Source organism: Schistosoma mansoni, chromosome 3 (genome assembly GCF_000237925.1).
Source record: "Schistosoma mansoni strain Puerto Rico chromosome 3, complete genome".
Lineage (NCBI taxonomy): Eukaryota > Metazoa > Platyhelminthes > Trematoda > Strigeidida > Schistosomatidae > Schistosoma > Schistosoma mansoni.
Window position 1 is genome coordinate 21,328,891 of NC_031497.1, and position 72,089 is coordinate 21,400,979.

At 36.7% G+C, this 72,089-nt stretch overlaps 5 protein-coding genes and 1 non-coding gene across 6 annotated transcripts in view; 4 read left to right on the top strand and 2 right to left on the bottom strand.

The window, feature by feature from the left end:
* Window positions 1-1,266: 1,266 nt before the first annotated feature.
* On the bottom strand, window positions 1,267-2,625 carry Smp_134870 (putative early growth response protein; the record flags this gene model as incomplete). The annotated part of the gene is made up of 2 exons (XM_018799619.1): window positions 1,267-2,357; window positions 2,445-2,625. 2 exons carry the CDS (start codon window positions 2,623-2,625, stop codon window positions 1,267-1,269), a joined length of 1,272 nt encoding a protein of 423 aa, XP_018651390.1.
* Window positions 2,626-15,245: 12,620 nt separating this feature from the next.
* On the top strand, window positions 15,246-15,320 carry Smp_tRNA_02370_Pseudo_TTG.1.1. Its single transcript has one exon. It is a non-coding gene (tRNA).
* Window positions 15,321-23,779: 8,459 nt separating this feature from the next.
* Window positions 23,780-24,034, top strand: Smp_202160 (uncharacterized protein; the record flags this gene model as incomplete). Its single annotated transcript, XM_018799621.1, has 1 exon — window positions 23,780-24,034. The coding sequence occupies one exon, from the start codon at window positions 23,780-23,782 to the stop codon at window positions 24,032-24,034; it is 255 nt and encodes an 84-aa protein (XP_018651391.1).
* A 9,175-nt stretch (window positions 24,035-33,209) lies between these two features.
* Window positions 33,210-36,194, top strand: Smp_023530 (putative nucleosome assembly protein). The gene is made up of 13 exons (XM_018799622.1): window positions 33,210-33,239; window positions 33,277-33,290; window positions 33,333-33,414; window positions 33,446-33,587; window positions 33,621-33,762; window positions 33,796-33,947; window positions 33,978-34,117; window positions 34,151-34,299; window positions 34,334-34,350; window positions 34,385-34,498; window positions 34,531-34,614; window positions 34,970-34,990; window positions 35,963-36,194. Exons 1-13 carry the CDS (start codon window positions 33,223-33,225, stop codon window positions 36,047-36,049), a joined length of 1,161 nt encoding a protein of 386 aa, XP_018651392.1. The 5' UTR covers window positions 33,210-33,222; the 3' UTR covers window positions 36,050-36,194.
* Window positions 36,195-38,154: 1,960 nt separating this feature from the next.
* On the bottom strand, window positions 38,155-55,183 carry Smp_134880 (hypothetical protein). The gene is made up of 7 exons (XM_018799623.1): window positions 55,158-55,183; window positions 54,863-55,004; window positions 51,350-51,801; window positions 49,302-49,556; window positions 45,569-45,640; window positions 43,568-43,648; window positions 38,155-38,714 (listed from the first exon to the last, which is right to left on the bottom strand). Exons 3-7 carry the CDS (start codon window positions 51,755-51,757, stop codon window positions 38,493-38,495), a joined length of 1,038 nt encoding a protein of 345 aa, XP_018651393.1. The 5' UTR covers window positions 51,758-51,801; window positions 54,863-55,004; window positions 55,158-55,183; the 3' UTR covers window positions 38,155-38,492.
* A 5,196-nt stretch (window positions 55,184-60,379) lies between these two features.
* The window catches only part of Smp_023550 (putative beta-catenin), a 12,044-nt gene continuing 334 nt past the window's right edge, over window positions 60,380-72,089 (top strand). The window contains exons 1-6 of the mRNA XM_018799624.1: window positions 60,380-61,133; window positions 61,167-61,799; window positions 61,837-62,223; window positions 67,110-67,250; window positions 68,071-68,605; window positions 70,471-72,089. The exon at window positions 70,471-72,089 is cut by the window's right edge and continues 334 nt beyond it. Coding sequence (XP_018651394.1) covers window positions 60,432-61,133; window positions 61,167-61,799; window positions 61,837-62,223; window positions 67,110-67,250; window positions 68,071-68,605; window positions 70,471-71,042 — 2,970 coding nt within the window. The 5' untranslated portion in view covers window positions 60,380-60,431 and the 3' untranslated portion in view covers window positions 71,043-72,089. The remainder of the gene's footprint in view (window positions 61,134-61,166; window positions 61,800-61,836; window positions 62,224-67,109; window positions 67,251-68,070; window positions 68,606-70,470) is intronic.

Consider the following 72,089-nt stretch of genomic DNA (forward strand, 5'->3'; position numbering starts at 1 on the left):
GATGGCCTTAGTTAATAAATTCTCAGTAATAAATGTGTTGTTCAACCAAACAAGGTTGAAATAGTGACTTCTGGTTTTTAAAGTGAAACCCAAAGAGTCATAGGAGTATGTATTCATTTTGTGCCGATGGCGTTTTAAGGTAGATTTACTTAAAAGTTAGGTCGCTTATGATTGGTATAAATCCTATCCGAGACATAATGAATAATTCATTACTGAGCACAAGTATTTCTGTCATATTTTACATCCATTGATATTAGAAACTCATTTCATCGACCATTCAGAACGTTTAAATAAATGTTATAAATTGTTTATAAAAGTATTTCTGACTCAATAAACTACCCATTTATTTACTGAGTTTTTATAAAAGATCAGTCTCTTTTCAGATAGTAAGAATCGATTATAAACCGCGAAAAATCCTTAACTAACAATTAAATTCAGATTTCGTCACTTCTTGGTGATCCTTGTACACACTGGTTTATAAGGCGTGTCGGGGTTTCAAGGTCATCTCTAATGTCTCATGTGCAACAGTTTTGTGTAGTTTCGCCGATACTTTCACTAGTCAACATGTATGTCTCGCCAACTAACGGTAGTGCCTAAATTTATCTCTTTCATCTGTTTTAAAGGTGGCTTGGCTAGATGTTTGCACCGATTTTAGTAAGGTTCTAAATTGTTAATATTGAAGTTTCAATTTTAAGCCTCTTTGTGACCAACGCGAATCTAACTAGTGAACAAGTCCCTAATAGAACAAAACGAATGTCCTGGATTACACTGCTAATAATCATAATCCATATATTCCATAGAAACAACTGGAAGTTATTATTTTCTGTCTTTTGGTTAAAACTTTCAATACCTTATACTTTTCTCTAGCACAAAAAAGACTTACTTCAATTTGCTTTTGTTTTTAATTAATATGAAATAAAAAATAACAGTGGTGATGATGAAAATAATAAAAGCATTTGATATATAGTTCTAGGTGATGAGGATTGCTTGGGAGTATAGCGAATCGAAATAGTTCATCTGGATTCAATGAGATATCAGGGAAGCAATGAATGATTGAGTAGAGTAGTGGTAGGTCAAATGCATAAAACATAGGATGTGTTAAAGATCCATATAATCAAAATCATTATCTACATGAAATCAAAATTATCTTGCAATAATTGGGTTTGAATGAGGAGTTTCGGGAGTTAGGGCTGTACAAACTGATAGGCAGATATAGAGAGGGAAGAGGGTGGGGTATTATCATTGTGCGTTTAATGTTTTATACCACTACACAATATCATTGTTATTAGTGGTATTTCTGTGCATAAATGATATATGGTCCGATGGCATAGAATAATATGGATGTACATTGTAATTAGGAAAGTTAGTTGATACTACTACTTCTTTTGATGACGATGATGATAATGTTGTTGAAGAAGGAATAGATGCATTTCTAGGTTTACGTCCTCTTCTTGGTTTATCACGCATATGTGTTTTAGTATGACGATTACGTTCATCGGAACGTGCAAATCGTCTGTCACATATTTTGCATTCATATGGTCGTTCACCAGTATGTGTACGACGATGTGTCATCAAATGATCACTTCGTGTAAATCCTTTTCCACAAATATCACATATAAACTGTTTAATTCCACTATGTGTACGTTGATGACGTTTAAGCTCATCAATTCGAACAAAACGTTTGTTACAACTTGATATACCACATATAAATGGTTTCTGTTGATCAGATAATTTTTGACATTTGTTATGAATAGATTTTGGTTCAGTCTGTATGGTATTGTAATAATATTCACTTTTACACTGATTAAAATCAAATTTATTATCTATTGCTTTATTTGATACAGAGCATGTAGAACAGGTGGGAACTCTTTCTGGAGTTACATAGCTTCGCTGATCACTGATAATTCCATTATGATTACTATTACCATCGATAGTTGGAATAATAACAATATCACTAGTTTGATATGTAGACCATGGTGTTTGATTTTCTGGTATGTTATATGTATTATCATATAGGTTTCTATAGTTAGAGGAGACAGTATCAGTATTAAATTTCGTCGAGTTTAATAAAGAATCGGTCGACCAGTGATCAAATATAGCATCTGAGTTATAATTTTTAATTGGAGTCGTGTGGGATTCCAATGATACTGCTTCATTCAATATTTCTAATTTTATTTCTTCAGTATTAGATGAATTCGGATGTGATTCTAAATTCAAATAAACCAAAGGAGACTGAATTTGCGGTTGAGTGACTGTTTGATCATTTGTATTGGTAGCCAGCGGTTTTAAGTATTGTACTTCAAGTAATTGTGAATTATTTCTGTTTTGAATATTCTGTTCATCTTCACTTGGCTCAACTGAAATGGAAAGCGAAGAGATTAATTTCTAATTTAAGGAAAAATGTCAATTTAAGTGTTACTCTTCAAGATGGAAGATGAACTTACCTTTTATTACTGGGTTCGGTGGATATATGAAATAGTTGTCAGATTCTTTGTCAAGTGGTGTTGGAGTATTTAAGTTTTCCCATTTAGAAAAATCTTTATAACTATCATCGGTTGCATAAGTTGGTGTATGTCCAGTCGGTATATCATTAAAAGCTGCCTTAATATCACCAGTCGGTAGCATCCAGTCTATTAGGTTACTGTTTAACGTTCTTAGCATTCTCACCTATTAATATGCGTATCATCTGTACTACAACTCGTATTTATCTTGCCGATTAACACCTAGTCATCTGTAACCAATAGAAGTTATCCCACCAACGCATTGTTATTTTAAGTAACTAAAATTTATCGCTAAATTTATCAACCAATTAAAAGCGAACAAGTAACTTGGATTAACCTTGAAATTAGCCAATCAACTTAAAAATATTAGTTTCAGACATTATAGATCACACCCCTTTGGTTTTAAAAAAGATGAGCCGTCAAAGTTCGATTACTTCATGAATTCTTATTGACGTTAACAATTGGGAAGTGGTGGGTGTGATTTCATCATGTTGTTTTTCTAAATTCCCATAATAATTTTGCCGTTTATTTTCTTATGAAATGTTTTATCTCCATCAAAAATTCCTGGAATCATAATTACTTTTCTCCTCAAATCATTTCTTTTTTCAATACAGATAAATACGAATCGTTTCATTAATCCTTCTTCTGAAGGATTCACAAATTTTTTTTAATAGCAAAATGTATGGTTCTTTTAGTATGATGATGAATGATCTTGGCCTTTAAATAATGGGGGAAAATATGAATAATTTCAGTGAAATTTATAGTCAAGTTTTCAGCTTTGTAGAGAACTTATAAATTTGAGTATATCTCTTATCACATAAATCAGTGGAAGTACTTGATGTAGGAATTAACGTAAACGTTGGATATCTATCTGTTGTAACTAGCTACGGCAGAATGTATAAACTTGTCTATATAAGTTGTCCAAATGTGTTTGCTTAACTTTACTGCTGTACATAAAATGCAGTCATCTAAGATATTATCATTTATCTACTAATTTACAAGTTTAAGCGTGGATTACATTAACACATTCTTAATATATACATAGTAATTGTATTGATTCATTGATGTTTATTCCCTTTCGACCAGTTTTTTGTCGTAAACATATTCCGTTATTGTTGTTTTGCTAAGTGGATAACGCAATGGCGTTTGAAGCGAACGGTACTGAGTCTAAGTCTCAGAGTGAAAATCAACTCTGAGATTCAAGTACATCCAGCTGACGAGTCCCAAATAGGATGAAGCACACTTCCTTGATTCCACTGCTAGCCACTATCCTGTTTTGTTATTTTGCTATATGTATGATCATTGTAACCTCTACTATTATTGTCATTATTACAATTATTATTTCATATACTATACTCACTTATAGATATGAAAAGTTGTACATGTCATCATGGGTAAGCGTTTGCTTGGTCCAATTCTTGATAACCAGAGCTCAGTCTCTATCAGCTATTGTCGACATGTATGCGCACGAGTCACGGATTCCACGACTAGCTACATACCATCTATTCTAAGTAGTAAGTTGTACACAAATGATGACCGAAGTCTATGAGAAAACGTTAGAAGTTAAAGCATTCAACTTTTTTCCAACAATTTCTAGGTCCGAACCCCAAATGGCTCTAGTTACACCAATCGTCATATCAGAAGATATGACTCAAAGCTAAGTACTCGTACGTGTACTTATTTGAGTTCACTGAAAAATAAACTCGGCAGCGACTTTCAAAATAATAACTTTGGTGTAAGTAGTCTTCCGCTCTGACAACTGAAATACTATGCGACCTGATTATTTTCAAGGTTTGAATCTTTTCCTAAATGTTGATTGTTGTGGCTAACTATCATCTGACCAATAGATACACAAATGCTTACATTTCATCATATTATGAATTGGGTCGAGTTTTTATTTTGATTAGTTGTAAAGACATATACTCGGGTGTTTTCAGGAGCTTTGTATAGTTTACAGATAATTTTCATCCTGGTTTGGATGTAGTCAGTTAGCTATTGAAACCAGGTAGATCAGAAAGTTTGTTCCGAGGTCGTTTGAAAATTGTAGACCAGCTGGTTCTGGTTTATTGGTTTTATGTCACTCCATATGTCGTGAACAAGAACACGGGTGGAGACAATCGAATGTGTGTGATACGAAAATTACAGACTATCTCACTAAAATCTGACAGTTTATTTGCAAATTATCAATCAATTGTCTCAATCTTGACCATTCCTTCTGCAAATATCAGTCCACAGTCTCCGATTATTATTGTTCATACATTGTCTTACCAACTGCGTCCCGTTCTCGTTCTTTCATTATCGATCTACTGAAATACATTCAATACCCGACCATCGTTATATACTACTTATGTGGAGATAAGTAACCCACACTATACAGACTGATATTCTTGGGGTTAATTTTGTCTAGACATGTAAGTGCACACTACTAAATAGTCATGGATTAAAATAATTAGATGTGTAGTGTGACCTAATTTCCAATGGTTCACCGGTTTATGTTAACGTCTATACAAAAAGTAAACCTGTCTAGCTACATTTCTGAAACATTCACACTGTTAATGAACTTCTCTTTAAAAAGAAAGTAGTATGCTGAAATTATTTGTTATTTTTACCATTACAGTCTAACAAACTACTTGTTGTACTATACACTTCTGTATTAATTAGAGTCAAGTCGTAGTGTAAAGTTTATTAAATTGTTTGAATACTTCTTAGATTAGAAAGGACAATGATTTTCATGTATTTTATTATTAAACATCTCCTAAAATCACGGAACTATTTTAAGGATAAAAAAATTACCACAGATTACTTTTTTAGTACAGTTTTATAATGTTAAACATGGTTCAACTGGAAGATCCAATATCTGTGTAAATTTAGATCAGAAGGGGTTTTGTGGAGAATTTAGTAATTTCATAGTTGAAACTATGAGTCAATTGAAGCTAGACCACCATCGAAAACCTGGAAACACTGCTTGACGACCGTTTCGTCCTATTATGGAACTCCTCAGCAGTGCGCATCCACGATCCCGCACTCGCGAGATTCGAACCCAGGACCTACCAGTCTCGTTGGTGCGCACTGCTGAGGAGTCCCATAATGGGACGAAACGACCGTCAAGCAGTGCTTCCAAGTTTTCCATGGTGGTCTAACTTCAATTGACTCATGGTTTCAACTATATGTAAATTTAATCAATCTATTTAATTCGTCTAGATACATTCAGATCAATGATAATAATATTTGAGTTCTAGATCTAAACTAAGAAAGTAAATTTTCTTATATTGATAAAAGAGATTCTCATTCATTTTAGACGCCATGCTTGTATATTACTGATTTTAGTAATATTGTTTTTTTTCTCCCTTACAATAATCAATTTTTAACACGTCAATTAGCTACTTATAATAAATCTATCAATGATCATTTAATTCATTAGGATATATGTCTAATTTGGAATTTAGTTTATGTATTGATCCATAGTCGTCACATGTGAATAGCATGTAGCGATTAAAAAAAATAAACGCCCACGCATGTCTGTTATGCCAAATAAGTTTATACATTTGAAAAAAAAATTTTTTCAATTTACATAATTGATAGGCTGATATTCGAATAGTTTCAACCTTGAAATTTGATTGGTTGTTCAAATGATGGAATATTTTGAAATGTATTTTTAACCTTTTCTGAATGTATTCGTTGCTAATTTAAAGATATGAGTAACTTATCGTTTAGTTTTGTAAATTCAGTTGATGTGTAGTTAAATGTTAATTGCAGTGTTATGCTTTCAGGATATTGGTTTGTTGTATTTATTTGTTTAAACTGTATTGAATGAGGAATCACTTTAAAAATACAACCATGTATGTAAACGTAATGAAATCGTTGGTTGATTATCGATAATCTTCAATTGTTCAGTGATAATTCACAAGTTGTTATAGTATTTTCACACAGTTCCTCATGCATCATCTCAATGATGAATTTAATCGGGGTGCTAGCTTTCTGGAAACTAAACAATAACATCCTCAGGTATTATATAATTTGGTGACAGAAGCTATTATATTTAATGTACATCAGTTGATTAGGAATGATTAATTTCTTGCACAGTTTTTAACAAGACTATAATTTATAGACTAACCAATGGAATTTCAGATTTTGTCCCCTGGATTTTCGCGCGAAACTCATCCATGTGGTCAAATGGCATCCCAGCTTTATGGCTCATGTCAATTCGTGATGAATACACTAACTCTATTTCTTAACCCTTACTTTTTACACTAATTCCTAAACTGGATTTCACACATTAATTCATAACCTTGCTCTAAAACTACTAGATAGTTGTATTTTCTCAGAGTCACTTTGGTTCCTCTCGAAGGTCGTTCATAGATTATGGTCATATCCAAGTTTTTTGTTGAACTCTTTACAAGTAACGTTGCGTAGTTAATAAATAGGTTATAATTTTACGATTTAAACGTCTGTGGATAAATGTATTTGGGTTCGAAGCGGGTGAAATCAGATCTACTCACAACAATTCGCTATTGCCAGTCATAGACAACGTGCTAACTGCCACAAACCCATTGCATATCAACTTGACATACCTCATGTTAGCGCAAGATAGGGAGTTGACAAGAATAAAGACATAGGAGGGAAAACTAATATTATCGATTTTAATGAGAACCCAGACATCAGAAATATAAAATCAAGGGGATAAATGAAATGGAATCGTCATGAAAATCAAGATTACAATAAACCCTTCAAAAGACCATCTTTAATCTAAAGGCTCAAACCTGGAATTGTACACTACTCAGCTTGAAAGTTCATATCACTACAACTCTAGTTGGACAGATACAAATTTGAAAGTAGTTCAGTTTAAAATTTCATAATTGACATTACTGACTCACCTTAGTTCAATGACCACTGAAAACCAGGAGACGTTACTCAGCTGATTCGTTCTAGTACGGGACTCAGTAGTGTGGATGCGTTATCAACGAGCAGGTACCTTTAGATCTTGTAGCGAGAACTTAACCTTAAAACTACTGAGCTGACGAAATTTAAAGGTTCTGACTTCGTGGATGTACACTGGTAGAGATTATCCATACTAGGGAAAAATATCTGTCTAAACATACATTGTATGAGATACCTATGCAAGAAATATGATAAATAACAATGGCCTACCGGTTAGATTGAATGTTACTACAATTTTTATTTAGATAAAGAATGATTAGTTAATTAAAAATAAAATAATTTCGGATGAAAACTCATTTTATTTGACGTTTACTGAAGAAGAAGAAGCAGTAACATAAAATCCTTTTTTTTCCTCTTGATCGATGAAATGATGTAATCATGAAAGAGTTGGAGGTGTGTTAAGCTTAACATACCCCTGTAGTTGTTTTTTTCTTCGTTGTGGTTAGAAATATTGTAATAACGATAACTAGTCCTACAGTATCATCCATACGCAATGATAACTAATCACTTATAAGTCTATATTACTAGGCTAAATACCCTATTTAGCTTTTATTTTTAGTAATAAGTCATATGATTAATTAACCAAAGTATAATTCATCTTTCACGTGACAGTTTCTTTCATCAGTCAATATTTTATTGATTCATAATTCTGTTGGCTGAAATCTATTATTAGAATTGAACGAAAATTTAAATTCTAAAATTAGTAATTAAATGATACGTTTGATTGGCTGAACTACAATAATAATTTAGTTATTCGAATATATTCTAATAATAATTACACTTGCTATCAACCTTCTACAATAAGATTATTGTAGATGTAAAAATGTATATGATTGTGGAGATTGCTGAGTTTCATTGAAATCATGAACCGATCAATGTTAAACCACCATTGAAAGACTGGAAGCACTGGACGGGTGTTTCATCCTAGTATGAGACACTTCAACAGTATCCATCTGTTACTAATGATATGTTATTCTGTGTAAATTTTAAAAAGGGGATTATATTTGTAAACATTTTTATTGATAGTAACTAAAGATGACTTCAAAGTTACACTTGCCAATCTGGTTAACGTTTTTTCAAGAACATAACCAAACATTAAAATCATCAAAAACAAATAGGGTTCATAGAATTGATTACTAGATGACTGTGTTAAGTTAATAAGAACCCTAATCTAAATGGTAATGAATAATTTCACCGTAGTTGGGCTCCGATTTACGATTATAGTTTAGTGCTAAGGCTTCAATACTTACGGAATCAGGAACAGTTGGGCTACTCTGATGCGATCAGTTTTGCTGCCTAAATCGATCATAGCAGCTAGCGTATAACACTTCGACGCCTGGCCGCTAACACAAAGATAAGAAAAACTGTAGAAAAACTTGATATTCGAGGTAGAACAAATAGAACAAAACGAAATGATGCAACTCTATATATACAATAACGAAAACATGACCTTCAAGCACATAGAATTTTTAGTGGATTGAAGGCAACGGCAACCAATCGGACAAAGGTAAAGCCTATGAAAAAAACTGAATTTAAGGAAAGATACTTGCAGCTATCATTTCTAGTTTGATTTCAAAACTTTTAACGAAATTTGAGTAACCTTGTAATCACTTTAGCAGGTCAATTATACAATCATGTTATGATATTGAATTAAGAAATTATCAGTGTAAATATGAGTCACTAGGTGTGAAATATAATGAAATTCTAGTAAGCAAAAAAGTGTATCTATGTGTAGCAGATCTGATGAGAAAAACCTCCGACCATTTATGGCCCTAGTGTATGATCGAGAATGAAATTAGTTAGTCTAATAGATAACCATAAAATACACTTTTTATATTATGTATGGAATGTGAATAAATGTAGATTCGTGTTAACTATGTTAAACAGACTGCCTGTTTATGGAATATCCAAACATAATAACTGATTAAAACAAACGAAATAAAATCGTTTCTGTCTACAAAAAAATGAAATGATTTGATTTTAGTCCCTGCAGTTTTTGCAAATACAACTCCTTCTTACAACTAGATCAGTAACTGAGTAGTGACCATTGTAATGTTTGATCAAGTAGCAATGTGACCATTAGCTTAAGTGACTAGATATTGCATGTACTATATTTTTGAGGTTCCTTTCCATGCGCTTTGTTCCCAACTGTTGTGAAAGTATTCGTTTAACTTTATTCGGAAATGATCTATGGTAACGTAAACAAATGTGATTGATCACTGAATGTAAACTCTTAGAGACTTATTAATGACTATCTAATTTGTGTTTTCCTATCTCTAGTCTGAACTCACTAAGTGTACACTGCTTTTAATCGTGCTGAATAAAATATTATCTTCTCTGTACTCTGATTGTCTATTATTAGTTGTGTATCAGGTATAATGTGATACAGTCTTTGTATCGCGTATCGACCGAGTATCCAATTTGGTGGTAGTATAGCCTCAATCAACGCTCAGACTATTGTAATATAGCAGTATAACACAGAAACAGGGAATATTTAAATTCTGCTGTTATATCAAAAAGTTATTATAATATATTTTCCATAGAATTTATGATTTTATACCGGTTTCTTAGTATCTATATTTCTATTATATTAACAAGAGCAAGATTCCCATCGGTTTCTGTTCTGAACCATGTTTGATAACATCTCAAGTCAATCAGTTGCACTTTCTCTAAGATTTCAACCAGATAGTTGTGATGGACATGAAGAAGCTAGTACTTACTAAACGGCTTTCTTTCACACTACGGGACCATATTATAAAATGATTATCTCTTCATATAATTAAAATAACCCATTTTGTCATTGAATAAAAATTTAGAGAATTCAGCAAAGAAAATTTCCTCTCTGGTATTACCACAGACTCCAGTGTGGGCAAATAAAGTATGATATGGAAGTCAGTGGGATGACACTCATAAAACATGTCTCAACCCAAGATATTCTGAGTTGATATCAACTAAATAATTGTCACTGAGCCTGAACACACATCGCTTGACCTCAACACTGTTAACATGCTGTTACCACTGGATGTCAGCAATCATTCGAAGACGACGATGGTCAAACACAGAAAGTCGTCAGACATACTAACCCTTAAGAGGTAAAATTGCACGTGTACAGAGCAAGACTGAACTCACTTACGCCTTGTAAACCGGACTTTTTACACCCAGATCAACACTACGTCAGCATCGAAAAGTCTTTCTCCAGGTAACATATCTGCAACACCATTACTTACTTCCACCAGGGCTGTTTCCAGAAAGTCATCAACTTCAAAATTGCAAAGGAATAGTGAAATTGGACGACCCTGCCTACCTGCACTTCTAGAATGGAATAATGAAGAGAGGTGGCTATGTGTCCCAATCTGTCTAAGGAGTTCATATATAATGCCTTAAAATGTTAATTCACTTCTCAAACACACCCGTCTTCAATAGTCAATCTCAGAGCATAATTCTGTTCAATGAATAGAAGTCCAACTTGATAACATGAGATACAAAGGTTAATAAATTTTAACGTGATGGAAGTTAATCATAATCTCAACTCAATTTGAAAATTGAAGGTCTTGATATATTTATTATTCTTCAGAAAGCTAGAAAAAATCAAATAATTGGGGAGAACACTATTCACTTACTTACGCATTTTACGCTTCGTCGAGGAGCATAGGCCTGTTGCGTGTTCGCTAGTCGGGATTACCAATTATATTTTCGCGTTCGTAAGTCGGGATCGCCAATTGTGTTGCGTGTTCGTACGTCGGGATTACCGGTTATGTAGTGCCGTGCTTCAATAATAGTTCACTTCGATAACCGTTATTATACCGATCTTAACGGTGTATAAAATCAGAAGGCAAAAGGAAGCGGCAACTACATTTTTATTGATGAATGATGCAGACCAGAAAGCCGTGGGCACATGAGCAAGTGTAAGCGAGCGAAGCAAAGATGATGCATAGTGGAGATGGCTGGGAAGCCAACTCGCTATGAGCAAGCATTACTCAATATTATAATCAGACAAAAATGAACGACAGACATATGATGAATAGGATACGAAGGGTACACATATACGCTCATATAAAAATATAGTCAAGGTTAATAAGCGAATAATTAACAAGATCAAAATATGACTCATAATGTATAGGTGAATTAGCTTGGCCAGAAGCTAGAATAAAGTATATGGGCTTAACATAACAACCGATACTACAGGCCGCTCACCAGCATTCTCCATCCAACTCTGTTCTCCACAATCCTCTCCAGTTGTTTCCAGTTGCTATTCATTCTTTTCATGTCTGCTTCCGATTCCCGACGCAATGCGTTCCTTGGTCTGCTTCTGTTCCTTTTCCTACTAAGATTCCAAGTTAACACATACTCCGCAATGTATGTAATATCCACTTTCAACGTCTTTTCCTAATTTCCTGTTCATCCAAAAGCTGATTTGTTCACTCCCATAATAGGTTGTTGCTGATGGTATCCGGCCGACGGACAATGAGTAGCTTACGTAGATAATTGCTTATAAATACTTCTCTTTTTGGTGATGGTTGTAGTAGTTCTCCAAGTTTCAGCTCTGTACAGTAGAACTGTCTCGACGTTCGTATTGAAGATTCTGACTTTGATATTCGTTGATAGTTGTTTTGAGTTGCATATGTTCTTCAACTGTAGGAATGCTGTCCTTGCTGTGCCAGTCCTATCAACACTAGTTGCTTCTAATAATAAATTTCTAGGTACTGAAGACAATTTATTGCACATTTAAAGCCTTTGAAAATTGGCATAGTACATCATATGTATATTATATAGAATCATGGACCCATACAATTTCTGATTTATAGACAAAAAAAACCTTAATCGCAACCAAGATATTTGAATTAAATGAAGTATTGTTTTCTTAGCTGGATGGTTTGATCGTGGAGCTTTCAACGTTCTTCTGAACGACATACCTATACGTCAATCCAAATTCTTACACCTTAGATTAACGCAAAGAGCGAATTAATTAATCAGGCAAGACTATAATTTATGGACGAACCAATCAAATTTAGGATTGCAGATCTTGGATTTTGGCGCGAAATTCATTCACTCATTTGGCTAAATACCATTTTGGCAGTATAGTTTATGTCATTTCGTGATGAAAACAGTAAATCTAATTCCTAACCCTAATGTTCAACCGTAAATTATAATCTTAATTCCTTACACTGGTTTGTAGATGAACATTCCAGGGTCACTTTGGGGTTGCTAGAAGGTCGTCCATAAATTATAGTTTCACCATTAACTACATGACAAACCAAAGAAAATGAAATAATATCAAATGGAATAAAGAATCAAACATGAGAAATATCATTCATTCGATGACTGTAAATTCAAGCTTTATACAATAATAAAGAATGAACACATTTCTCACACTATAATTTATATTAAATCCTGTGTTTGAATTTCCCTAATCATAGACTATGGGCACTTTTACAGGTTGAAATTTGAAATTCTGAATTTATCTAGATTTTATTTATTATTTTATTTAAACATATAAATATTGGTACAAGGAAGCACCAGATATATATGCGCTACACAAATCTCATTTGATTCGTATGAGGTCTGTAATACTGCTGAGGTGCCCAGAACAAAGCAAGTGGTTAACTTAGATGGCTACACCCCGAACCTTTAACCTAAAGATCTGATCCACAAGGTAGTGGAGTATCGTGAGGAGATGCAGTCTCATGGTAGCCGGTGACCAACAATTGGTTCATACACCATTTATTCCCTCAGGATACTGGACCCCATGTGCACCATTGGTTTAGAATAAGGGTTTTCCAAATCCCCTAGATGGACATTCCGTGTCCGTTAACCCGTTTAAAGCGCTGGACATTCGCATTTCGTCCCCTCAATTTCGTAAACAACAGTAATGCCACGAGAAGGCAGTGAGTGGGACTTCTAGATCATGTTAATGGTTCATTTGAAAGTAAATGTGAACAGATCAAGACAATTTCAAAAGAAAGCATAAATTTGTCTAACGTCTTCAAACTTTATACAATTTACATTTGGTTCTACATATAATATCTGGTTATTCAAAATAACATAAATAAATTATAACAATTAAATCGATGACACACACCATTTGATGGCGGCTCAGTGATCTACGGGTTAAGCGTTCGCGCGCGTGACTGAAAATCCTGGGTTCGAATCCCTCGAACAGGATTGTGGATGTGCAATGTCAATGAGTTCTATACTGCGACGAAACGACCATCCAATGCTTCCAAGTTTTCAGTAGTGGTCTAACATTAATCTATTCATGATCTCAATCAACAAGTCGATGGATTTGACAATTGAAAGTCCCGGTAATGAATTATCTACAATTACGTTCTTATTGATTTTAAGAAAATATTTATTTTCACCTTGTTTTCTTAGAGAACTAATTAATATTAATGTTTATATCGTAAGCCATCATAAGCTTATAACATGAACAAATAAATTAAATAACTCATCTACATTACTTTATAATAGGAAAGAAAAATTATTTGTGTTATTATATTAATAGAGTATAAACTGATATAGATGGTGGTTAGCAGTGGAATCTAGAACGCGCATTTCGTCCTATTCAGAACTCGTCAGCTGAATGTACCTCCATCCCAGAGTTGATGTTCACTTTGTGACTTAAAACCATCACTGTTCGCTTCAAACTCCATCACGTCATCCACTTAGGATGAAATGCATATCCTGGATCCCACTGCTAGCTACTATCCAGTTTTACTTATAATGTTTTTGACTTAAAGCAATATTGAAGCAATCCATACAGGATGCACATATGCCAATAATAGATTGTGTAATTGAAATCGTGAATCAATTGAAGCTAGACCACCATGGAAAACCTGAAAGCATTGGACGGCCGTTTCCTCCTATTTTGGGACTCCTCAGCAGTGAGCATCCACGATCCCGCCTCACGAGATTCGAACACAGGACCCATCAGTTTCGCGCGCGAGCGCTTAACCTCTAGATCATTGAGTCGTCATCCGATGGTGTTAATGTGTAACTTCAACCAATCCACGAAATTGAGCAACCGTCCACCATTGTTTTCAGTGAGTCGATATCTCACAACAGACTCGGTTGAACTCCACTGGTCACTGCTTCTCACTAGAACTCCAGGAAATATCTCTTGAAGCCAGTCACTAGTGAGCATATGTTGATTAATATCAGAAGGGGGGTTTGTGGAGATATTAGTAATTTTATAGTTGAAATCATGAATTAATTGAAGCTAGACCACCATGAAAAACCTGGAGGCACTGGATGGCCCCCTTCTGATAATAATAAATTGATCAATTGTAGGCCTCAACATCAATGGGAATATTCAAACAGCCAATACTATGTAAATTTAAAAATAAAGGATATTTCAATAAAAGTTATTGAACAAATTTAAAGAAAGAAGCTCGTGTACACGTACGTGTGTGTGTGTGTGTGCGTGAGCGCGCGCGCGCGCGCGTAAGCAAGCAACCAAAATTACAATATAGAAGTATATATATATATTGTTACTTAGGAATCAAATTGTGATATATGCTGTAAAACAAAAAACAAACAAACAATCTAATTGATTATTTCTAAAAATATTTTCTTGTTTAATACTATTTATATCTTATTATTAATATTGAATGCTTAATTTAAATTTCTTCTATTTCTATTCTTAGTTTCATACAATTAGATCCCTTGATAAATTTTTCTTCTTACAGAATAAGAACAATAAAGTTGGTAGAATGAAATGAATTCATTCAATATCATGATTTCATGGGATATGGAATGAATGTAAATGATGTATTCTAAATAATTAATAGACAAAAGGAAAATACTGATCTTACTTAGTGGCTAAGTGGATAACGCGATGGCGTTTGAAGCGAATGGTACTGTGTTCGAATCTCAGAGTGAACATCAACTCTGAGATGCAGGTAAATCCAGTTGACGAGTCCCAAATAGGACAAAACGTGCGTCCTGGATTCCACTGCTAGCTACTATCCATCTTTGCTTACAATGCTTATGAATTAGGGCTATATCGATGCAATACGCACAGTATGCACATATGCCGATAAGAGACTGACCAGTTGCAGTCCTAAAACATCAATGGGAAGATTCAAACAAACAATACTAAGTGATTTTAATAATAATAATAGGAAGAAGAAGAATGATAATAACAACAATAATAATAATGGATGAGAAGGGGTTTTGTGGAGAATTTAGTATTTTTCACATTTGAAATCATGAGTCAATTGAAGCTAGACCACCATTGAAAACCTGGAAGCACTGGACGGCCGTTTCGTCCTATTATGGGACTCCTCAGCAGTGCGCTTATAGAATTCATAACATACAGTTCAACATGTGTTCACATGAATTGATTCAAGTAAGGTCAAGATATAAAAAAATATTTAAATCGAATTTAATCGGTTAAATTATTTCGTTCGTTTTTATTGGAGAGTTTGTAATAAATTAATAGAGGATATTCTTTTGTTTCAACAATATACATAAGAACAACCTGTTGTGAGATATCAACTCACTGATGACATTGATGAACGGTCGCTCAAAATCGTGGATTGGCTGAAGTTAGACATTAACACCGTTGGATGCCGGCTCAGTGGTCTATCGGTTAAGGGCTTCGCCTCGAGACTGGTAAGTCCTGGGTTCGATTCTCGCGAGTGCGGGATCGTGGATGCCCACTGCTGAGGAATCCATTTTTAGACCGAAACGGCCGTCAAGCAGTGCTCCCAGGTTTTCCATGGTTGTCTAACTTCAATTGACTCATGATTTCAACTGTGAAAAATAATAATAATGCCTAAAAAATCCCATAGTTGATAAGTGAAACATCATCTGGAACAATATATGTATATATGATTCACGTATTTACAAAAGGAAATGACTAATCTGTACACGTAATTTGTTACTAACCCATTCTTGTATCCTACTGGTTCATAAAATTGTGATTTGACAGCCCACGCATTTTCAAACTTTGTGAACATTTTTTATTTATTTCCATATTTGAAGTGAACAATTTTGTGTTGAATCTATATAAATGTTTAGTATTTCCATCATCTTGTGATAATTAGGTGTTTTAATACAAGCTTCACAATATACATAATTATCATTTCTGTAGATGAATCAAGCTTAAACGAATAAATGATAAGAATACAGTGATTGGGATCAACATTACTTTTGTTGATTCATTTAAAATATAAATCTAATTCATTATTTGCATAGTTGAAATCATGAGTCAATTGAAGTTAGACAACCATGGAAAACCTGGAAGCACTGCTTGACGGCCGTTTCGTCCTATTATGGGACTCCTCAGCAGTGCGCATCCACGATCCCGCACTCGCGAGATTCGAACCCAGGACCTACCAGTCTCGAGGCGAAGCCCTTAACCGATAGACCACTGAGCCGGTATCCAACGGTGTTAATGTCTAACTTCAACCAATCCACGAAGTTGAACAACCGTTCATCAATGTCTTCAGTGAGTTGATATCTCACAACAGGTTGTTCCTATGTATATTGTTGAAACAAAAGAATATCCTCTATTAATTTATTACAAACTCTCCAATAAAAACGAACGAAATAATTTAACCGATTAAATTCAATCTAAATATTTTTTTATATCTTGACCTTACTTGAATCAATTCATGTGAACACATGTTGAACTGTATGTTATGAATTCTATAAGGTATCAAAATACTTTCTTTAGCGGTGTCGAACGGCTCACCGTATTATCTAGAAATCAAAATATTAATCTAATTATTGATAGTATCTCATATAGGTATGCTTTCTAGGAAATTAAATTTCTCTGAATATCTTGATTTATGATGATGAGGGAGATATCTTGTAGGTTTAAAATAAAAACCATAACTACAAAGTCACTAGTCAGTCACTTTGTAGAAGTTTGATAGGTTGTCAAATTTACCATTAGATGATTTGAAGTTACTGATGGGAAGCTATGAACACGGTTTTTGTCGCTCATTTGAAAAGATTTTACCCATACGTGAACATACTCATATTGTCTAGACTATTCACACTCTCTTCCAATTCCACATTAGAGATACTACCAATAAGATCTCAGTAGAATTGGACTAGTATGGGAATATTTCATTTAACAGTGCCAGATATTATAATGTCCTATCTATCGTCCTAAATGAATTATGGACATCGAGCTTTTAACTGGACCAGTAAATTGTGACTTGATATCGGTCTGTTATATATAATATATTCTAGTGTAGTGAAAAAGAACACGAGTAGGGACAATCGAATGTATTTAGGCACGAAATTACAGAATATCTCAGTAAAATATGAGAATCATATAGTAAGTACATTTGGTGTTGTTTAGTTATATCTTCCAATTGTTATTTAAGACTGCGATTGATCAGTCTCTTGTTGTCATATATGTATCCTGTGCGGACTGCCTCAATATTGTTTGAAGTCACAAGCTTTATAAGCAAAGGTGAATAGTGGATAGAAAGAACATCAACTCTGAGACGAAGGTGCATCCAACTGACGAGTCCCAAATAGGACGAAACGTGCGTCCTGGATTCCACTGCTAGCCACTATCCATCTTTGCCCATATAGTAAATATTTAATTTGCAAACTATCAATCAATTGTCTCAATCTTCAACGTCCCTTCTGCAACTATCAGTTCATAGTCTCCGATTATTAATGTTCATGCATTTTCATACCAATTACATTCCGTTCCCGTTCTTTCCTTATCGATCTTCTACTGAAATACATTCAATGCCTGACCATCGTTATATACTAATTATGTGAATATAAGTAACCCATACAACAGTAGTACCACAGCAGAAGATACCCAATATGTCTGAATCAATCATTAAAATTTGATTATGTTTATATATTTTAACAAATATGATTTATTAAATTTCTTCTGTTTATTTAAATATTTTTTTTCATCTGATTTTATAATATTTCATAATTCCAGTACAAAGTAAATCAAGTAGGTGAACTTTTTCAAATTAATTAGTTTACTGTTAAATTAAGTTACCTATAGCCTCCGAATGCCCTGGTACAGCCAAGAGTGGGGAGGGTCCGCTCTCTCGAAATGCTCTCACACGGCTACGCGTATACAGCCTCTATCAGGGAAGTCCTACTCATTGCCTTCTCTTGGCGGGGGTGTTGTTTACAAAATTGAAAGGACGAAAAGCGAATGTACAGCGCTTTAATCAGGTTGGTGGACACGGAAAGTCCACCTAGGGGAGTTAGAAAACCCTGATTTCAAACCAATAGTGCACATGGGCTCCAGTATCCTGAAGGAACAAATGGCGTATGAACCAATCGTTGGTCACCGGCTACCATGAGACTGCATCTCCTTACGATGCTCCACTGTCTTATGGATCAGACCTTTAGGTCAAAGGCTCGGGGGTGTGGCCCTTTAAGAAAACCATCTGCTTCGGTCTGGGCACCCAGGCAGTATCATAACCCTAACACAATTAAATGAAATGACAATTTTGTGTGTGACGCATATGTATCTGGTGCCCGTTTGTACCAATATTTATATGTTTAAATAAATAAATAAATAATAAGTAACCTATGGATATTGAAAATGATACTTTTTTCGTTGTTGTTGAGGATTTCATTTTAAAAGACCTGATGGTTATTCTGAATTGTTGATACTAGACATTTTATTGTTCACAAACGTGTGAATATTATTATTACTAATATTATTATTATTATTATTATTATTGTTATTAGTAGAAGTAGTAGTAGTAGTAGTAGTAGTAGTAATGCTTTCAGACATATAAGTAAATAAAAAGCTATTTGATAATAAATTTTCATGTTTTCATATTGAGCTTATGATTTAAATTCATTCAGTATTGTTTGTCTGAATCTTCCCATCGATTTGTTAGGACTGCAACTGGTCAGTCGCGTCCTGGATTCCACTACTAGCCACTATCCATCTCTGCTTACCGAGCTTATGATTTGTTTTTCTTTTTTCTTTTTAATAAATATGAAACATATTTCTTTTTTTTATAATAAACACATATACACTAATAAATATGTCATTATGTTATGATTACCATTATACTTGTTATCAAATGTCATATTGATAGTAACTTATTCTATGATACATACTACTTATATCTGTCGATATTAGTAGCACACGACACAATAAATATTAAATAATACTTTAGTTCATTTCTGTTATATCTTGAACTTAGATTTCTTAGTCTGTCGCGTAATACTTGAGCACTCGAACGCCAGAACCCTCCTAAGTCACAAATCAGAAGATAGAAAACAAATAGAAGGAATGTTATTCCAAACAGTGTCGATTATGGTACAAAATTGTCAAGTATTTATAGTTTTTAGTAGAAACGAAATCATCATTATAGTTATCCAATCGTCACACAGGGAGTTATCAGCATTGTCCAATAGGGAAGCTACACGTAGTGATTCTAGAATATTCTTCCCAAAGCTCATTGGATGGAATACGTCCGGCTCCTTCTGGGCTTCTTACAGCTTCCTTGACTTCACCTGTGGACCATCCTCACAATTTCAAATTATAGTACTAATCTTTTAATCATAAATATTGTTTCTAAGTTGTAGTAAGTAAAATATAATTTAAAATTTTTAACTATATGATCAAATATTGAATGTTTAAGTCACTAGATATTATATATTTTCTTTGTGACTGAGTTATGTATTTTTATTTCAACTATCGCAATTATTGAAATAATGAGCTTTGGAAATTAGATAATATTAAACAGTAGTTTTGTCTTAGTTTCAGATTCTTCAGACTGATACATATGCAATAACTTGACAACTAGTTGGTTACTGATTAGTGACTAATATCATGTTTGAATGGTTCTATTAGGTTGGTTAAGTTCTGACAATCAAGTTCTAGAGTAAACACTGATCTAATTGATTTCATATCGACAGAAAATACTTAGCCTATATATCGAGTTAGTTGATAGTTTTCAACATGGCTTACCAATAATATTCACAGAATACGTGCTCCCTATGATATTAAGCCCGGGGTCATTTAGCTTCATAGTTTAAGACGTTATCGCTGAGCTGTTCAAATGGCAATTCACCTCATATAGAACTGAAGAACTTACAACCAAGTAATCACTACTTAGTGGTCAGTTTATGACAAATGATAATTAGGAAACACCTGGGTTGGAGAGTTCCTGTCAGTGATCTACTTCCCATTACCTAACACCCAATAATTTCCTTCGGGATTGCGTTTAGAACCTTCAAATCTTGAATTAGCTGAGATATTTTTGAACTGTTGGATTGAAATTCTATAGTTCACAGATAACGAGCTTCCAGATGGACTCTTGAAGTTTTCACAAAAAGTCATTATTATTTTATTAAATTTACTCTTAAATAAATATCTGATAGATGTACTGAACTACAATATATTTCGATTTCATATATTGTTGATATGTCTTGTAGGTTGAACGCTTTATTCAGATCCTAAGCTATTCGGATAACCCCAGGCTAGAACTATACACCGACTTGAACACCAGAGAGAAGACACGAGTATCAGAGAAACACTTTACTGCAAGGTTCATTCTTGTACAGAAAAACATAGGTATTTATAGATGTTAGCATATGTTAAATCAACATCCTATTTCAGCCAACCCATTTAACGACATATATTGCTACCGACCAATGGTAGCATGCCACGTTGGACTCTAGAATGTTCTATCGTACTCTGATTGGCTGGGGCTCTTTATGAGCCTCTGGAGGCTCTGTTGGAGTTCTCCGGAAGCCGACTCAACAATTGTAAAGAGAGATATGTTTACAATAATATATCGGTTATGCTCCTTGTTATTAATCTAAGAAACACTTTTGAAATAACATGTTTTTATTTACTCTATAAGTAATATATATAAGTAATATAAGAAACACTTTTGAAATAACATGTTTTTATTTACTCTATAAGTAATATATTACTTATAATGAGAAAATTGTTTTGTTGTATAAGCAGAAACTCATCACTAATTAAAAGTGATCATTTGAATATAAGAAAAGAAACTAGTAATTGTGAGGCAATCAAAATATACTACTTTTAATAATATAAAGTAAAAATTACATACACTTGCATAACATTGAAAATACAACTGATGAATTATGACTTCAAGGACTTTAACAATTGAAATTAGTTAGTTTCACCGAGTTGTTCTATTCCCAATTCAAGTTTCAACTGAAATAGTAATTTTTTTAATAGTTGAGATCATGAATCAATTGAAGCTAGACCACCATGGAAAACCTGAAAGCACTGGTTGACGGCCATTTCGTCCTATTGTGGGACTCCTCAGAAGTGCGCATCCACGATCCCGCATCGCGAGCGAGATTCGAACCCAGAACCTATCAGTTTCGCGCGCGAGAGCTTAACCACTAGACCACTGAGTTGGCCGGTATCCAACGATGTTAATGTCTAACTTCAACTGATCCACGATCTCAACTATTAAAAAATGACTATAATATCCACAAAACCCCTTCTGAAATAGTAATAATCAACATTATGAAGAAGAAGATTGTAAGTAATTTCTTATCAAACAGTTATTCAGTCATGTTTTAACATGGATTTTCAATTTAATGTATGAAAATTGTAGAATATGTTATAGAGTATGTATGTACGTGTGAATAGATTTATTCTATCTCATTCTGTCGATCATAAACAACTTAGAATTATATTCCCTATTCTGTTTATTATCTTTTTCTTAAATATGACAGAAGGTAGAGAGAAATATGAAGAGTATTGATGAAAAATGTAATAAACCATTTGGTTGCTGTCTTATCAAATGTTGTTTCTTATTGGAAATAACTGAGTAAATTCATGTTGTTATTGACAACTATGATGAATAAGGAAGATGATATAATATAGAGTATATAACAATGTTAGTTAATAACTATCAAAGTCCATTGCTTTTTTCTGTTCAGAACATTCAGCTTAGTTCAGTTACGTAAGATTTCTGCTATCTGTCCTTTCTAAACAACACAAAATCTTTATGAAGATCATTGATCCTTCAAAGCCAAGTTTGTGAACTCTTTCTACTCAATTGCCGAACTACTCTCAAGCTTTATAGTGACATTTATATCTAGTGATTTTTTGTAACAACAAATTAAAGATCACATATTTTTCTTAGTTGTCACACTTTATATGTAACCACACTTATATTCGATATCTATTGTTTTTCTGTATCAAGGGTAAAGAAACGAATATTTTTTTGTTTATATATAACACTTTTTCACTACCGCGATTCTTAAAAATATAAACGTTGTATCCGCCGTCTATTCTTCTGCTTTAACGGCCACGGCCTTTGATTGAAGATTATAATAGTATTATAACATCCTTTTAGGCCATTCCACACTACGTTGGAGCTTTGGCCCGGATCATTACTGAATAATACTACTGGATCTAATCTTCTTCATTTTGCTGTTGGTGCCATCACGTGCAGAGGAACATTTGTTAACCAAGTGAACTTATTTGTGGTTGTTATCTCAGAAAGCAGCTTACAAGTAACATTTATTTCATAACACTGTTACCATTTTGTTGCTCAATATACCTTTTTATAATTTAACTGTAATTTGTTACCTTTTGCGTTAATCATAGACACACACTTAGGTTTGTAGTGTTAATTCTTTTGGTATATTGTTGGTAACTTTGCGTATTGTTATATTTTAACTAAGCTCTTTCTCTGAGGTCCACCACAGCTTAAAGTCATCTGCTTCAAACTAACCCAGCTACACACCCATGTCATTCGACATCTTACCGAATCCTAATCATAAATGAAATAGATGTATGGTGAATTACTATTCCATTTATCCTACACTTTATATATTTCACTATTGCTTGCTTCTATTTGTAATGGATTTTAAGGATTTACAATTCCGCTGACTTTAAACTAAAAATTCTTCATTTCTTGTTTTTGTGTCTCGATTTTGTATGATTGTCATGTCATCATATTGAACAAGTCATCAGGCCAGATTCCCCTCTGTTATCATAGATCGGCAACCAGGAACTTACATGCAACTCTCTCTTTTACAGATGTCACCAAGTGTTGTTTGTGCTTTTGATGTTTGCCTCCAATTCCCGATACAATCCCTTCTTTAGTCTTATTCTTTTCCCTGTGTCTGGTTTATCCTCTGCCAGAGTATTTGATTGCTGATAGTCTCTGCCCAATATATCTGAAGCATATTGTGTAGAGAGCTTCTCACAAATACTTGTACTCTTCTAGTTTTGGTTGTGGTAATTCTTCAAGTTTCAGCTTCGTACAGTAGATCTGTTTTAACATTTGTATTGAAGACTCTGAATTTGGTTTTGAGTGACAGCTCCTTTGTGTTCTCATTGGTAGAGATTGTAGGAATTGTTACATAAATGTTGTTCTTTTATGGTGCGAATTTTAGATGTCAATGATTTAAGTACACACAACTGGCATGTCGGTCAAATACAATTCCAGGAACGAGGTGAGTCCGTTCCAATTTCAGTTGTTAATTCTAATGAGTATATTCTAGATGATACAGGGTCTGTATCCAATACACAGCCTGACAGACATACAATGAACCTAAGGAGAAGATGTACAATCGATTACAGAAACTTAGATTCCATTTTAAGCTGTAATGGTCGTGGTGTTTGTATGAACTAATGATTCCTTTGTACTTGATGGCTGCCTGATTTTGAATTCCAAATATAATACATTCGTCTGTACACACATTATTCTGTTTGGTCTAAATTAAGCTATTTCGGAGATTTTGGTTCGTATAGTTATTTGAATACTTCTAGTCATCACATTTAAAGCACTTGGTATTACGAAGCACATGAATTACATGAGTGAAATTAGCGACAAGACAAACATCTACCAAACTTGTGCTCGTCTTCGTGACCTGCTTCGCAACACCTCAATGAGTTGTTATCTGAATAACCTTGAGTACACATTGGATTGGGATGACGTAGTAATGTAGTGGAATTTTCGATGTCTGACGAACCACTTAATGAAATTTTGTTCCTTTGCTGCAATCGGAATTTGTACACTTTACACTGTCTAGTGGTAGTTCCTTGTGAGTTGCATAAGGAAGTAAAATAGGCTTTTCCGGAAATGTCAAAGTTTTTAATAAACTGTAGGCATCCTTTTCGATGAATGCAAGAAAATGAGCCACAATTTTATCATTCTTAATATCTTTTCTGGTCATACTCCTGAATTTAAAACTTTCCATATAACCTTCAAAAGCTTCAGTACTTGAATGTATTTACAACCGTTCAATCACAGGCTCCATAGTGACGCGAAAATGACGATTAGGAATACTCTCATTGTTGTACTAACTAGGAATTCCCAAAATAGTGAAATTTAAGACAGAACTAAATGAGGACCAATTAACGTATTATATTTGGAATTCGAAATAAGAAGGCAATCGGGTACAAAAGAATCATCAGTTCGTACAAACACCGCACCATGATTTCCCGATTCATGTCTTCATATCACCATCATACCCTCCTTCTTTAGTACAATCATGCCCTGGTACATAAAGATTTCCGCCTGTTACAGAGCGCCGATATCAATTATCATTTGGCTGATCTCTGCGTTGTACTTCGATATCTTGCCTTTTCCTTCGTGGATGTTGAAATCTATTACTAAGTAAGCCATTCCTACATTGACAAACTTCGTCTGCATTTATAATTAATAATGCCGAGGTTTGACTTGATAGTTTCAAATGGATTGAAGATTGAATAGAAAGTTAATAACCAAATTCGCCTATTTATTTACTCCGAAGAAAGAACTTATATCAAGTGGCGAAACGTCCGAAATACAATTTTTCTACTCATTGGGATGTGACGAGAATATATTTATTATTGTTCTGCATTTGTTTCGATGTGTGGTGTAGGAGAACTAGATCATCTTTCAAGCCAAAATCATTTAGCTGTATCCACGCTGTCTACTGTATCACATGGTTCCGTAGTAATAAAGTAAAACGAATGTGAATACGAACCAAATAAAATATGCCTAAACAATACTTTCTCCAGGAGGTACAGTCACTTATTATTACGAAACCTTATAGGTTCAGCTAAAGAACATTTGTCGATCAAAGTGTCGAGTATATGCAACAGTTGCTTAGGAAAAAGGGGGTTCCTGGAAGTTAAGGAATAATGTCGAATGGGGGGAAGGATATTATAAATCAAATTGTTCCTAATGTCAGGATTCTGTATCAGTTAGAATTGTTACATGCCAACGTGATTGTTCCCATTTGTATACAAGTGAACTATCCTGATCTTTCCACTCATTTTATCATTCACACATGTGAAATTGGGCTATGCATATATGCCTAGTTTTACCTTCCACGCCCATAAATATTGATCCGTGTTTCAATTAAATTGAATAAGAATGTTTCTTATCGCCTATTCACCTCGTTCCTCTTATGGTATGTCCGCACTAACAGATTTATGAAACATATGTGTCACAAAACCATCCTCGCATTTGACTCAACTCACTTCTGTGAATTACGGAGAAAAATAAGCTGATCAATGTGCACGAGGTCAAGAGGCCTATATTTTTCCGCAACACCGTTGCAATCTCAAATGTGGGAATGACGGATAGACCTATAAGTCAACAATAATGTCCTATTCATATAGGAAATGCAAAACAGTATATTATCACCAGTATAGGTGTCTGTGTGAACAATTAACTTACTTTTCTCGATACACAGAAAGAGAAGTACATATTCCCTCAGGATGGAATTCAGTCAGTCACTTCAAATAGAATCAATCAGGAACACGCCCACTCAAAATGACAGCCTCAGTAGATCAAAATGTTCGGTGAGACAAAAGTGAAACAGTAATTAAAATTCAAATGACATCAAAAAGTTGAACACAATCAAACGATATCCCAATAGTAGTCGATGTCAAACCAAACGACAAAATTTATCTTGAAATCGAGAGCGCATTGTAGGTAACTTTACATATGACAAAGCGAACCGCAGAAAAGCTACTTAAAGGGGAAGTATGCATTGGGGCCTTCGCGTATATATAGACATATACATAACAAAACGACCTTACCAAATAAAATTGAGAGAAAATTAGGGATTCGAAGACTTGGAAGGGCATTGTGGTTACTAGTAAATATCAACTGTCGTCAATAATTATGCATTAATCAAAATGATGTAAGTAAAGGAATCTTCTGTGGTAACAAATTACCTGTAATGTCAACTAATCTCCAAAACTAAATAGCCTTATGGACATTCCAGTTTGTTCCTAACTCAGTTAGTCTTAGTCTGAGCTGTTCAGTTTAGATTCATGACTATATCTCAGAACACCTCACACGAGACTCTTGTAGACGGGTAGTTAACCCTTGGTCAAAGACCATGGCTAGTTGACGAAAATGATTTCTTAAATAGTACTAATTTGATCCTTCAGATTCCTTGGTTCTCGAGTGATAATTGACTGGACAAACTTCATCGTCTGACCATTTCAGAGTAAGGGTCCGAATTGTCTTAATCGCTATCTTTAAATTACTTAGCGATGATTTCAAATTTCAAATAACTAAGCCGTCTCATCTTCGAGGACCACATTCATCACATAAAAATGTTCTCGGGTTCACAAGCAACTAATTGTTAGCGATTAGTGTCTTTTGCATAGGTAAGTCAATGAGTAAAACTTTTCGCCTCGGTAGAGATAGGAGTTTGAATAGTAGATCCTTGTCCTCAGTGCAACTTCTACTGACCAGGTCTGCTTAGTGACGGGGTAATCAATCAATTTGTTTGAGCATGAGCTATTGGAGTCCACAAACTTTGTTGATACTGTTCGTCATATCCGTGTTTTTACTTGATATGATCGTCAACGTTATCCATTAGTTCTTGATTTAGTCTTCACTCAGGGTCATAGTAATCGTATTCATTACGTCTGTTCTACGTGGTTACCATATTTAGATTCATTATCACTGTCATGTACAATGAAAATAGGCCACCCGATCTGACGTAGTAGCGGTCAACTGGGCGGCATTTTCACATTCATCAACAATCGACCCGGGAGCATAGGTTAAAGTAGTATGATGAACTTTTCAAACGCATAGATGAAGCACTTTAACAAATGTTCATCGATTAGACAGTCCTGAATAGGAGATAATATGACAGCTGGATTGTGAAATTTCTTGTTGGCGAGTGAAACAAAACAACAATCGGTCTTAAGGCTTCTCCTTATAAAAAGATACCTAATGGGTTTCTAGTACTGACAGTTACTCCTCGTTTTATATGTGGAAGAAGCAAGAATAATGGTTGCAATAGGCTGTCATTCAGATCGTGGACCATACAACTGTAACACGGAGCTATGATTTCAAATACAAACTCACATTTAATTTGATAATAGGAAATAAAACTGTGGTGTGTTACTTATGTCAACAAACATAAGTAGTATGAAACACCATCAGAACTGGAATCCCTGAAAGCAGAAGGTTGAGAAGATTGAACTGAAAAAGTAGAAAAGGAAACCTAAAGGAATTCGGATTTGGAAGAATCATCAAGGATGTATTGGACAATTGACAGAGGATTTGTAAATGACGTATTTAGTGCATGTTTTTCACATTTTATTAAAGTCTGTGTTTTTGCACCAAATTTATACTGGTTTCTCCCCGCCTGATTGTTCGCTCACTACAAGGTGCCTACGCAAAATTAGTAGGTAAATAAATACTCAAGCTCTAATGCTTTAACATCATCGAGATGTTTTCGGCCAACTCTTAATTATTCAACTTTAGTTGTTACAGGGATTCATAGGGTGCAGTGTTTAGCCCTGTGCCATATACCATTCACATTAGTTACTAATCACGTTTTACCAGGTCCTAACCTCTGGCTAACGCTGATGACATTGACAAGTAGAAAACAACTGAGAAGGATAATGATAAACAACTATTACAAACCGATTACATCATCATGCCGGGGTGATTTGAGATATGGTTACTGCCTATCAGTTCTAATAAGTGTGTCTTCATGACCACAAGACATGCGGGTGGCAATGAACGCGAATAGGACGAGTCCTTTCCATCTTTTCCTACTCTTAATGACTTAGGACTCTCAGTAAGCCTTGAAATGAAGATCACGGCTTACTGACATGAAATTTCATCCAAAGATCTTAAAAGCGTGTGTGGATTATTTGGTGCATCGACGAAGATGAATGTATGTTCACCACGTTTATTACTACAAAGATTATACGTGGTCGAGTTTTATGACGTCTTCCTTGCTATACACTAAACAGAGTATAGTAAGGATGACTGAGTTTTGTATATATCTCTTCACTTATATTCAGAGGTCAGGCAACAACAGTGTAAGAACCACGTCGACTAGATTTGGTCCGAAGGAATCGTACGATAACACTGTTCCTGGATTTTTTAATCCTACATTGAGCACATTGAAGTTCCATAGTATCAAACACTGACCACTAGAATACAGATTGTTGGGTTATCTAGCAATATTTCACTTACAGTTTGGACTTTTTAATACAAAATCAGTTAGTTTTCTGTCGTTCTTTACATTCCAGGCGACAAATAGTTATTTCAGTCATCGGTCTTCAGTAGTAAGGACAGGAGCTCTGTCGACCTATATTAACCAGTGCATTTTGTAGCACTGTGAAGATCAAATCTCGCTTTGAATGATTCAAATGAAAGCGCTGATATTGCTTGTTCTGGTAGAAAATTCCAGTGATTCTCCTCTTAACGCGAGAAACGGAACTACAGATGTGAAAGATTTGATCTTGGTTTTCGAACTTTCGTAGAATGTCCATCCAAACAGTCATTCCTAGATAAGAAGAAAATATAGGAAATGTTAATAGAGAGGTCATCGTTCAGTGTACCATAAGCCAGTAATGGGTCACACTGTGACCTGAGGTAAGATAACAGAAGTAGGTTGAGGCGTTTCATTATGTCTTCATAAGGTAAGGCAAAGAGACCTATTACTGTTTTGGCCTTCCACTGACGGAGTTGTTCTATCCTATCCAGTTCACATTTGAAATAAGGAATCGTTGCTTGAATCCCACATTCCAAATAAGGCCTAATAAAACTTGAGTATAATACCCTTAATGTTTCATCTCCCAAGCAACGAAATGACTTACGAGTAGCCCATAAGTCTGTAGTGACCTATTTTATGAAGAGGACACGATTAGTATAACGGAAACAGTTATTATTATAGCCAACTGTGCCAGCGGTTGTTTTACTGTACCTGTTTGTTTAAGTGTACTAAAAAGACACTCATCCGTCGTTTTGTGGTCTGGCACGAACTCACGTGCGCTCAGAAGTCTCGCTTGTGGATTTTGGCACGATCTCGGTATTATTTCGATTCCATGAGATCGACAACAAATACATCTTACTACGACATTCAACTGCTTTCTGATATTTGGCCTTCGGAGGGGTATAACACAGCAACTGGTACGTAGTTTCTCTGTAGTGGTGATCATAGTCATCCGTAACTCGACGCCTACTACATTTGGTGAGCCAAAACTGCGAACACGTTTCAACCACTGGAAAACCTCTCAAAGAAGACTAACATGGTGAGTTTATTATCTATCCATTCACATTTGTAGCACGCTCTCATATTCATACCTTTCAATATATAATATTCTAGCGACAACTTGACATGGTGGATAACGATAAGAATAGCACTATTATAATAGACTCCAAAGTACAGGTTATCAATTTCTGACCTGTCTCCTTTATTTTCCATGAACTAGAAGTTTGGTTCGCGGCACTGGAATATCGATTCAAGATCCGCTGCATTATGAATCAACGGCGAAAATACATTTACGCTCTGGAGACTCTACCTGGGAACCACAATGCCGCTGTTCGTGAGATTGTCCTCAACCTCAATGTACCTGACGTCTATGATCGTCTCAAGGAGGCGATCCTTAGACATTTCCTTCCTTCGAGGGAAGAACAATTAAGGATTTTATTAGCACGTCACCCCTTGAGTGATGCTAAATTGAGCCATCACCTCACGCGCCTGCAATCTCTAGCGGGATCCACGACAGCCGATTACGAAATTGTTAGGGATTTATGGCTCGAATCCGTGTCAGCACATATATAACCATGATTACAACCCTGCTCAAAGATACACCACTTAACCAGGTGGCCCTTATAACAGACAAGATATTAATAATAACAATAATAATAATAATAAGTTATTCCCAGATAACAGTTTGCTACATGAGGCATGCCGGTTTACAGGCAAGATCAAATTGTTACAGAAGATACAATTTTCACCGTAGAAAATTTCTCAGCTGGGTTGACATTTTATAAGATATGAATGTAAATGGATTTCGTAAGAAACATGTTGTCAATATCACAATTGGCTCACCTAATGAAGGTAGCGTTGAAACATACAGCTGATGGTCGAGAATAGATACATGCGAAGTTGGGGGCTTTTAGAAGCTTCAACCTTATATCCCTCCGGAATATTTGAGGCTTTAATAACGGTGTAGGACGAAGTCACCCATGCCATATCTGTTTTCGGTGGGGTATCTCTAGGTGGCTGAAAAAGGTGTGAGAAAAAAGGGTGACGAAAAGCAAAGCACACAATATTCATGGAGGACTAGTTAAGGTATAACCATTTAGTCTATTTGTCTGTTACTGAAGCACTTATTAAGCAAGAGCATACTAATGCGTTAAAAAAAGTGTGAACAAGGTATGAGTGGATAAGGAACTGTATAAAAGAAGGTAGTTCAGAAAGAAGTAGGGAATTATGTGTAATTATAAAATATAGTACTGAAAACAGTATTCTGATACAAATGGCTGTCTCCCTTTTTTCGAAGCTCGCCGTTATCGAGCCCCCTGCTTACACAAGGCGAGAAGCTCCCTGTGCCGACAAGTACATGCGGCCGTACTCGCCGGCCCTTCACCTCAGGTTGGCCGTTTACTTTATGTGCCTGACTATCGCACTAACTCTTAGTACCTAGTAGATACAGGTGCCCAAATTTGTATCATACCGATTGGTAACAGTAAGCCTCAAGCTACAATGCCTCGACTACGCGCTACAAATGGCTCAGTCATTCCCATCTATGGTACACGACAGCTTACGGTCAACCTGAGCATTTGACGACAGTATCTGTGGTCGTTCATCATTGCCGATGTTCCCACAGCCACACTCGGTATCGACTTCCTACAGCATTATGACTTTCTAGTCTATTCACGTAGGCTGCAACTAATCGATTCTTCTCCGAACAGTAAATTCATGGACTTTAAAGCTCACACAAACGCGTGCCGAATCACAGGTGTATTTCACTCGCGTGACGACATATTTGACGCTCTTTTGCAGAAATTTCCCGATTTACTAAACCTCTCGAGGATATCCCATCGGTGACCAATCGCTTGGTACATCACATGGTCAGCCTCGGATCCCCAGTCACGGCAAAACCTCGCCGACCGGCATCGGACAAATTAACTTCCGCTAAACGTGAGTTTGACAATTTACTAGCTACTGGTATTATTCGTCCTTCTCACAGTCCCTGGACCTCATCTCTCCACATGGTTAGCAGAAAAGATGGGGTTAGTTCGAGTCCATGTGGAGACTACCGAGCTTTAAACGTAGTTACATGTTTCGATAGCCACCCCATCCCCCACGTACATGACATCGTGGCATTACTCAAGGGCACGACTTTTTTTTTCTAAGATCGATCTGGTACGAGAATATCGTCAGATCCCAGCCGCTCTTGAAGATATCGAGAAAACCACTGTCACGACCCCTTTCGATCTGTTTGAGTTCCGACGAATGCCATTCGGATTACGGAATGCTGCTCAAACTTTCCAAAGGTTTATCGATAGGATAGTGCGAGACTTACATTTTGTTCACGTCTATGTTGATGATCGCATCATCAAACGTAGATGAACATCATCAGCACCTAAAACTACTATTCCAGCGCCTTTTGGATAATGGGATAATATTCAACCCGGACAACTGTGAACTTGGCAAACCCGAAAAAAATTCTTAGGTCACATAATTAAGCAAGAGGGTATTTTACCTTATAAGGATAAAGTATGTGCAATAATGGAGTACACCGTACCGTCCACGCTCAAAAAACCGAAGGCATTTTTCGGTTTGGTTTACTTCTAACGATGTTTCATCTCACACGCGGTAGAACGGTTACGACCATTAACCGACTTACTTCGCTGTGATTACATCCGGTATGGTTGATTATGCCACAGGTATTCGGGGTTTCACGACGCTTTAACTAGTTACACCTTTTATTTTGAATCGGACCCACCAAGTGGAATCAAAAGACAGAGGCGAGGATTTTCGAAGAATATATTCGATAGGTTACCAATATATCGTGGATCGACTGATCCAATCTGACTAGCGATTGCAAGGGATGTTAAGAACGGCGTTCCCACTGGTAATATGAAGCGGATGCACGACCGAGCACCTTCAACTAGGTGATTCCATCACAACTAATGTGGTCAGCATCCAATGTCGAAGACTTACAGAGCTATTTATTTTGGGGATTTATTTACCGCTACACGGTAACCTATCTGTCTACCTAGTTTTGATCACTGGCTAAAAAATGCATGTAATCTGTGCAGCCGAATTTAAGACTACTTGAGTTGCTTCGTGTTAGACCCAGAAATATCCTATTTTGAGATTTTTTCCTGTTTTCAACCATACTGCCCGTCATTACAAAGTTGAGCTTCAAATAAAAATAGGTGAAGATAGAAAATTATAGTAATAGACCGCATATTTGCCGTCCTGTCATTTTTTTTAGTTGTACTCTAGATTGGATATTTATGGGTAGCTATGATTGAGGGTTGAACGATGTTAATTAAACCGTTAGGCGCTACTTTCTTAACTTATCGAACCACGCCACTACATTGACATGAATAACAGTAAAGGGTTCGTTGTGTATTGCTTCATTATGTTTTTATTGTAGAAGTTCAAAGGAAGGTAAGTGTTAGACATAAAACCTGTGGGAGTTGACTCTATCAGGTGGTGAATTTTCAGACTCCGGGGAATTTCACGAATCAAAGTGTGAAAATCCTAAACTAAGTGCTTTGCATGAATACCATCAGTGAGTTCAGTTCGTGATTTATAATTATCAGTCTGCCTGGTCCGGTTAAACGACGAGTTCGGGCTCTTAAAAAATTGCAGTATGAGACCCTGAAGATCGACTCCGAGTTCTATAAAGAGCTTTTTACACTGGAAGTTAAGTATAATGTACAGCACCAGCAAATATTCTCAAAAGTGCGTTCTCTTAGTTTCCCATATACGTTATAGAGGCGAGATATCGTTTTGGGTGGTATAGAACCCACGGATGAGGACTGCGATTGGCCTACCGACGATGACGACATATCTCTAGACAATTTATCAGAAAGGTTGAAAAGCACAGCCAATGTCACTAAAGACACCAGTGAAAAAGGTGATAATGGTTATTTTTGGTAAATGTTTGTAGATTGCCAGAGTGACATTAAAGGTGTCCCAGAGTTCTGGCTCAAAACTCTAGAGAACATTTCACTATTTGATGAAATGGTGCAAGATCATGATCGTGATATTTTGAAACATTTAATAGATATTAAATGTGTCCTCAATACTGGGGAGGAGTCAGTAAGTTGATCATATTTTATAATGTCCCAGGGCTTCACACTGGAATTTTACTTTTCAACAAATAATTACTTCACTAACAGTGTGTTAACTAAAAGATATTATTTCAACTACGACATACCTAATGACGATCCTTTTGGATATGAAGGACCTGAAATTGTCCGCACCAAAGGGTAATTATCATGAAATTTTACTATATGGAGTAGTTGTGTTATTAACTGGCATCCGGGAAAAAATGTTACTGTGAAACTGGTTAAAAAGGTTCAGAAACGAAAAAGTGGGGGTGCTAAACGAACTATTACAAAAAGTGTTCGGGAAGACTCCTTTTTCAATTTCTTCGAGCCTCCTGCAGAAAGTACGTCAATTTACACTTTTAACGGGTATTTTAGCTCTTTCCGATGACCTGGTGAGTTTATTATGGTCTAAGGTAATTTTTCCAGGATAAGGATACTGAGATGCTCTTGGAGTCCGACTTCAAGCTTGGTCAGTTTTTAAGAGAAAGCGTTATCCCGAGAGCTGTACTTTACTTCACTGGTGAGGCAGTAGATTCCGAAGTAATTCACTGTTAAATAAAATATTTCTTTAGTTTGATGATGATGACGACGACGAAGATGACGATCTAGATGATGAAGATTCAAGTGAGGATGATGACGACGAGAAAGAGGAAGAAGTGGGTTCTTTTATTGTTTTCTATGAGATAATAAACCGTATTTCTTTGTCGTTAACATATCATTTTTGGTTTAGTTACTTTTACTGTAAGAAACTTACACTATATACCGGTGTAAATCATAAATTTGTCAAATGAAGTAACAATAGTATATATACATATATATATATTATTTATTTGAACACATGAATATTGGTACAAGGGGGCACCAAATATATATGCGCCACACAAATCTTATTTGATTTGTGTGAGGGTTGTGATACTGCCCAGGTGTCGTATGTATATATATATTACTTCATCGTCTTCTTAATTAACAATTCGTGCAATAATGAGCTTGTTTAATTCTTTCGTCTTTCAGAATGAAAAGGAGAATTCTCACGTAAGCCTCCAATCCTACTTTATGTTGTCATTATGATTTTTCACATAGTGTTCTATTAATTAATTACTTCCCGACTGCGAAGTTTTTAAACCGTAACATATGGGTTTCGATTACCAACAAATACTATTTAATCTACCTTAATCATCGTAATTTTTGTGGTAAACAGTTATTAATTCAAGTTGTCGAAGTTTGCGTCTACGCTGCAACATCAAATTAGGAAGTTTTAGTAGAAAAAAGGTGATATGTTGGTGAATAGCCAAATATTCGTACAGTCGGTTACTTATTGACACTTATTTCCCATGAATTATTTTCTCCCAATTTACTAACGTCCCTGTTAAATATTCCTATTCATCACATGATTTCATGTCCATACACAGTTGTTACGGCTACAAGCTAAACGTACCCTGTGTAAAAAAATCAAGCTTGCGTTCTCAGTAAAATGCACAACATTTAATGTTGCATGATTGGGTTCATAATTTGTCCAGCAACCTTTTTGCCTAAAGTGATCAGCAACTTAATGTTATTAACCATCTTTGGATACTATCGCTAATGTAGTCCTATCGGACAGTGACGCGATCGTTTTGATGAAACAGATCACGTTTACCTGTAATTTATTGAATATTTCCTTGAAAGCTATACCTAATTAAAACCTATATCGCTAATAGTTATTTTTAAGGGGAGAAATGATTATTCATATTGGCTGTGTTACTAATAGTTTTTGAATTACCACTGGTAACACATTAGCTCTATTAAATTCATAGCCATTTATTACTAACTAAAGGAAAATAGTCCGTATATCAAGGTATTCTAAGTGCTGACATTCACAAATAAATATAGCAATCAGTGCAAATGCATAACCTTATTTCAGCTTAAATAGTACTTTGATATTAATCAAAAGGTGGGCTTTTTAATATTCTTGTCTATCATTCCTTATCCTAAAAATTGACTGCTCTCTACCGAATTTTATTACAGTCATGCCGTGGACGGCATCATCATGCCCCCAACCGACCAAAACACAATCAAAAAACAGGAGAAAAACAAGAATGCCCACAACAATAGACCTATTCCTAATTTTGTCAATATGATTTGATGTATCCTTGTTTTCAAAGATTTATCGAACGTTCATGTTTTTCAATGGCCTTTGAGCCACCTTGATTGCAAATTTACAGAATAAACTATTAAGAAGCAAAAAACTTATAATTAGAAAACTTACTTTTGTTCAATATATTGTGTCTAAGACCAGTTGTTCGCTGAACTACTAGCCTTTCTGACTTTTATGTTAATAAATCGACGGCTAAGAATTTAAAGCAATCATTAGGTGGCACTGCTTAGGAAGTCCTGCTCACTACCTTCTCGCTTCATTACTGTTGTTTACGAACTTGAGAGGACGAAAAGCGAATGTCCGGCGATTTAACCGAGTTGATGAACACGAAGGGTTCACACAGTGGAGTTGGGAAGTCCTGATTCCAAACCAATGGTGCACATGTGCCCCAGGGTCCTGAAAAAATGGCGTGTGGCGTGTCACCAGACACCATGAGACTGCATCTCTTTATGTTGCTCCACTTCTATGTAGATTGGACCTTTAGGTCAAATGCTCATTGTGTGATCAATAAGAAAACCACGTGCTTCAGTTTGGGCACCCGGGAATTATCCCAACCCTCATACAAGTCGAGTGATCTATTTGGTGCCTCCTTAAACCAATCTTTATGTGTTCAAATAATAAAAGATCGCATGTCAGGACCTAACCCATCACTAATCTTCATACAGAATCTTAGGATTATAGACCCTGATAGGAAGTTACACATTAATGTCGTTTCGAGTTAGGCGAATAAGTCACGAACATGTCAGTCTTTTCCTATTATATTCATCGGTGAAAAAGTCCAAGAAATGCATCACACCATAGGTGTATAAAAAGTTGGCACTGAGAATCTAATGGTGATTAGATGGATCTTTGCAGTCGTGTTTGGTCGAATCAGAATAGGCACAATTTCTGAGTCACATAATAGTCGTATCTACTTCACCAACAGTATGTTCATAGAGCGCATTTATTTGTGAATTACATAATCAACAAATGGATGGTCTTGTGTTGTATGCATAAAGTCTAAATTTAAAATGATAAGTCGTCCCAAAAAAGCCCCTAAACAAAATAATTTGAGAAAGTGGAACATACGGTTTGAGGTGCTAAAGTCCTCCAAAAGCGGGATGATAATACTTGGTGGCCTGACGTCTAATTTTGTCAACCACAGTTTATCTTACATTCGCATTTCGTTACTTCATAGCCAACGTAACAGGTTGAGGGAATAATTCGCTATTAGGGGAAGTACGTTGATGTTTTTAAAGAAAACTGTGACTCGTACTAATTGAACATCGTCATCCACGTATTTGTACAGGTCAACATAATACTGAATATCGTATTCGTAAATTAGAGCATACGTGTTATAGAATGTTTCACGGACGTGACGTGATAATCTGAGATAATAAATGGTGAGTATTGAGTCATATCCGAGCATGACCTCGTGGCGGGGTGTTGTTTACGAAATTGAGAGGACGAAAAGCGAATGTACAGCGCTTTAACTGGGTTGGTGGACACGGAAAGTCCACCTAGAGGAGTTGGAAAACCCTGATTTCAAACCAATGGTGCACATGAGCTCCAGTATCCTGAAGGAACAAATGGCGTATGAACCAATCGTTAGTCACCGGCTTCCACGTGTTTCAGTTTGGGCACCTGGGCAGTATCATAGCCCCCACACAACTAAGTGAAATGACAATTCTATGTGTGGCACATATATATCTGATACCCCTTTGTATCAATATTTATGTCTTCAAATAAATAAATAATGAACTCTTAGTGATATCATTAGTTTTCTTGAAGCAACTGGCTTTCGTTAAAAGGCTGCGAACAAGGGTTTTTAGCACACTGACCCCCAAAATTCCGTGTGTTCTTAGTCCGAAACTTCCAACCTGAGATTACAACTATGTCCCATTTACAGGGTTAGACAAAAGTACTGCTATAATTTACTTAGTAAGATTTTACGGCATTTTGATACAATATCCTTTGTATGTGTATGAGCTAATGTCACGCTTGGAAAAGTGAAAGTAGGTGATCATTGGCACTAAATCTATCGAAATAAGATTTCTGAGACAAAGTAACAAATGAAGCTTGTGCATTTATGAATACAGTTACATTTGAGTTTTTCTACACAAATGTGTGCAACTATGCATGCATTACAAAACCTTATTAACAGTTTGTCTTGCTGAAGAAACCCATGGTATTTGTTAATACAAACTATTTGATTAATGTATAAGGAAATTTATTGTACAGATAATCTAGAGAAAAAGTACACTTGGATATGTGAGTATGAAAGGTTTTAATAAATGATAATTGTTTTCATGCAAGTGAAGAAAACCATGAACCAACATTCTAAAGAAGGTATTACAATGATTCTTATGCAAAAAACCCAATCAGTGATGGTAAGACGAGTACTTATAGTTACTATGTTTGTTAGATGACGGAAGGTAATGGTTTCGGAGACATTTTAGCTTCATATTGTTGTATTTCATTAATATAATCAGTATAATCGTCAGGAATATCTTTCATGAAATCCGAATGATAATTGATATTGGGGAACCACTCCGGTAACATGTATGGTTTCAACCAGCTAACAAGAGGAGTTGCTCCAGGCTCGTAATTAACATCTTTGTGGTAAAATAGAACACCATCAATCTGTGAACAAAAAATAGGTAAACATTAAATGCAAATGTGAATATCATTACCAAGGTTTAAGTTGATATTTTCAAATAAATTGAGCATTGGTTAGATTGCTAGAAATAAATATATTTGTAATATCCAAATGAGTAAAAAAATTAGATTTTCTGACGTTTCGTGACTCAATGTAGGCCACTTCTTCAGAGAATAAATAACCAAATCAAAATTAATTCACGTTCAAATAGTACAACACGAATATTATGTGATCAATCAAAAAGTAGGTCTGAATAAATCAATTTCATATTATTTCAGTCAAGGTGATTCGTAAGCGACATGCATGTAAATTTGTGTGCAATGTCAAGGATGAAAAATGTGTGACCTTTATGATGAGAAAGGTTAGAGTTTAATTTGTAAGATGGTAGTGTGAGACTGTGAATAATATCATAAAAGGTAGCTAGGATAGATAGTCCGAATAGGATGTATGGTAAAGCCTTTTTTTCTACTGAGAGCAGTAGGATTAGGCATTATACGGAACGCTTCAGCTACTCTCCTTTCTTCGTAATCGGAAAAGCCTTTTTGTAATACTTTTGAAATCGATTTGGTGGTCGTTAAAGATGGCATAAGCTGCTATTGCCGATTTAGTTTGAAGTCTATTCAGTTCTACGGGATTATTAGGTAGTTTCTTTGTGTACCTAATATGTTCTTTGGCTCGAGTCAAGATTTCGCGAGATGACTCCCCGATATAGAAGACATCACAGTCGAAAAAACTTAATTTGTAGACATAGTTCTGTGTTGGCACGAAGGGAATTTTTTCTTTTAATCGAACTAAAGTATTTCGAAGTGTGTTCATTGTTTTGTAATATACTTTAGTTCTGTGTTGTTAAGATTCTTTGGAGTTCTTCTGTTGTGCCATGACGGAAATTCGATTTATTTATATTTATTATAACTTAAGAAATGTTTATTTACACCTTATCATTGTATTATTTGCAATAACGAATACTTCGATTTGAACTTCTACGATAATCGTATATTCATAAACAGAATGAGAACATGAAGTATAACCGAATTGTGCCAGAATACTTAGTCGGAAATCTACATCATATGGTATGGTGGCCTGCTTGGACATCTGGGTTGCCTGTTCCTGCTATCTAGATATTTCAACAACTTATCTAGTTTGGTTTGTTTTAATACATCATTATGGTTATTAATTGCATAACCTATTGAGATACGTTTCTGAAAAGTGCACAACCTTTTGTTACAAAAGGCCCAATCAAAGATATCGTGGTTGCTGGCAATATACAGAGAAAAGAATGTACATTATTTAGATGTCGATTTATTGGACTGCTAAATTCTAATTGGTGATCACTCAATATTTATCGTCAGGATCGACCAAGAAGTGAGAAACAGAAACTTGTTGAAATACTTTGTGCTGAGAAATCTATATTGTACTAAAAATATAATATTGAATAAAGCTAATAATAACAATACATCAACAAATAGGTAGTTATATGTACACAAAAATGCATTTGTATGGATTTAGTGACAGTTAACCAATCAAATCAGGATGACTGATTTCGCCGTCAGATATATATTTGATTTTGTAAGAGCTCCAAAGCTGTACAAGTTCGTCGTATTAAGTGGTAGTAATATTATTCGATTTTTTAGACTGCATTAGATGAAATGAAGTGTGAACCTGCGATCTAATAACCAAAAGTCAAGTCCTCTGACCACTAAATTATCACTCCATTTTCATGTGATTCAAGAATTTAGGTATTGACAATAATTTTTGAATGTAAAAAATAACTAAGTGCAGATCCAATTCTAATTACTGGCATTTAGCTTAGAAGAATGGACAAAGTATAACTAAATTAAACCAACCCGCGTGTTGTAAATCCGATATTAATTAATGTGATTGAAAAACGGGTCCATTAGTGGGACGTAACTGAACGAAAAAAACAAGCCTGTGGTTTTATTCAGCACAATGAGCGTTTAATTCCCAGTAGAATACGCTTTACGCATAACATTAAGCGTAATACACGAGATATTGTCGAAAGTGTAAAACCTACGATTAAGAGACGGATATCTTTAGTATCGAAACAAATGTAAGACAGAAACAGTAGACTGTTAGGAAGGGAAAACAGGAAACGTGGGTAATGTATTCTTTTGTGGTTCAATTTGAAGTTTTTTAAAGAGTATTTATGTAACACGTTGGTTCATTGAGTTTTCATTTGGTACAAATCATACGCCTTTTGTAGGATCGCCGAAAAACGAGATTTTTGTCTTGATTTGCTTGTCCAAGAGAAAACAATTATCGTGCCCGTCTTACTGGTTGTTTCGTTTAATTTTTTATAGGACCAATTACCTTCGTCCGACTAATCACTCAATGATTGTGAGATAATGGTTGGCATCGGCACTTAACGCCTATTGATGCAGCTTCTCTCTATCCTATTAGTCAATTAGAAAACGGGAGTAACACGGAGATAAGACTTCTGAAGTAGAGTTTTCGCCCTATCCAACATGACTCATATTAATATTGTTGATGTCAACATTTCAAACAAGTGGCGAGGTTTCACATAGAAAAATTGATTAGCTACAACCAGTACATTTTTACAATACAAAGAAAACTACATGCACAGTTAATAGTTTAATAAATGTATACAGTCTTTTTATTATTTAAAGACTGGTTATAGTTTAGTGTAAGTGTCAGAAAGCAACACGACAAAGTAAACAGTTTAGTTAAGACTATCGATTATGCAGATGTACACTTCTCTTTGATGTTTTAAGTAGACTAATAGAGTATAGAAGTATCACGTACCTGTGCCCAGATGCCATCTAAAGTCCAAACGGTATGGAGGAAAATATGAGTAGGTCACTCCTTTAAAGGATGTCAATCATATAGCTACTTAAATCATCAGTCTAGTCTGAGTCAGGTAGACAAACATTATCTATGGTTTGCGTAGATTTTAATTGGGATTAGTAATTAAACCTATTTGTATAATAGGTTTTGTATACCGCAGAAAATATATATCATAACTGGATCCCATCGCAGAACACAAGTCCCCTACAGCTATTGCACAATGTTTGAATAAAATAGAAGGAACTCCACTGAATTTAACTGGTTTATTGAATTGAATCTTACTAATCACTGGGTTTTATTCTAAGAGTTATATAATATATTTATATGGACCAGAATTTAAAATGAGCAGTGTGTATATATTAATGAAAATGTTTGTTTATAAATTAAATGCCTCTAATGGTAAGAAAAGAAACCACCAGAGAACTGATGTGACAATTATCGGAGGATTCATCATTTACTTTATATACTCTCTATGAATTGGATAATTTCGTTATTTTAGATACACATGTTTATTTATCAGCTGATCTCGTTTGTATATTAAGTTTGGATAAAGTAATATGAAATAATGCTTTATAAGCAGAAAAGGATGGTGGCTAGTAATGGAGTCCAAGACGCGCGTTTCGTTCTATTTAGGACTCCATCTCCGCTTAAGGCAATATCGAGGCAATATGCACAGGATGCACATATGCCAATAACAGACTGATCAATTGCAATCATAAACATCAAAGGGAAGATTCAAACAACTAATACAAAAATGAATTAATAGTGTTTTATTTTATCAGATTCTATGTTATTTCTGTCAGTTTAAAAATACATAAACCAAGAAATACAAGATAAATAATGTCTCTGAAACTTTAAGGCCATCGAAAAGCAACATTACTTTATCATTACAATTTTACTATAAAATGTACAGTATATGAAAATAAGCTATTTTATCGTCATAAATCTTCGACATTCATTTGTTTCTATTGGAATTAATAATTTTTATCAGAAGGGGTTTTTGTGGAGATTTTAGTATTTTCATAGTTGAAAGCGTGGTCTATCGGTTAAGTGCTCTGGCGCCAGACTGGTAGGTCCTGAGTTCGAATCTCGCGAGGCGAGGTCGTGGATGAGCACTACTGAGGAGTCCCACAATAGGGCGAAACGGCCGTCCAGTGCTTCCAGGTTTTCCCTGGTGGTCTAGCTTCAATTGACTCACGCTTTCAACTATTAATAATTTTTCTTTTAGAAAAAAATGCAAATGACAAGCGTTCTCATCCAAATGTATTATTTTTGTAAACTTTGTTTGTATTGGTTGTTTGGATATTTCCATTGATGTTTAGGACTGCAACTGATCAGTCAGTGTTGAGTTCGAGTCGCTGGAAAGACATCAACTTTGGGATTGTTAGGATATTCACAGGAATATCCCAAAAATTATCTCGAATGTAAAGTGGCATGTTTTCAGTCTCTTCACATATTTTACATGTTATTTCCTATTGGTCATTAATTACAGTTGTCCTAACTATGACTTTCACGTGTCGTTTTCCTATTGATCAATTTTGAGTTGTCCTAATTATAACCTTTACGTGTCCTTCCTTTCCATTGGTTACTGTTAATAGTCATCTTAACTGTATAAATATGCCTTGTCTGTAAACCATTTTTGTTCTGCTGCTGACCCCATAAACAATTCTCATTTAACGGCTGTGTTCTGATTTATTGGAGTTGGGGAACAGTATTGGGGTCGAACTAGGATATCTGAATTTGGTCAATCGGTAGAATTTCGTGTAGTCCTATCGCAATACGTAATATTTGGGCAATTTATAACAGGGATCCAGGTACATCCGGCTGGGAAGTCCCAAATAAAATGAAACGTGCGTCCTGGATTCTACTGCCAGTCAACTATTCACTTCTGCTTATTTTTGTAAAAGTTATAAACACCATATATATATATATATATATATATGCCAAGGTACTTAGAAATTTATAGCTGTACACTATTACAACTAAGTAACAATTAATTGAATGTTTGAGCTACCTTGTATGGTGGGATTGACGAGAATGCATCTTGCATTGATCCTACATCACATTGATATGACGGCAGAATATGGAAAGCAACCTGTTTTTAAGGAAAGGAAAAAACATTTTATAGCTTTGATAATGACATGAATATATATATATATATATATATATATATTACTTAATGAACGTTTTCACAGTATGTTAAAGATTCTCAAATTTAAATCTTAAACGATATTTTTCACTCTTGTATATACATGAATTAATTAGACAATTTTTTCAAATGAAACACGAAGAAAAAAGACATTTTCAGAGTTGAAGGAAGTTTCGTGGTCATTGGAAGGCGAACCATATATGAAACTGCTTTTTTGTTTTTTGATCAAAATGATATCCGTAATTTTTAGTTGTTCATAAAAATTCATACTTAGACATTAGCTAGGATACTTCATTCAAACATTTTGCCAGAAAAATTGAACTCAAATGTTTTATTATCAGAAGTGGGTTTTTGTGGAGATTTCGTATTTTCATAGTTGAAAGCGTGAGTCGATTGGAGCTAGACCACCAGGGAAAACCTGGAAGCACTGGACGGCCGGCTCAGTGGTCTATCGGTTAAGTGCTCTGGCGCCAGACTGGTAGGTCCTGAGTTCGAATCCCGCGAGGCGAGGTCGTGGATGCGCATTGCTGAGGAGTCCCACGATAGGACGAAACGGCCGTCCAGTGCTTCCAGGTTTTCCCTGGTGGTCTAGCTTCAATTGACTCACGCTTTCAACTATCAAATGTTTTAGATTGAAATTATTTGAATAGCTACAATTTATCGAACTTTACTTAAAATAGCTTTTCAATGGTTGGAGGGATGTTATTGCAAACTAAAAAGGATACTACATGGTATGTCCATCTAGAATATTTAGCTTCCCAGATACTTTTATTCACAATAAACGGGGGGATATCACTGAATTTATAGATAAGAAAAGTTTGGTCATTTTAAGATAACGAATGAATATTCATTTACTCGACAGTACTAATTTACCTTTTACAAATTTTCTTGTAGTGTAGTTTTTAATTAAAGCGAAGATATATCTTATTGATGCGGATACCATGGTTTTAAGATTCCAACAGAACATTACCAGATAATTAATTTTAAACAGAATGAAACACATCTTAGATTCAAACACTAATTGGCAGCAAGTGTTATTATTATACATGCAAATAATTTTCTTATAAATATTCTTAGTTGAAGTTGATATTAATTCAATGACTTCACAATAATCACCATAGAAAATGTAACCGGTTGTTGTTGGAAAGGAAAAGTTATTTATTTATTTATTTATACACATAAATATTGGTACAAGGGGGCACCAGATATATATGCGCCACACAAATCAAATGAGATTTGTGTGAGAGCTGTAATACTGCCTAGGTGCCCAGACCGAGGCAGTTGGTTTTCTTAAGGAGCCACACCCGGAGCCTTTGACCGAAAGATCTGATCCACAAGGCAGTGGAGCATCGTAAGGAGATGCAGTCCCATGGTAGCCGGTTACCAACAATTGGTTCATACTCCATTTGTTCCTTCAGGATACTGCAGCTCATGTGCACCATTGGTTTGGAATCAGGGTTTTCCAACTCCTCTAGGTGGACTTTCCGTGTCCGTCAACCCGTTTAAAGCGTCGAACATTCGCTTTTCGTCCTCTCAATTTCGAAAACAACAGTAATTTCACGAGAAGGCAGTGAGTAGGACTTCTCTGGCAGAGGCTATATACGCGTGGCCATGTGAGAGCATTTTGAGAGGGAGAGCGGACTCTCCCCACCCTCGGCCGTACCAGGGCATTTGAGGGCAAGCGGCTTGCGTCGGTCGTGAATCGAACCGGGACCGCCCACGCGAGCATTTTACCATTGAACCACCGACGAAAATAAATAATTATTAATACTTATAAAAAAAATGATATTTATGTGTCATTATTATTAAAAATTTAGTTCGATATATTATACACGAGGTATGACCATGATCTATAAATTTACTTACAGGATCACCTTCATTATACTCTTCTATTTGTTGCTTGAGATAATGTTCTAACCATTGGGATCGTTCATAAAACTTGAAGAATAAAAATAGAGTACTAGTTAGTACATATACAATATGGTAAATAGATACTAGATACCTAATCTAATTTTTTTTTGCTCGAACATATCAGTTTAATTACAAAGACACATGCTACATAGATAATGATAAGACCCCTTACCTATCCATTCTATAAGCTGATATAGTAAGTGTTATGCCCCGATAACAATAGTGAATGGTAACTTTGGGATCCATTTATGGGTCAATATTATGCATATAACTTTTATCGTATATTTGCTAAATAATTAAACTAGTCATATTCATGTTCCTTTCATTGTGAGCTTTATTTTGACCCTTGAACTATTATTGTACGATTTACCATTCCTGAGTTATACCCAGTCTATTAATTACTGCTCCCCCTATTCACAGACACATTTGGCTAACTCTTGTACAAATGTTATTTTCTATCTTATTGGTACGATGTGGTCAGTCTGTTTGGTATATAAACTCAGTATGTTTGAAATACAATGATTCATACCGCAGAGGCTGTTATTGGTGTTCCGGACTTAACTGGCTGGGCTAGACAGAAACCAGGACCGATTAGCACTGTAGACTGCTCGTACGGTTTTCGTATGTCACTGTTCCAATCGATAATTCGCTGCTCTCTGATTGGCGGTCTCATCACTTCATACATTAACTTGGGCATCTACTCGACCAGATAGATCACATCTGTATCAACAAAAAATTCCGAAGATCAATGGAAGATGTGAGAACCCGGAGAGCAGCTGACATAGCTTCAGATCACCACCCGGTTGTGGCCAAGATGAGACTGAAGCTAAAGAAACACTGGACAACTGAACAAACAGCACTACAAAGGTTCAATACAGCCTTCCTTCGAGATATTGACAAGCTACACGAATTCAAGATAACTCTCAACAACAGGTTCCAAGCTCTACAGGATCTACTGAAAGAACAAGAAACTACTTTGGAGGACAACTGGAAAGGGATAAACGAAGCACTAACTTCAACGTGTCAGGAGGTTCTTGGTCCTAAAAAGCATCATCACAAGGAATGGATCTCTATGGGAACCCTGGACAAAATTCAAGAAAGGAAGAACAAGAAACTAGCAATTAACAACAGCCGAACACGAGCAGAGAAAGTCAAAGCACAAGCAGACTACGCAGAAGCAAACAGGGAAGTGAAGAAAATCATTAAGGCCGACAAGCAGAAATACATGGGAGAACTAGCAACGACGGCGGAAAAAGCTGCAAGAGAAGGGAATATGAGACAACTATATGATACAATGAAGAAAATGGCAAAGAGATATAGCAAACCAGAGAGACCAGTCAAGGACAAAGAAGGAAAGACAATCACTGAGATTCAAGAACAGAGGAAAAGATGGGCAGAATACTTCGAGGAACTGCTGAATAGACCAGCCCCATTGAATCCACCGAACATCGAAGCAGCACACACTGACCTTCCTATAGATGTCACTCCACCAACGATCGAAGAAGTCAAGATGGCCATCAGACAAATCAAAAGTGGGAAGGCGGCAGGACCTGACAATATACCAACAGAAGCACTGAAGTCAGACATCGAAATAACTGCAAACATGCTTCACCTTCTATTCAAGAAGATTTGGGAAGAGGAATAAGTGCCAATGGACTGGAAAGAAGGATATCTCATCAAGATACCAAAGAAAGGAGATCTGAGCAAATGTGAGAACTACAGAGGCATCAGTTTGTTATCAGTACCAGGAAAAGTTTTCAACAGAGTGCTGTTGAATCGGATGAAAGACGCAGTAGACGCCAAACTTAGGGATCAACAGGCTGGATTCAGTAAGGATAGGTCGTGCACAGACCAGATTGCGACACTACGGATCATCGTTGAACAATCAGTTGAGTGGAACTCATCACTATACGTCAACTTCATTGACTATGAGGCGTTTGACAGCGTGGACAGGAGAACATTATGGAAACTTCTTCGACACTATGGAGTTCCTGAAAAGATTGTCAACATTATCCAAAACTCATACGATGGACTACAGTGCAAAGTCGTGCATGGAGGACAGCTGACAGATGCATTTCCAGTAAGGACCGGAGTCAGACAAGGCTGTCTACTCTCCCCATTCCTCTTCCTTCTAGTGATTGACTGGATTATGAAGAATTCGACATCTGACGGGAAATACGGAATACAATGGACTCCTCAGAATCAATTAGATGATTTGGACTTCGCAGATGACCTAGCCCTCCTCTCTCATACACACGAACAAATGCAGATAAAGACAGCAAATGTAGCAGCAGCCTCTGCATCGATAGGCCTCCACATTCACGAAGGAAAAAGCAAGATTCTCAAATACAACACGGAGAACACCAACCCAATCACACTTGATGGCGAAACTCTTGAAGAGGTGGAAACATTCACGTACCTGGGAAGCATCGTTGATAAACAAGGAGGATCGGATGCAGATGTAAAGGCGAGGATTGGCAAAGCAAGGACAGCATTTCTACAATTGAAGAACATATGGAACTCAAAACAACTCTCAACCAATTTCAAGGTCAGAATCTTTAATACGAACGTCAAGACAGTCCTACTGTATGGAGCTGAAACGTGGAGAACTACTACGACCATCATCAGGAAGGTACAGGTATTTATAAACAGTTGTCTACGCAAAATACTCAACATCCATTGGCCGGATACTATCGGCAACAGCGTTTTATGGGAGAGGACAAACCAGCTTCCAGCTGAAGAGGAAATTAGGAAAAGACGTTGGAAGTGGATCGGACATACATTAAGGAAATCACCAATGTGCATCACGATTCAATCCCTAACTTGGAATCCTGAAGGGAAGCGGAAAAGAGGAAGGCCAAAGAACACACTACGCCGGGAAATAGAATCAGATATGAAAAGGATGAATAGCAACTGGAAAGAACTGGAAAGAAAGTCTCAGGACAGAGTTGGATGGAGAATGCTGGTGAGCGGCCTATGCTCCTCGACGAGGGGTAACAGGTGTAAGTAAGTAAGTAAGTATCTACTCGGCCACAAGATATAACAGTAAGTCGAAATGACAAGCTTAATTTAACAGTTTTATCAATTATTATTGATCAATAAGACTGCTAAACTCGAATTTGTAATCAGGCAAAAGGTTTTTTGAAGATTTTTTAACGCATAGTTTAACCACAGAGTGATTTGAACTAGACAACTATTAGAAACCAAACACTGTATGTTTATTATTCGTACAAAATAATTCACTTATTACTGAGATTATGTATGCAAAGACTTTATTTAAGAAACAAATGTGTATGTGTTATTCACAGATCAAATAATCTAGATAGCTCAGAGCAATTCATAACCCATATTTGATTAGTACTAACTTTAATCAGTCGTAATCAACGTAAAGCCTGGAACAAATATACGCTAACATAAATTTCCATGCCATGCTCTAGTATGTACATACCAGCAGGTGGAAAATCTTTTGTACATTACCAGATTTCTTGGGGTTTGAAATGAAGTAATGAGTATTGGAATAAATTATGAAAACAAGAATATCAACAAATCTAGAAATGACTAAGAACATTTGATTAAAAAGCATTAGCTTAGGTATGTCGTTTTTTTCTGAGGAAAAAAAAGACAAAAAACAATCATAATATAAAGTATACTGTTGTATCATTTTAATGAAATTCATCAACAGACTTACAGGTAGATCGACATAACATGTAGATCTCATAAAAATGATGTCAACTACGTAGAAAACAAAAGTCATTTGCTTTGTTCCATTTGCCATTTGGAAATTACTGAAATCAATGTTCTTTTCTGGACAGTATAATATGCAATCTAATAAAGTTGTATATGAATTGTTCTGATTATCACTTTGGCCTAAACCACCTCCTGGAAGCCGTGAAACAGAGGATATCAGTTGACGTCCATTTCTAGTGCATGCTATAGTCTTTCCCTTTAAGAGAATTTAAAATTTTTCTCTATTAATCAATGTAAAAATTATATATATATATATATACATCCCAGTGAATATGAAAGTACGAGCAACTTCCGGGACCTATTAATGGACTATTATTTTATATCTATTCTTATTGTTTAACTATTGAGTAATTAGATTGTTTATATCTATATTCATCTTATTATAAGCTTCATTTTGACATATGGATTATTATTGTACGATTTACTGTCCCTAAATTATATTCAGTTTATTGATTATTGTAAGAATGTTCCGTGCAGGGTTGTTGGGGCACGCTGACTGGCTATTTCTTAACCAATCAGTGCTAGTGGATACTTGGAGAAGACTCTAGAATCTCCTTATGTAGTAATCACAAATATACAAACGCTTTTTGTGATTCCTACTTCCATTCAACCTTGTTATTTGGAAGATAATTACGTTTCTGTTCAACAATGTTCTGATTTTATGACTGGTCGAGTGAAGTAGTGTCCAAGAATACTGAGCAATAAGAGTAGCTAGGCTGTAAAAATATACAACGCGAGTGGAAAACGAGCGGTTAGAAGCTATTGATTTTGTAGTCCACTCAGACGTCAATGGAATTAAGATCTGACCATTAGGGTTGATTTTTGCCAAACATACCAATTCGATGACATGTATTCGTGGTTCGTTAACAAGAATTATGCTAAGATAATAAGGTTATCAGTGGTAAAGGACCATCGCGTTTCCGTTACCTAAAGACCAAAACAACTAATGGCTATTCCAGAGACAACTAAAAATTAAAACAGTGCACAAGCAATGCTAGGGCCTGGGTAAGCCTATTCAAGCATAATGAAGAGTATAGTTCAATCGCAAATACAATCCTGAGGCACATGCCTCGGGGGTATAGATACGTATTACGCATTTCATACTAGTATGTACCATATTAAGCATTATTTAATGACCCTAGGACTAGGGGAAAACAGGTAGTTTGTGACATGGTACCATGGAACGGGGGATAATTGTGTTGGGTGGGCATCTAGTGCTCTGTTATGACACCTAAAATATTGTTCTGGAAGTCATGAAACCCAATGACTTAAGATTTATCAGGCATGGGCCGGAATTTAAGGTGGTGATGATTTTCTGAGATTTTTGTTGTGTTCTTCAAAAGACATTTTGGAAGGAATAAAATGTTCTGGTTGAGTGCCTATTAGGAATGTTTTTCCTTAGCATGTGTCATGTGATGTTTGCTTTTTTTACAAGGTTATCAGTTTGTTGTGTGTAGTGCTCTTCTATCCATCATATTCTCTAATAATAAGCAGTGACATCGAGAAAAAACGACCCCAAAACATACCAAATATGTCGATAGTACTCAGTGAGTCTGCTTTTAACTAAGTCGTAGTTAGTGCCACAAAAAAATGAAATAGTTTTATATGTTTAATTTAAGACAACAAACTATACAATATAAATTAGTCGTGAGTTGGAACTAAATAATCATTAACACAGAAAGAAAAAACCAGCGGTGTCCAGTTTCGGTTGATTGAAGGCCAAGTGCTTTAACCATTAAGACACAGCTCCACAAGTTAAAGCTTAACTTTTGACATCCAGATAGATGAGAAATATTCATCACCAATGTAAAATCAGTTTCAACAAGCTTTGATTTATCAAGTAATCGTGAAAACTACTTGCATAGAAAAGTGCATACCAAAATATCTCTTGATAAAAGGATTCTTTCTTTAGGAGATTTAACGGTGTTTCAAGCAAACGTATCCAAAAATTAGTAATTTAAATCATGTTTATTAACGTCAATTCCTTACTTTTGAAGCCCTGATAAATACATGGCGCCCTTTAGGACAAAGTTTCATCCGATATTCCTCACCAAAATTTGGAGGCATAAATAGAAACCACTCTGCTAGCATTAAAAGTTTCGAGTGACGACGCCAACTTTTTATTTCCGACTTTATTTGAGTTGATGCCCATGGGTGTTTTGAGAGTTCTTCTTTATTGACAGAGAAGCGATTATGATCGAAATGATCTGATCGTTCCTTTTTGGATTTAAGTATGCTGAGTTTCTGACGCCAACGTTTTTCCTGATCGGCAGCTCGACCTTTGTTTTTATATAATGAAAGGCGTGGGTGTTTTTCTGATTCAGCGACGGTTTCAAAATTTTCTTCGTCAATATCCAAAGTTGAATCCCAATGTTGGCACAAGGAATCAAGTTCCATTTCTCTATTATTTAACTTAGATTATTGAGAGATAATTCAAAGCACTGAAATAAAAAATTTCATTAGATTACTATCTAGTATGCACCTTGTGACTGCAATAATTATATTGGATTTTAACCTAAAACCTATAATAAAAAGAATTAAAATAATTATGCGCCGATTTAAGTTGTCTCACTTTATATCGGCACAGTTAATGTTGAGCCATGTGCCCAGCTCTTCTCAAGTATTGGAATATTCCATCTACGTTATGGATAGAGAATTTTCACATGAGCTTCTTATATCCCTTTATTGGGGTTTCGCAATCCATTAAATCACTAGTGCTAAAGTGACTCATTCTTAAGCGAAACTGTTAAGGCGTTTATAAAGTTCACCCTCCTTACTATTGAACTAAGTATACAAAAAAAACTAGTCCTGAAGCGTAGTTGTGGTTAATGCTTAAAACTGTTGGCTTTTGACTATAGAGCTGTAGGCTTAAGGTTCGTCCCATCTACTCCAGTTTGGTCATCTAAATAACACAATTTCTCACCACAATTATGATTTAAAGTTGAGTACACGAAACAGTACTTGTAAACTAGTTGTACTAACTATCATGAATGTAAAGTTCCTGAAATAAAGGGATTTAAGTAGCCAGAAAAGCATCTAGATCATATTCAAGGAAAGAAAATTCTGTATTATCATTCTGCATTTAACAGGATTATTTCGCACTCAAGGAAATGATTATATGAACATCACAGCTGATTCTGATGCACCAGTTTCCAACATTTATACCAGTAAGGATTCGCCTAATATCTTTTGTTCGAAGTAAGCCGTGAAAACAAATCGTTTTATTAGTGGTCCGATTGACAGTAGGTTGTAAAAATATTTGGGAAGACAAGAATCTATGAATACGTGGTCTCTAGATCACGGTCATACGGAATTAATTTTCCACACCGACTGCTGGTGTTTAGTGGAAAGACCGAGTGGTAAGTCGATCGTAAATCATCATCAAACCAAGTGGATATATATATATAGCGTATGCCTAACCACAGCGTACTTTGATGGGCTGTTTGCTGGAACAGGAGTTTTATTTATTTCAACACATAAATATCGGTACAAAGAGGCACCAGATATATATGAGCAACACACAAAACTGTCATTTCACTTAGTTGTGTGGGGGCTATGATACTGCCTGGCTGCCCAGACAGAAGCAGATGGTTTTCTTAGGGGGGCACACCTAGAGCCCTTGACCTGATCCACAAGGCAGTGGGGCATCGTAAGGAGATGCAGTCCCATGGTAGCCGGTGACCGACGATTGGTTTATACGCCATTTGTTCCTTCAGGATACTGGAGCTTATGTGCACCATTGGTTTGGAATCAGGGTTTTCCAACTCCTCTAGGTGGACTTTCCGTTTCCACCAACCTGGTTAAAGCGCTATACATTAGCTTTTCGTCCTTTCAATTTTGTGAACAACACTCCCGCCATGAGAAGGCAGTGAGTAGGACTTCTCTGGCAGAGCTCTATACGCGTAGCTGTGTGAGAGCGTTTCGAGAGGGCGGGGCCTCTCCACTCTCGTCCGTACCAGGACATTAGGGGTTTGGAACAGGATTAGGTTGGAAGGAAGCTAAGGGTAACCCAATCAATACACGGAAATCAGTCCATAAAGTTACTAACTATTGGTGTGATCCATTTCGGTTGATGCAGACTACCTGATTATTGTCCACACAATAAACCCGATCAGTGGCTAGAGACCTCGGGTTACATGGCTGTTTTTCACAATAATGTAGTGCATTCACTTTTTATTTTCCTATCGATGTAGAGTTCCAGTATTCTTCCGAATATACCTTCGCACGGTCTTTTCGAAATATATTCCTAATGTTCACTTGCTCTTATTAGCATTGCTACTATATTATTTGGATTCCGCTATTTATCTCGATGTGCTAATATGTTGTGGCAACATTTAATTTTGTAAAGCTCTACGTTGGTGACAGCTTATTGGCTGACAAACCGATTAGCATCGTGGTCTATGCATCACGATCATAACACGTTAATTACAAATAGATATTCTATTAACAACAAAGGATGCTTACTATAGATATAATGAGAGCTTACAATGAGAATACACTAACCGAATAGTCCAAGCGTTGGGTTTTTATGAAAAACTATATCATGTGATTGCAAAGAGCAAATGACACTGAATGAGTATACAGAGATGTATGGTGGATCATATACCAATTAATTATATAAAAGAATGTATGTACTTGTACACACTTTCACACTCCTGAAACCACTTTCAAAAGTATAGCCAATTTTAAGTCGGTCAGAAAGTGTGTCAAGAACGATATATAATACGACGAGAAAAAGTAGAAGGTAGATTTTTTATGGGACCAATAAACTCCGCATTCAATCAGTCAGTCAGCTACAACGTAGGACCAGGAACATATATGCATCGGTCTAAGTTGCCACCTAATTAGCACAAGATGAACACCAAATTCATAGAAGTAGTTACTTCGATGATAGTAATATACAAAAGATTGCATGTAAGGATATAATACAGGAAGAAAGAATCTTGGTAGGAAGAAAGGTATAAATCAATTTTAATCTCAAGGTTTAAGGGAAGACAAAAAGTGTACACCGACGATATTGTGGTCGATTCTGAGCCATGTCACGCAGAGTCTCCAACCATTGGATACGATAGTCACGCGAACCCTAACCAAGTAGCCTGCATCTACCAACATGGCTCAGACTAGAAGTTAGTGACTTCAAGCACCGATGCCACAAATCTGTTCTGATAAATTTGAATTGCCAGGAAGAATTGCATAAGGATACTAACCTGCTACACGCCTCTTTATACTCGTTCACTGTCATATACTCTTCACAGTCATACGGTCTTGACTACCGGATTGTCTTACTTTTGTGCTTGTTCCATTACTAACTACTGTTGATTAATTTTATGGTTAAATATCATGGTAGGACAGTAAAGTTTGTCCAACTATCACATATTTGCCTAAAAACCAAGCCTATAACACTAGGAGCACTCAAAAAAGCCGAATATTTGGTAATACGCAGTGTGTCATATACTACCTTGAGTAATTATATATGTACAAAATACAAGATCGAGAACTCACCATTGCATATGCAATCAGGCTATATAGTCTGATGGTACATGTTGCTAACTGCTTTTTATAAATGCAAAGTCCGGCCTTTAGTAGGTTTGAGTCTAGCATGAAAGGTACGTTGTGAAGTATGAATGGCAGTGTGTGGGACAATCTGGAAGAGAACAGGAGGAAGTGAGCCGACTGTAAAGTAAGTACATAGAATCCCCTTACATTTGATAAAACAACAGATAACAATCAAAGGAAAGACAAGGACAAGATTAAGGGAGTTCGGCAATCGAAAATAAGAGTTAATGTCGCACGCTACCGAACGTGACACACTACCTGTTAGCCAATGGAGAGACCATTTTTCTGATAGCCGCCTTCAGTTTCAGTTTCAGTTTGGAAAGGACAGGAGGCTTGATGGCCTGTGCTAGTCCTGGCGATGATGGTCTCTCAGCTGATCCAACTTTCTTTTGAAGGAGTCGATGGATGGAGCCTCAACCACGTGCTGAGGTAATGAATTCCACTCGTTGATTATTCGATGGGAAAGTCGGTAGTCAGTTGACAAGTAATTCGTTCGGGGCTTGTGAACTTTTTTGGAGTGTCCTCGTAGATTTTCTGTTTTGGAAGACAAGAAAAATGAGGGCATATCAGGTGCAAATTTGTCATTAAGCAATTTGAAAACTGTAATCAAGTCGCCTCTGATTCTTCTATATGACAGCGGGAATAGGTTTAGCTTGGTCAGTCTAGTACCATACGGGAGCTTCGCTATTCCGGGAATCAGCCTAGTTGCTGTTCTCTGAACCCTTTCCAAGAGTTCACTGTCTTTTTTTAGGCAGGGGCTAGCTGCTTGTATGCAGTACTCAAGTTTAGGGCGTACGAACACTGTATACAAAGTCAGAAACGTTTTAGCGTCAAGATGCCTAAAAGCCCTGCGTATGGACCATAAAGTCCTAAAAACCTTTGGCGGCTATTGCACGGCAGTGTGCAGTAGTCTTTAAGTCTTGACTAACGATGACGCCTAAGTCATTGTGTGCCTGAACAATAGGTAACTCAGTGTTATTCATCGTGTATGTATCTGTACCCTGGTGGCCAATATGCATCACAATACACTTGGAAGTGTTTATCGGCAATTGCCAGGTTTGGGACCATTCAGATAATCTCTCCAGGTCATTTTGAAGTTCTAAGCTATCGCCCTTGCTTTGTATCGCTCTCCATATCTTGACATCATCAGCATAGAGTAAGACCGATGACGATAGTAGACGAGGGAGATCATTTACGTACAGGAGGAATAACACTGGCCCCAAAACTGTACCCTGGGGCAACAAATGGGAAACCGATTGCCTCTTACGGTAAGCGATATGTATCTTTACGTGGGTTTGCGTAGACCTATTGAGTGGATATTCGTTGTTGCGGATGTTTCTATGCTAACCATTTGTATAGACCTGATACAACGCCATGATCCACCCATCAATCTGGACAAATGGAGGTTGATAGATGGAAATACTAAATCGTCTGTTTGTAGAACTTCATTCCCCGGTTGTAGATTATCCCCAGTCACTGTAAGGCACATAACTGACCCTTTCTATTAACGGGTACCTGTACCAAAAGCGAACGAATTTGCTGTGTGTAATTAGCAATATTGCACACTACATCAAGACTACAGGACCACCTATACTCTTAAAGGCACGCCAACTTACGGCTGAAAAGCTGAGGTTGTCCCTAAACAAATTTCAGCAGGTGATAGATTTGAGAGTCATTCGGCCATCGAACAACCCATGGGCACCTCCCTTGCACATGGTCCCCAGAAAGGACAGCAGTGATTAACATTCAATTGGTGATTATTGGCGAATGAATGAGAAAATCATCCCTGATCGTTACCAGTTGCCTGACATCCACGAATTGACAGCTACCTTAAAGGTTAAAACTGTTTTTTTTCGAAAATAGACTTCGTAAAAGAGTATAATGGAATTCCTACGGCTGATAACGACATTCCCAAGACTGCTACCATCACTCCCTTTTTACTCTACGAATTTTTGCATATGCCTTTCAGTTTAAGAAGTGCTGCACAAACTTCTAGAGATTCATCGATGACATTTTTCGAGGTCTCAACTTCGTACACACATATGTTGATGACTGCTTGATCGCAAGTTCCGACGGAGGATCTCATCTCGTTATGGAACGACACTTCGACTTCCAGGAGATGTCTTGGATCTTCCATCTTCAATGATTATGGATCTAAACTCTTACACGAGTAGGCTTACTAATGCTCTGAGTTCAGTTAAATCTGTTCCACTTGAATGCAGTGAACTTATGTTTCCGTTCAACCTGCTTTACGATATAGTTCACACGCTTTTGTACGTCGCAATTCATTACGACCACCTTTCGGAATGGCATGTGAAGGACCCTTCAAAGTCCCTAATCGATAAGAAAGGAACTAGCGATAACGTCAGCATTGATCGTCTTAGAGCCGCGTATCCAGAAGAACCTCAATAGTGTTGATTTTCCTCGTGTACGCTCGAGTGACACGTGTCTGATAAGTACGACGTCTTCACTGATAATTAACAACCACGACGAAACTGCTCTAGTATCTGACAAGTGGCCCAAAACAACGCGCCTCGGAAGAAGGGTTAGATTTCTAACACGCATAAACGACTACTGAGCGTAGGACACCGCACAGCATTCTGCTTCATCTTATTTGTTTGTATTGCTTTTTTAAAAAACGATAACAAAAGTTCTCATTTTAAAAAAATTCAAAAAAGTTCATTGTGCGAAACGTTTTACGCCATCTCATGCTACCAATATGTATGTATACTAGTTTTCCGTTTTTCGCACGTTTTTTGCCCTTACGCACGTGCGAGTACATTTTGATATCCACTTTCAATTTATTCTTTTTCTTTCCCTGGACGGTTGTGATGTAAAACCGACAATGAATACGATGAATAGAGCCGTAGAGGTAAATAAATCCCAAAATTGTACGAGAAACCCCGGTGTTCTCGAATCGCACAGGTAGTTGTCCTTTGTAGTTTTTCCAGGATATCCGAGTCACCTTCTAAACAGGGGCTGGAAGCCTGAACGCAGTTCTCAAGCTCAGTTCTCACTTAGGTTGTGTAAAGTGTGATAAACATGGTAGTATCTAACTTGGTGAATGTCCATTTTGAAGCCCAGAGGGTTCTAAACCCCTTAGCTGCGACCTCTCGGCAATGGACCTTCGTCTTAAGGTCATGACTCAATGTCCCCCCTAGGTCCTTATGAAACCGGACCACGGGTACTGGCACTTCTCTTATTCTGTACCGATAAGCCTTTGTATCCCCAAGGTGCATGTAGACACACTTTACCGCGTTGATAGGCATCAGCCACTCCTTACATCAGTCAATCACAATATTTAAGTCCGCATGAAGTGCTCATGCATCTGCGTCTTGTTATTTCTTGCCAAATTTTTACATTGTTGGCGTATAATAAGATTGAGGACTCTACAATACTTGAGAGATCATTCACATACAGTATAAATAGTAAAGGATGTAGGGCAGAACCTTGAGGTGCTTCACTAAAAACTGGTCTCCAGGTGAATCACTCCGAATTTACTCTTACTTTCTGTTTACGGCCTACCAGAAAATCCTTAGGCCACTTTAGGAGAGGTCTGGTAATGCCCAGATACTCCGGTTTCAATAAAAGTTTATTTGTTGGCACTTTGTCAAATGCTTTGCTGAAGTCTAAATAGACAACATCCACCGATTTTCCATTATCTGGAGCCTTTATCCACTGTTCACTTGCTATAAGGAGGTTCTTTGTTCAAGACAAACCTTTTCTGAAACCATATTGTTCGCTGTTTAACAAATCGTTGGTTTCCACGAATGTCATTATGGTATTTTGACTATTCTTTCCAGTATTTTAACAACAACACTGGCGAGGCTGACAGGTTTACAGTTTGATGAAAGTTGTCTTGGTCCTGTTTTATGCATTGGAGTGACGGTTGCGTCCTTCCAGTTCATAGGTAGCATACCCTGGCCAAATAACATATTTAATATCACAGTCAGTGGGGCCTCAATATATTGTGGAATTTGTCTCAGGACTTTGGGGTGTAGTTCATCCGGTCCTGTTGACTTTTCCACGTAAAATGCTAAGAGCTTTAAGAACATCATCCCAATCGAAGTCCACAGTGAGAAGACAGTCTATCAACCTTGTTTTGGAGTCTACTTCTTCTTCAAAAATCAGCTCTTTAGTGAAAACTGTCCCGAAATAGTCTGCTATAGCCTTTGCTTTCTTCTGATCACCCTCTATCACCTCAGATCCATTTCCTTCAGTAATTAGGTCGAGAATACCATGCTGCGTTCTTGTTCTATAATTTATGTGTGAGAATAGTCTCTTAAGTTGCTTGATTTCAGACTAGGCCAACTGAATTTCGTGCTTTCGCCGAACTTACCAAATCGCAACCACACACTTATTTCGTACCGACCTGTGGAGTTCCATATTATTTGCTGAGCCAAGGTTGATGGCGACGTTACAATATTTCCTCTTTTGTCTTGGTGAACGTCGAATATCCCTGTTTGTTCTCGGATGGCAGTGCTTCCTCTTCTTTGAGACTGTTTAGGGTATAAATGGTTGGGCTATGTGATCGCATAACTGCCGGAAATGCGTCAGTGCCTCGTCTAATGAGGCACATGACTTCATGTTTCAGTTTTGGCTGAAGGGTTGATCGCGTTCATGTCTGCCTCCCATAAGTTAAGGCGGGCCGGCGCAGCTGTTCGATAGGCCATCTCAGACATGAATATGAATGAGATGGACCCGCTCTCGCAAGGTAGGACATGAATCCAAGAAACTAAAACAATGCGCTCACACAGAAGTCGGTGTTGAAGATGCAACGGGTATTCAGAGTTTGACAACGCTTTAACCAGTAATACATTATATTATGAATTGCACCCACCAAGTAGAATCAAAAGACAGAAGCGAGGGTGATCGAAGATATATTCGATAGGTTATCAATATATCGTGGATCGACTGATCTAATCTGACTAGCTATTGCAGGAGATGTTGATCATGTCGTTTCCACTGGTGATCTGAAGCGGATGCATGACCGAGCGCCTTCAACTAGGTGATTCCATTATAACTAATGTGGTCAGCATCCAATGTCGAATACTTACAGAGCTATTTATTTTGGGGATTTATTTACCACTACAGTGTCAACTTTTTCGCAGTCCGAATAAATAAGTCATCAGATCAGAGTCATGAAGCTCTTTATCAACTGCTACAGTGATGACACCTTCCGCTAAGCAGTTTAAAAGAAGATCGGATGGTAACTTCAATTTTGTATGAGCTAGAGGGAATCCATCTGAGTATCATTCCTCCATCACTTCGGAGTTAACTAAACTATTTTGCTCTTGAGTTCATAGAAGCAATGACAATAATCGTACCTATATTCAATCAAAGATACGAAAAATCTATCCGGATACAGATCCTAAGCAACAAAGAAGCTGTTAATTCTCTCTAAAAAGGTTGAAGACGAGTCCGGAATTTACTCTGAAGCGCTCCTTTCGAATGCTGTGTCTACTTTTTCGAGTTCTTACTTTAGGTGTTTTCGTTTCATGAATGTATTACTAATATGGATTCCGTTGGTACGCGCTTGCCCCAAGATGTGCAAACCTGCAATTTAACTGGCGTTCAAGGATTGAATATGAGTCAGATTGAAGACACAGACAGTGTTTCCACGCAGATGGTCGATAAATGTCACCGAGTCAAAATGTGGCAACAAACTAATTATCTTTCAGATTCTGGCATTCATAGTGCTGTTGGGACGCATACACCAAGTATCAGTAGCAAGGTGGAGTGTGATGACGCTGAAGCAGACGATCGTTATTTTACTCAAAAACCAGGTCATTTACCTCAGTGGTCATCTTTTCCACTTTCTGTTAACCCGTCAGACTCTTGCCTTTTGTCTCCAGCTACACCTAGCACAAGTAGCATTCTAGGCGTTGATTCCTTAAGCGATGTTGGTGGCTCCCACTCAGCAAGTAACGTTGATTTACGAGGAAACAAACTACCAGAAATTGATACCGACGAAGCTGCGGGAGCCATACCAGAACTTGTCAAATTGATCAAAGATGAAGATGACCAGGTTATTATTTACCAGTCATCAATGATGGTTTTTCAACTGAGCAAGTCGGAAGCTATCGATGCCCTCATAAAGTCGAGAGACATGATAGACTGTATTATATCCGCTCTGGATCGAACAGAAGATCCAGAAACAGTTCGTTTTCTTGCTGGTACATTGTATAACATTTCGCAGATGCAACCTGGGCTCAAGGTAAGTGTTTTATTCCTCTGACTCGATCTTTAGGCAATATTTGCCGCACAATGTATTCCCTGTCTTGTTAAGCTCTTGAATTCACCTGTAGAATCAGTTTTGTTCTATGCAATAACCACGTTACATAATCTTCTACTTCATCAAGATGGAGCAAAAGCCGTTGTAAGACAGAGTGGGTGTTTACAAAAGATGACTGCTTTATTGCGCAAAAATAATATTAAATTTCTCACCATATGCACTGATTGTCTACAAATACTGGCTTATGGTCATCAGGAAAGCAAACTCCAAATTCTTTGCAGCGGAGGACCCGTAGAACTGGTTCGAATATTGAGGACATATCAGTATGAAAAGTTACTTTGGACCACAGCTCGAGTTCTCAAAGTATTAAGTGTGTGTGCGTCTAACAAGCCGGCTATTATTGTTGCTGGAGGAATGGATGCTTTAGCAAAGCACTTACATAGTTCAAGTCACCGGTTAGTATTAAATTGCCTTTGGGCACTTCGTAATTTATCCGATGCTGCGACAAAAATGGATAATCTCCAGCCTTTGTTGCACTCATTGGTCCGTTTATTGGATTGCGGTGATAGCAGTATGATTACATGCGCAGCGGGAATCCTCTCCAATCTCACGTGCAATAACCACGCAAATAAATTTATCGTTTTTAAGGTAAGGTCTTACAATAAATTTAAACGTAATTTCGCAGATGGGTGGCGTAGAGGGGCTTTTGCGTGCGGTCAGTCAACCTGCTGTCAAAGAAGATATCCTAGAACCATGCATGTGCGCTTTGCGGCATTTAACGAGTCGTCATGAAGAAGAAGAAACAGCAAGACATGCCTTGGTTCATGAACTCAATGGTTTGCCGATTATTGCTCGAGTTTTACATGCAGCAACTGCTGGTATTTGTCCTGATCTTGGTTTAGTCTGTCAGCATCCTCAGAATCCGGTGGTATCATGGATGCTTGTTAAAGCTATGGTTGGCCTTTTACGCAATCTATCTGTTACCTTAGATAGTCATTTTGGTATGCGTGAGTGTGGGCTTGTCACTGGTTTGTTTTTACTACTTTATGCGACACAATATGAAATAATTAAAGTGAGTGCATCTGTTTATTTATTACTATTCTGGGAGTCAAATAAACATGACTCTAAGGTTTTGTAAAACTAGGACAATAAACTGTGGGAATGGTGAATTCATTTCATTGTGTCCCCTCAATCCTCCATTTATTAAATACCAACAATTTATGCTTCACACAAAATCGGGTTTGTAAGGCAGTTTTGTGGTGGTGCTTATGTAGATTTAGAGCAAATGAAACGAATTCATTCCATACAACAAAGTTTTTTGTCCTTGTTCTATAAAATCTCAATGAGATGACTAATTTTCTGGGACTTTTCACTTAAAGTGTTGGTTGTGATCAATATGACGTTTAATTATTATTTTAACTGTTTGCGATATCTGTGAAGCAGATATTTTGTGAGCAATCCGAGTCACAAATAAATGTTGTGGTGTTTTTGTATGACTGTGGGCATTCCCCTAGTAGTTGTATGTGTAACTCATTTATCAAGTACAAATGTATGTGCTCGGCTTTCAGGAGAAATTTAATTGTATGACGGCTAGTGCTAATATTGGGCTGCCCGAATCGAACTAAATGGAACGGAATGCAAACTTGAATTCTGTTACTTGAAAATAAGATTGATTCAACCACCATGACAGACTGTCGTAAGCAACGTAGAACCTGGGATGTACGTGCATCAGTTCAAGTTGCCATACCATATGAGCACAGTGCGGTGAGATTATCCGATGAAATCCGAGAGCAGTAGTAGTATCAGTTGTAAAATACAAGATTAGGGATAAATAGTATGTTTCAAGAAGGGTAAATGAATTTTCGGAACAAAAGGTATATAATGATCCCAAGACTGAAGATCTAGGTGTAGGCAGAGTGAATGCGTCTGCACCAATACAACCCATTCTAAAGCTTGTCATCCAACGTCTTCAACCACCAGTTGCGATAGTCGCTCAAATCCCAACCAGGTAGTGTGCACCTACTTTAACAGTTCAATCTAATGGTTGACAACTCGACAAATATACTCGGTCTTAGTTTGACCACTCCTAGCCCTCTTCCAACCTATTCCTACATCGGCCAACATCACTTATCGTGACGGGGTAGACAGTTGTTGGGCATAAGCAGCATGTGTTCCAACCAGCTTAGTCGATGGATATTCACTAGCCCACGTTTACTCAGTACCCTACATTTAACACCAGAATCGCTCACTGGGTGGTCCCAAAATACGCAAGCAATGTTCCGAAGTCACGTATGATCGCACACTAATTTCCTTTGTGTCCGAGAGCCATGTTTCGGTCATAAATTAGGATGGAGCAAACTGCTGAGCAGTATACTCGTCCGGTTGGGAGATGGACATGTCACCTAATCCATAGGTGATGGAAGTTATCAGAATCCAAGGGAGCCTTCTAGACCCGTACCAGAATTTCGTCCGATGCAAATTCACGAGGACTGATGAAACTCCCAAGATAATTGAAGTGGTCGATGTACCCAACTACTTTACTGGATATTGTTACTGCAGGTCAGTTCTCAAACAATATTTTTGATCTAGAGAGAGAGAAATGTATCTAAAACATTGTTACATTGCTGCATCAGGCGATCAGAAGTCTATATTCCGTCGATGTTTTCATCGAACACATCTCGATATTTCAAGTTAATAAGTGGACTTTCCGGTAGGTGATAAATCCTTGGAAAATCAGACGACAAAAGCGTTATCCCCAAAGAAGCGTGTTTGACAGAGTAAAAATAGGGGAATCTGGAAACTCTGACAAATATCACTTTGTGTTATTATTTTTGACATTTTGCCATAAGCTCTGATTCAACTAGTTGTCTTCGAATAAAGGACCTTCACAAGTTTTATGTACTTCTTTGGTATGCTTTCAACCATAAACACAGCTGTTGAACTTGTCAAGTATTGCGGATGAATACCACCTTAAGGTCAAACGTACCTCTATAATTCAGTGTCCGTAGGCATGTCTATGCTCGAGAACCAGACACAGGGTTAATATTTAACCGTCACTCCCACTTCCGGATCTGTTGCTAGGCTCTTTTTTTCTCGAATTCGTTGTTCACAGGCCCTACTGAATCTTTTGACGATTACTGAAGACAATATTTTGTACACTATATTAACCAAGCTTATTCTGTGGCTATCGTAAAAGGATTTTAATCCTCCATAAACTGAGACAGCCCTCGAGACCAATCAAATAGGATCGCGTCCAGTTCCGAAACTGTAGCTTATATCGTAGGCAATCTAACTTCTAAGGCTGGACCACCATCCAAAAAATCTCCAGGATAAGCCTATCAGGGCCCACCGCTATCCTTAGTCCTAGATTAGCTGTAGTTGTTTCAAATACATTGGTAGTCGAGAGACTCATGTTAATATCCTAACCAGGCTGTTTTTATCGGTAGGCAACTGGAAATCAGTTAAATTTTCATTAAAAGTGTTCCACCTATCACTTACGGTTTGTGCTTAGAGTGAGTCATAATCCCGGTAATTTAACTCTTTTTGTTACTTGCTTTTTTGATAATTCTAAAATGTCTATTGTTATTTATCGCTACAGCCTTTTCTATTCTTTGATTTCACTTCCCACCAATGCTCATAATGATTGCGTAGACTTTTTGTCAGTTCAAGTCTAAGTCGTCTTCTCTTTTCATCGTGTTCGGAACTGGAATGAGTCTCGGACTAGCCGTTTGTTTCAGTAAATGACACCGAAACTTAATTGTATTTAACTTTTTGATTTAAGTCACCGATATATATTACCGTAAGACAGGAAGATACGTTTTCTCGCTAGGATATGATCAAAGTTTAAAGATGTGCTCCAAAAACGAGCAACAGCCGTGTGTCAAGCCTCTCCAACAATGGTGCCCCCAAATGCCCTGGTACGGCCGAGAGTGGGGAGAGTCCGCTTTCCCTCTCGAAATGCTCTCTCATGGCCACGCGAATATATAGCCTCTGCCAGGGAAGTCCTACTCACTGCCTTCTCGTGGCGGGGGTGTTGTTTACGAAATTGAGAGGACGAAAAGCGAATGTCCGGCGCTTTAACCGGGTTGGTGGACACGGAAAGTTCACCTAGGAGAGTTGGAAAACCCTGATTCCAAACCAATGATGCACATGGGCTCTAGTATCCTGAAGGAACAAATGGTGTATGAACCTACTGTTGGTCACCGGCTACCACTGCCTTGTGGATCAGACCTTTAGGTCAAAGGCTCGGGGGTGTGGCCCTTTAAGAAAACCACCTGCTTCGGTCTGGGCACCCGGGCAGTATCATAACCCTAACACAATTAAATGAAATGACAATTTTGTGTGTGACGCATATGTATCTGGTGCCCCTTTGTACCAATATTTATGTGTTTAAATAAATAAATAAATAAACTCCAACAATGGTTGATGGTGACATGACCTATTTGCGTCCATCGACTTTGATATTTGTCACGTGAGATGCCCCTCCCTATGCTTAAATTTAGTATTTTCTAGAAAAAGATAGTTATCTGAACATAGTCACAGCAAAATGGTCATTGTTATTTCTTCACTGTACTGAAACGTCGCGAGATTGGTCTAAGTTTTTCCGATACTTTCATGCGCTAGCTACTTACTTCACAACCCTAACTTTGGTGCGTGAACAAGACTACTGCTGTCCTTTTCTTCTCTGCCCACTAATTAGAGGAAAAGTCCAGTTTATACTGAAGCTTTGTTGATCAATTCCCCAGAAGTAATTGAAATGGCACCCACGTTAGTCCAGTTACATATCAATTTAATGATTAAAATTTTTTATCAACTCAATAGTTGTTTATGACACAAAATCAAAGTGAAGCAATCAATGCAAAGGGAAATAGATAAACAATCCAATAAACAATTACAACCGAAATTACACTGGAAGTCAACGAATGTAGTTAACTCTGAATAATTTAATGTGACGGAAAATGTTTTGAAAGTTGGCTGAATGAAGATCACTTTAATCGACATAAGAAATCAATATTTTCCTGCTTATATGTCTTATTCGGGGGTATGGTATCCTCAACAGTTTTATTTTTGTTTAGACTACCTACTTGGACATCAAAATCCCCTTCTGTGATCCAGTTGGTCAATCTTCGTGAATGTAGGCCCTGGCACAGATGCGAGTTGTCCCAAATTACCATACCATATTAGTACGACCAGATGAATAGCAAAAGAGATATAAGTAATTTGGCAGCAGTTGTAATGAGACGAACTGAATATTGAGAATATGTTTCGCAAAGACAGTGGAAAAGTATGCATGAAGGTATACTGGAATTCTAGATCAAGAGAAAGATAAATAAAGACCGGATGTATCTGCACCGTTGCGACCGATCCTGAGCGATGTCATTCAAGTTTCCAGTCACCGATCGCGGTTTCCGCGCAGACTCCGGGTAGTCTACTCTGTCAACTTGACTCAGTTAAAGACTTTGATCTGCTGATATTGGTTGATATTTGATATACATGTAGCGAACGTCTGTTGATATGTTGTTTCTCCACAAATCTTCCCGGTTTCATGTATCAAGTTGTGTGGTACACCTGGATTGTGAGTCATATATTTTACCAGTGATGTCACCTGTTTGTCTCAACCTAGAAAATTGGGAAAGGGTTTGAACTCAATTTTGTTTATGCTACCGTTCCTCTGTCTCGTGTGTTAGGAGAATTGAACATTGAAAGACATGTAATATAAATGAAGTTATTTCCCAATGATATCTTGTTTGTTTATCCTTTGCAGTGTAAACTTGTTCGCATAACAACACTAATTCTAATGGTCTATGTTAGTGCCTGTGAATTCGGAAAATCATGACCAATTTATTTAAATTTTATTTGAATCAATGACATTTTCATCCTTCAGTTGCCAGAATTATTATGATTTTACTTATTATAAATTAAAGTTTAAGTTAGTAAAAATTTTCATTCGTATTTTAGCGTTCTGTTTCTGACACTCATCCAACATTCTCAACGGTAGTGCAAAGTGTTAGACTCGAGGAGATTGTGGAAGGGATTTGTGGTGCACTTCATATGCTAGCGAAGGATCATGCCACTCGGTCATATCTAGCTCTTCTAAAGGTTGGTTTACAATAGTATCCAGATTTTGTAATTGGACGATAGTTTTTGTTAGACTTGATAATAAAATGTAGATGTATTTAAAATAACTCAAAATAACTTACAAATCAGCTGTCATGCTTACATTTTTTTTTAAGAAAAAGGTTTCATGAAAATCGTAGCCATTGGCACAATATCTTACCAAGTTTTTACTTAACGAATGACCTGGAAATGTGCGTCAATAATCTAGGTATTTACTTCTCGACCTTTAAGTCACGGATTAAAATAGATCTTATGTTCCTTCGGTCCTGTAAGTCAAGTAATATGTTCAGTTCATAGCATAAATTCGCTGTCCTTGTTGTGGTCATTACGTTGATACAAACATCTATAAGTCTCTTAAAATGCGGTAATAATAGTTTATCTGAATTCATTTAACTTCTTAAAAAATATAACTTACCTCGAGCTTCTACAGTAACACTTGGAAGTCACTTTCAAGTTAAATGTTAAAACGTCCAAACTGAGGCGTTTAAATGTAATGTAGTAAATTTTCAAAAAAGTATCCTAGTTAATATACAGTGTCTTGTTTTTACTTCGCACTGTATGCGGTTCATCATTCTACTTCTAGATATATATCTTTTTCTATTTTTATAACACCCATTTTATTAAAAGTGATTGTTCACATTTCCTGCTTTTTACTGTTTACCTTTCCTTTGGTTTGATTAAGATCATCGGCTACCGATCCTTTTTGTATAGCTTTCTCATCTGTATTTCTCTTTCGTTTACACAGTCATCTTTAACTCTTAAAAATATTATTTCGATACTGTTATTTATTCTTGTTATACAGGCTCCAGCTTTAAGTATAACTCCAAGTATTCAATCTGGCTCTTCTGGTCTTGCGATATTCGTCGAACTTCTCCATTCGCCTCATGAGTCCATTCAGCGTGCAGCAGCAGGTGTTCTCGCAGAGGTTTCACTGGATCGTGATGGCCTTGAGGTTTTAGCTACCTTACCTGGCGCAGGCTCAAGGTTCGATGAACTGGTTCGCTCTAGGAATGAAGCTATCTCAACGTATGCATCTGCAGTAGTCATCCGACTAGCTGAAGAGCGTAGGGGTATAGGCAGCAACCCTTACATTTTTCCATCTCATATAGAATCACTAAATACTCCACCTTTACCAATGGATACAGGAGAAGTTTATCATGTGTCTCCTGTTCATCATCCGGGGGGCACTTTGCATTCTGAGATGCCTTCACTGACTCACCATGGGAGTTGGAACCATGGTCCCTTACAGACTCATCCTCAAGAATCTGGAAACACATGTGGTAGTCCTTCCAACTCGTTGATGGAGATGCTTGGACCATTTCCACCTGGTTGCAAGGGTAAATAGTTTGTTCACTTTCATTTTATGTGCTCGATCATAACTGCTGTCTTCCCTTAGGGTCCCCAAATGCCCTGGTATGGCCGAGAGTGGGGAGAGTCCACTCTCCCTCTCGAAATGCTCTCACATGGCCAGCGAATCTATAGCCTCTGCCAGGGGAGTCCTACTCACTGCCTTCTCGTGGCGGGGGTGTTGTTTACGAAATTAAGAGGACGAAAAGCGAATGTCCGGTGCTTTAACCGGGTTGGTTATGGACTAGTCAATTGATACTTCGCTACCAGTCATGGGTGGATCATGTTTAAAAACACGTTTGGACTACTAGTTTATCATTTCAACTACTTATTATGATGAATTTGTTTCCATTGTCTCTAGATACATTTAATGCATTTTGTCAGAGTATTGGTCTAATCACTGTCATAATTTCTGTATTATCAGGTTTAGTCGTCCATAGAGATTGCTTATCGGCTTGTTTACTATGGAATTAAGCTTCTGAGTACTTCCAAAAAGCTATGCCCCTAAATGCCCTGGTACGGCCGAGAGTGGGGAGAGTCTGCTCTCCCTCTCGAAATGCTCTCGTATGGCCACGCGAATATATAGCCTCTGCCAGGGAAGTCCTACTCACTGCCTTCTCGTGGCGGGGGTGTTGTTCACAAAAGTGAGAGGACGAAAAGCGAATGTCCGGCGCTTTAACCGGGTTGGTGGATGTGGAGGATCCACCTAGGGGAGTTGGAAAACCCTGATTCCAAACCAATGGTGCACATGGGCTCCAGTATCCTGAGGGAACAAATGGCGTACGAATCAATTGTTGATCACCGGCTACCATGGGACTGCATCTCCTTACGATGCTCCACTGCCTTGTGGATCAGACCTTTAGGTCAAAGGCTTGCGGTGCAGCCCCTTCAGAAAACCACCTGCTTCAGTTTGAGCACCTGGACAGTATCACAGTCTTCACACAAACCGAATGAGATTTTTGTGGCGCATATAAATCTGGTGCTTCCTTGCACCAATATTTATGTGTTTAAATAAATAAATAAATATAAATTACTTAGGGCTGAAACTTAGTTGTTCTTATTAATTTAATTTTTCATTTCCTGGCGGATCTCATTGTACTAATATTAAAGTATGGCAACTTTGATACACTTTTGCACCCCGTCATATATTGTTTGCACCTGCCTGTTACATCTCATGTAGGCCTGGTTTTTAGCATGCAAGTTATGTTTTCCAGAGGTTTGTAAACATTACTTATCGATTTATTTTCAACCCAGTGTTAAACCATGAGTGTTTTCATTGTTGATTTTCCTTCCATGGACTGTTTTGAAGCATAACAGTCTTAATGATGTTATAGTCTACACTATTTCTGTCTGTCACTAAAGGCTTATCTCCTTAGTTCTTAATCATAGTAACTAGTTTTCCATTAATCCTATCTTAGAGATGGGGATCTGTATTTAAGGATAATGAATTATTTGGTTCATCGATAGAAAGTCGACAAAAACAATGAAGTTGTTTTTGTGCTTATTTGAAATTGGGAAATGAATTATGAATAATCATGTCACTACTTCCAAAAAACCGAATTAAATTTTTTAATGATCATTCTAAATGACATGTTCCAAAATCGGAATCACTGTTACCTCGATTAAAATTACTTTTGTAAAAAGTGAGCTAGCATGTGAACCATTTTAATTTATGATTTCCATACGAAAATGAGATAAGATTTCTTATCATATAGAATATATATTCTTAGTTGGTTTGTACGGAAATCACTAAAAGTTGCTGAAGATTTGGAAGGAGGGCATTTGTTTCTAAAGTGACTGTGTAGTTTTGCTGTCGTAATTGTTACGGCTTTTTTTTATCCCCTTGTCAATTTAGGTTCTGTGTGCAATGATTGTTGCTCCTACTGGGGTGATTGTGATCCTCCTGGTACTTGCTCCGATCCAAATTGTATTTATAATGGAAATAATAGTCAATCATCTGGGACTTACTCTGAACTGCAACCAGTAAAATTATACCACAATATACGCTCATCAAGTCGTACTGGGTTTGTGGGTTGTGGAAATACATATTCTGTGGGGCCAACATTTGTGTCTTCATCCGTTCAGAATATTGACAATACTCACCAGTTACAGGGATCTAATCCCGTTTTGCCCAATGGAATGAGTGTGGTACCACGCAGGTCATGTGTTGGGAGTATAAGTTCAAGTGGTTATTTAAGTCCGGGCGGTGATATGTTTTTAAATCCTTCACCTTCAGAATACAAGCCGTTTCACGAAGATAATCAAGGTATTTTAAGATCATCACTTTTAGATCAACAAACACACACTGCTTCAATTTCTTCACCTGCAATACCTTCACGAAATGTTAATGCTGGTTATCTTAGTCCCGATTTAATGGCTTTAGAAGAAACTGATCCTGATTGGTTTGGAGGCCCTGCTGTAATGTGAATCTTTCCTTTTATTAAAGACGAAAATTAGACTCAATTTTTAGTCTTTTTTTAAGAAAAAAAATACTGGTGCCTCTAGGCTTTCAATTTGAAAGCTATTTAGTTCTATTGTTGCAATAAACTTACGTCAGTTGGTTTTCTTTTTTTTTTTCTGGTCCGTTGCTACACACAAGCGCATCCATCTAACCATCTATTCATGCGTATGAATACAACTACTTGTTCTTCAAGCGCTTGTACGTTAAGCTTTTCGATTTTCGATGGAATATTTTTATTTTGAAATTTTTCTTTCTATACGGAATATGAAATCCAATTGCCTTTTTAATTTACAATTGTTGTTATAATTAGATAAATTATATGTTATATGACTGATGGGGGGTTTGTCTACCCTTTTTCATTGCAATATTAAAATGTAGATCAAATTTTCTACATAACAAAATAAACACTAAGCATGAAAAGAATTGAACAAGAGAAAAAAAGCAGCATGATCTAATTCAATTTAGGCCGGTAGGTACTTTTGTTTAACCTTTTCGTTGTTCTTGAAGAGTAGTGAACTAGCTCATCCATTTATGACAATGTGTTGTTTGTCTTGATTTATTTTTACTCTTTTTTTTTTTAAAAAAATTGTAACTAATTCGCTATTGAGTAATCTACCCGTTATTTCGATCATCCTCTTTTTTTTAAAAAAAATATTGAATAGCCTACATTATTACATAATATTAAAACATGAACAATTTTTACTAAACTTATTCTTACTTTTTACTACACTCTGCACACCATTTTGTAGCGCCATCATTATTTTATTTCTTACTTTTAAATGCCACTAATAATCAACGCATAAACACGTATACTTATACCACTTTTTATCACTCTAGCGGCATTATTTATGTTATTATGTTATTAATCATATTTGTTTGTTCCTTTCCAAGTTTTGACTTATGTTTTTTCTTTAAATAATTATGATTACAATTATTAGTTCACACAGAGCACCTTGTTCTGGACATAAACACTATTATTTTATGTGATGTCTCTTTTTTTTGCATGATTTGTG

Coding starts and splice junctions, on each gene's coding strand:
- Smp_023530 (XM_018799622.1), top strand. Junction 33,415..33,445: donor GCTTTGCATGAATACCATCA/GTGAGTTCAGTT, acceptor TATAATTATCAG/TCTGCCTGGTCCGGTTAAAC. Junction 34,615..34,969: donor ACGACGAGAAAGAGGAAGAA/GTGGGTTCTTTT, acceptor TTCGTCTTTCAG/AATGAAAAGGAGAATTCTCA.
- Smp_134880 (XM_018799623.1), bottom strand. CDS start 51,757: ATGGAACTTGATTCCTTGTGCCAACATTGGGATTCAACTTTGGATATT. Junction 43,649..45,568: donor AGTATAATGAAGGTGATCCT/GTAAGTAAATTT, acceptor CCTTAAAAACAG/GTTGCTTTCCATATTCTGCC. Junction 38,715..43,567: donor CGTCAATCCCACCATACAAG/GTAGCTCAAACA, acceptor TTTTGTTCACAG/ATTGATGGTGTTCTATTTTA.